This window comes from Alligator mississippiensis, chromosome 4 (genome assembly GCF_030867095.1).
Source record: "Alligator mississippiensis isolate rAllMis1 chromosome 4, rAllMis1, whole genome shotgun sequence".
Lineage (NCBI taxonomy): Eukaryota > Metazoa > Chordata > Crocodylia > Alligatoridae > Alligator > Alligator mississippiensis.
In genome coordinates, this window is record NC_081827.1 from 54,779,594 (window position 1) to 54,851,682 (window position 72,089).

Here is a 72,089-nt window from a genome sequence, read left to right on the forward strand (position 1 = left end):
GGTTTTGTGCTCATGGTTGGACGCTTTTAAAATATATTTCAGTAGGTAAGATTATGGAGCTTAATAAAGCAATCCTCTTTTGGAAGTAAACAACTGAACACTGCATAATAGTAGGGGTGCTTAATAAGTGCAAAGTCTTCTGTGAATAGAGCACTGATTTTGCAACTGGTTAAAAACCATTGGTGATTAATGTACATGTCTTTGCAACACAATAAATACAATAGTGTCTGTAAAATTGGTAGTCATCATTTATCTAAGCATGGGATATTTTTATACTGACTCTCTTCACTACTCAGGCTAGAAGCAAACAATTTCTACCTGACCCCATATTCAAGATACGTGTAAACCAATGAAATCATATAATGTGGGAGGAATAATGTAGGAGAATAATATGACATTAGAACTTTAAAACACAAGTCCACAGCATGGCTTCACACCAAGAAATTGCAACTTTCACAGAATTCATGGTTAGAAATTGTGTGTTCTTTCTTTCCTCTCCATGAAAAATACCCCACACAGTTTCTAACTCAGAATTCATTTTTGAAAACAGCATGTCACAGCTATCCCAATTTTAAGAGAAACTTTATTTTCATGTGAGGCAGCAGCACCAACATTGAGGTAGCCAAAACAGTAAATTAGGGAACATGCATTAACAAAATAGATTTCTAGTGCTCACTTTAGTATGACTCATCTTTTGGTTTACCGAGTCACAATGATATTTACTGCTGAATTACCTAATTCTTTCCACAGTAAAACATCTGCATCTACATGTGTGCTGCTATTAGACTAAACTAATTAACTCCGCCATAGGATAGTACTGCCACACACAAGTACTGTCCTATGGAGGAGTTATTTACTGCACTTCAACACACATGTAGATGATGATGGGGTGAGCTGGAGCATGAGGGTGCTTCAGTGTGAGAGTTACCTGCCGACTAGCCCCAAACTCAAGCACCCTTGTACCCCAGCCAGCTCTGCTGCAACGCATTTTGCCAGGTCAGAGCAGCCCTGAGCTAGCAGACCGATTCTCTGGCCCCCCCTGTCACCTGGGGCTGCTCTGCCTCAGCTCAACATGCTGTGTTCCCAGGCACAGGGACAAACGGCGTAGCTGGGAACAATAAACTCCTCTGCAAACTGTGCCAGAGTTTATTCAGGTGTGCTAACTGCAAATGTAGATGTGTTCACTGTATCTGCTAATAGTCTTATCAGATATTTTACTTCTACTAATGCCTATAGAAGTTGTTGCATATTACTCTGTGACAAAGGAGCCAACTTATGGCTCTATCTAGGACAGTCTGACTTGTCTCTCCTGCCATGACTTGTTGTAATATACTTGATGTACAATATGGGAGGCAGCCCATTTACTGCCCCAATGCCTAGGGCATTACACATGGCTTCAACCTCTCCTATACCATGTCCCATGCCTTGCAGATGGTGTTCATATTACATGGTGCCTCACACTGTGACCTGTGGCCCAGGGGTTTCACAAGGGACTCTCACTCCCCCTCCCCCCTTGGAGATCACTGTCATTGTGCTGCCGCACAGTCTGGTGTTTGGACTCCAACCAGATCCCTTCTAATTGGGCAGACTCAATCCCCACCATGTTCTAGGGCAATTAGCTCCCTAGACCTCTTTCCCTTTCAGGTGTGGCTCCCCTCTGGGACCTTTGACCACACCGGCCCTGGCCCATCTCCAAGCCAGTCAGAACCCCGGGCCCCCCAGGTCTGGGCATCTCTTGTGGTGGGAACTTTAGCTCTTTTGACCATCCTGGTCCTGGCCCCAGCACTGACCAGTCGAGGGTTTTGTCTAGGCTCTCATGCTGCTTGCTCACTCTCTCTCACATGGGTCTGCCTTCTCTTGCTACACCCCCTCATTGGGGCCAACACTCTGCCCCCATGCTGGGGCCTCAGGATCTTACAGCCCATGGACTCAGGTGCCTCTTCCTAGGCATGCCTGGGCTCACTGCCTACTCTACTTCCCCCTGGGTAGTGGGGGCTGGGGTTATAAGGTGCCCTACCCACCTTTCACTGGAGAGACAACTGGCCTGTCATTTCTGGGGAACTACCCCACCATGGGCAGTCCCACCAAGCCATCCTTCCCCATCAGGGTGCAGTTTTCAGTCATACCCAGGACCAGGAGCCTCCTACCATCCCCATAGTTCCTGCCCTTACCTCCAAGGATGTTTTGAGCAGCACCTAAGCCAGGTGGTGCTCTTCCAGCTGCCAGCAGCAGGCTGCTGCCTCAGCCCTGAAGACCTGGATCTAAAATGGAGGCTGCTCAGTCCCACTCCTCTAATCCCAGGACCCGCCTGTGGTCATGTGACTGCTTCATTATTCTGGCACCCACCTGCCAGCTGCCCTGATATGACTACTCTGGCCCTTAAAATGGCAGACACTAAAGGTGCTCTGCCACAGACACCTAACCACTGGATATTAGAAATGAAAACTATATAAGCAGGTATTTCTAGCTGTGTGGGTGGTTAAGCACTGGAACAGATTTTCTAAAAAAGGACATAATTGGGAGACTTAAAGGAAGGTTATACAAATTTTATCTGGAATCATTTAAGACAGAGATGATCCATTTTTGAACAGGTGGTTGGACTAGATGATCTCCTGATGTCTTTCTAGCTGGATTTCTTATGATTCTATCTATTGGCTAAGCTGGCTAAATTTGCTCTGTTTACTAAAGTGGTTAATAGGCATAATAGGTATCTGTCTGTCTTGTGAGACAACAGATTTAAACCAAGTAAAGTTATAAATTTAAAAGTTTTAAAATTATTTTTTAAGATTTTAAATTATTTTAAGTATTTAAAATATTTTTAAAATGTAAAGCCCTCTTGTTTTTGTTTTTGTGTTGTTTTGTTGTGGGGGGGTGGGGTTTCTTACTTTTTCTCTTTTTCTTTTCTTTTTTTTTTGTACCTCACTCAGTTAAACTCTATAGGATCACAGATCAAAGCAGGAGAGGTCTGTCTTCTCCTGCAATCTTTTGACCTTCACTTCACTCCTCACAGTTGTTCTGACAGCCAAAGATAGAAGGGAAACAAGTAAATAGAGGACCAGTTTTCAACCTCATACTTCTCCAACCCTCAGGAGGAGCCACCAAGGCAGGATTTTGGCACTGACTAGATTACTGCATCAATGACTATTACACGTGTTGTTGCTTAATTATGTATGACAAACTTTGGCCTTGGACAATAGGTGGTACTGAGCATATGATAACTACATGAAGAAAATGAAACATCTCTACAGAATACTTGATGCTGGAATAGCAATACATCCAGAACAAACATTTAGTAATTAAAAAGAAAATGTCATCATCTTGAAAGACATTTTTATTCAGGCTGAAAGACCAGAACTGGTCATTCTGCATAACACAGGCTATTAAACTGCAACCCATGATTATGAAGTGCTACAAAAGTGCATCAGGCCTTTAACTTCTGTTTGAGAGTGAAATTTTTGTTAATGCTCTAGCAGACAGCATTCCCACTAAATTATGTGAGGTGCATGGTCGCACAGGCATGCTCATGCCATGCTGCCAGGTGTGCTTGAGTGGCCGCGCAGCTTAGAGGGATCTCTGTTGGCAGACATTACATTTATTGTATGATTTAATATATCAATCATGTGAGAAACTGTAACCTGGCATGCAGCAGCCAATTTATGATGGGATAATATGACAAAGCAACCACAGAGATGTTCCATACATAATGGTATTCTTTCATTTAATGTGGGACATTTTTGTGGCTGCTTTGCATCCTGCATTAATTTAAATGTGTGGCATGCAGCCTGGCACTGAGAAGCACAGTGCATCTTTAAATCTCCCCATGTGGAGACCCAATGGGTTTCCGTTGTATGGACACATTTAAAGCCTAATTCCAGATTGAAAGGTCTATGGTGCGGGAATCTGAAAATCAAGAACTCCTTCACCCCCATCCCAGCATGTGTGCAGTAAGCTATACGCAGACAAGGTTCCTTGGGTGAATTTGATATCTTTTATTAGACCAACCTAAATGGTTGGAGAATAGTTATTAAGCAAGCTTTCGGGTTCAAAAACCCTTCGTCAGGCTAAGGAAGCTGCAGCAGTTGGTGTGTGCTCTTCCTGGATGGAATGAAAAGTAAACAAGCCAGGGGCTCGTGCACCACTATAAGATGCATGGCACATTGAGCTGAGCACCAAGGAGCTCCCTGGTCTTCAGCTGCATGAATGCCACTCTAAGGTGCACAGAGTGGGCAGCTGGGAACCAGGGATCTCCCTGATCCCAAGATGCCCACATTCTGATGTCTCTTCATCCAGCTGCACATCCCAGAAGATGCACAATGGCCTCTGAGCAATTTTATCTCAGATCTCAACAGCTATACATCCTGCTATGCCAGACCTTGAACATCTTAGATGGCAAGACGTACAACTGCAATTGCAATTGCGGTGATCTGAGATAAAATTCCACAGATCCCATCAGGTGATTAAATTAACATCTGCTGGAGGCCTTAGAAAGAGTCTTGATTTAAACATGATGGAGACTTTCAGGCCTACAGGGTAAGAGTTCAGATATTGTATTATTGCATTTCAGCAGTAATAACATTTATCACATTTTGTTCCTGGGATAAATTTAGTAACATGTATTATAAGCAGGGATCCTGGTTTTTTCTGTCTGAACATTACAACTTTTCTGATTAAAAACACCCCAAATCTGCGATTAAAAAGAAACACCACTATATATATAGGTATCAATTGAACACAATGCTTTATTGATATATTTACAATTTTAAAGCAATTTGGAAGCTGTGGAAGTCTGAGGCTCTCCATAAAAGTCTAGGGCTCTCATAGAAATATGTGTAATCCTCCCACTCAGGACCTGCTTACGCTCTTTGGTTCTCACCCACCATGCCTTTGATGTTAAAGAAAAACCAAAGGGAAAAGAACACATTGGGAGGCAAACTCCTTTTTCTTAATGCAATTCCTCTGGCCAACCAGATTGTTTGCAGGGCTCCTTTATCCCCATGCCCTGCCCCTACCACACCAGATGTTTAGGGGTGTGATTTCTGAATTTTAGTCCATGCTTAATGCGCTCACACAGCCCTCTTTGAAATGCCTGCAAATCACACCCTGTGTACGTTAAGACTTCTTTCTCAGCACTGGGGCTTACACTCTTACAAGTTCTCTCTAAGTCCATACTTGAGCTTACTTGCCTTCAAAGTCTCAAAAGAATGGTTCTTCACCCACTCTCATGATTATCTTTCCCCCCTCTCTGACCAGTGTCCAGAATAACACCAAACTTTAGTTCACCTCTGTCCTAATTCAGGGGTCTCCAACTGGGCACCACAGCCAGCCTACTCAGTCCCCTGGCTGGCTTCATGTTCTATCCCTGTTATGGGGGTGAGCCCTTCCTCTTCACGGGACAGATCTCTCTAGCTGGCCCTTCTCTTCTTCTTCCCTCTAGGCTATGGACCTGGCATGCTTCACTCACCAGATGAACCCCTTGCAAAACTCGGATGCAATGTTCTTACACCAGATCTCACTCAGGAAAGTTTTGTCAATCCAGATCCCCCAATGCCAGCTCCGTTGACACCCAGCTGGGGTCAGGTAATCACTGTGCCCCTGCACAGCTGCCTGAGCTCCTGTTCTGGCAGCTCTCCCTGCTCTGGGGCAAAAATCACTAACCCAGCTCCAGCGCTTTAACTTGTGGGTCAGTGCTCAGAGCCTCTCGTCTGCTTGCTCTTCCTCCTGTGGTGCTCAGTAAAAATCAATTAGAGCTGTGTCCTGGCCTCCCATGCTTTATTAGGGATCTCAACCTGCAAGTGAGGCACTCCTCATTCGCAGTTCCCTTGCCCTTTTCAACTTCAGGACAGGTCGTGACTTCTGCCTGGTCACAGAAGCGTATCAATGCCTCAATCACTATAGTAAAATAAATTCTAAGTACATATACATTTTGGTATTTGATTTTGAGTTTTTTACCATGGAAAATAAGAGGTCCTTCTGCCCCCTTCCCTCACTGGGACATGGTTCAGCTGCAGCTGGTCTCCCCAACACTTTGTGGTGCTGAGTACATATTTTGGTGCCCTGCTTATGCCATTCCCCCTCACTCCCAAGCCCTCATTCCCAAGCCACAGCCCCCCAGCCCTGCTAGTGCCCTTCACTCCCCATCCACAGCCCCACAGCCCTGCTGATGCCCCTCACTGCCCATCCAGCCCTGCCAGTGCTCCTCACTCCCCACTTACATCCTTCCCACACCCCTAACCCTGCCAGAGGGGTCCCCAGCTGTCAGCGCTATGGGGCCAGGGACCCAGGTCCACAGCCGCCATCCCCCGCAGTAGCACCTGAGCCTCAGCAGCCATGCATGGGAGGTAATGGCGATGGCAGAGGGGAACAAGGACCCATGGGATGGGCAGGTGCAGGCTGCCCACTGTAGGGTTGGGCTCCATACCCTGCTGTCCTCCCTACAGGGCCTCTGAAGCCCAGGGGGTGGCCACCATGGGAAGGCAGAGCAGGGCTGGGTGGAAAACTCGGTGCTGCCACTGAGAGCTCTGTGCTGCCATGGTGAAGTGCCCCCTGCCCACCTGGCAGCAGCAAGGGGCACAGCTCCATGCCACTGTCCCCACTGCTGCTGGGTGGGCAAGGAGTGCCTTGCAGGGTGGTGCAGGGCTTGCAGCAGCAAGGAGCTTCCCCACTGCTCTGCCCCATCGGGTCCCACCTGCTGGACCGTGGAGGCCCCAGGGGTTGGATAGCAGGCAGGGAGCCCCAGCCCACAGCTGGCAGCCCACCCCTGCCCTATGCACAGATCTCAGGGACACATGCCCCCCATACCCCTCTCCTAGCCTCAGCCCTGCCCAACTCAGTCCCTTCCTCACTACCTATGGAGTCCTCAATCACCCCTCCTCCCCTGACAGACTTACCTGCGGGAGCTGCTCTCTGGGCTGCCTGGAGGTCATATGCATGTGTGAGTGTGCACTTCCACATGGTGCTCTCTGCCTGAGCTCCCTTCTCCTGCTCTCCCCAGACCCTTGCAGGCTGGAACTCTGCCAGTCTGCAGAGAGATCTTTGCAAAAGTGGAAAATCTGCATGATTCTCCATTAAAATTAAAAATCCATATTTTTCTTGGTTAAAAAAGAAAATCTGTATTTTTTTTCTCTTTTTCAGGGGAAATGGAAAACCCAGATCCTTGATTATGAGAGAAAGTGAGATGCTGAGATCACTTTTATGTACTGTGCAAACACCTATGTGATTGTGTACACCCTGGTCCTGCAATTCTAACACTTGTCTTCTGAGCAGAGTGAGCATGATATTGTCTTTAAGTATCAGCTTTTCTCATGGACAAATATGTACTAGAGACAGTGTGATAAACAGATAATTTTACCGGATTACTAAATGGCATTTTGAAGGGTAGGAACATGAACTCAGGGGTTAACTAACATACCTTATATTCTTTTGTGGTAGATACAACGTACTGAAATCTGTTGGCCTGAGGTACAAATAAGTTTACGTATGACCCTCTCCCAGATACTGAAACAATTGCAATTATTTTAGTGTGCATTTTCTCTCCAAATGATACACTCAAAGACTTTTTCATGCATGTAAGGAAAATGTCATGTAAAGGACCAATCTATCACTATTGCTGGACACAGTATTTTTAGAGAATCGTAGCTGAATGAGATAAAACATGTTGACATAGCATTACTAAAATGTATTAGTAAAAACTTTGATAAGGATCCTATAATACATATGAGCCATCTAGATTGTGAATTGTGGGGAAAAACAGGTTTAAATTTGTTATTATGACCTGACCTGTTAATAATTCTGCTTTTACTAGCATATTGTGTGTAGGGTATGACTGGATATCACAAGACTTAACAATTGGTTCATTAGAATTTTAATAAGAACATAGAAACCTAAGTTCCATGCTGGGTCAGAGCAAGGATGCATCTAGCTCAGTATCCTGGGTCCAACAGTGGCAGGAGTGGATGCTTGAGTGGGAGAGTATTGAATTGAATATATATAAAGGGATCCATCCCCTGTTCAATATCCTCCCTAGCATCCACTGTTATTGGTTTAGACACCAGAGGAAACATCTAAACAGCCATTAATACAGCTCTTGTTCATGAATTTGTCTAGTCCCATTTTGAACCTGGCTATATTATCTGCAACTACCATGTCTTGTGGCATTGAATTCCAGAAGTTAACTAAGCGCTGCATAAAACGTACTTTCTCTTGTTAGTTTTAAATCTGTCTCCTACCCCTACCACTAGTATTCTGGGACTTGGTGAATAAAAGTTCTCTTTCCACTTTATCCACACCCTTAATAATTTTATAGACCTCTATCATACCACCTCCCCCACCCCCCCAACCTTCTCCTTTCCAAACCTTCTTCTTTCCTAGCCTTTTTAGTCTTTCCTAGTAAGGCAACTGCTTCATACCCTTATCATTTTGGTTGCCATTCTCTGTACCTTTTCCAATCTTTTCCAGTTCTACTACATCCTTTTGAGATGTGGAGACCAGAACTGTACACAGTGGGTGCATCTACATGAAGTGCTTTACTGTGGGGTTGACTAATTAACACCACAGTAAAGTGTCACACATGCACCCCTATTCAGCCAAAGTAAATTAATTAACTACGTCATAGGATTGTACTGCCCAACACAATTACTATCGTATGGGGGAGTTATTTACTCTGCCACAATGCACATGTAGACTGTTACCGGGGCTGGCTGGGTCACAAGGGTGTTATAGTGTGAGGCTGCCTGCTGGCTAACCCAGTGCTGGAGCACCCCCATGCCCCAGACAGCCCCTTTTCAGCATACTGAGCCAGGCTGGAGCAGCTCTGGGCTACGGGCTGCAGGCTGCCCCCCCCGCCCGGGTTCCCTGCCAGTTGAGACTGTGCCACCCCAGTTCAATGTGCTGTGGTCCTGGGTGCACTTGTAAATGCTATGCCTGGAAGCAACAAACTCTGGCACAAACTGCCCCAGAGCATTCATATCACATGTAGATGCACCTGCTATTCAAGTTATGGGTGCACTATGGATTTATAGACTGTCATGATGATATTCTTCATTTTGTTTCCAATTTCCTTCTTAATGATACCAAGAATTTTACTGGCTTTTTTTGGTCGCCACTGCACATTGAGCTGGCATTTTTAGAGAACTGTCTACAATGATTCCAAAGGCTTTGGCACAGGTTACCTGTATAATGTCAGAAATCAGTGGAAATGTGTTGCAATGCATTGGTAGATTGCTTGGTGTTGCCTGCTGCCCTTTGAAACCCTGCCAGTTTTTGTGAGTACTTTCTCCTCACTCCAAATTGCAATGAGGCCCAGCACCTCAGCATGGGCCCAGTTTGCAGATTGCTTGTTTCTTTCCATGAGCCTCTGACTCATCTCCAGGGAGATAGATAGCAAATAGGTAGCAGCTGCTGCTGTTTGCACAGAGGTGCTAAAACAAGCAGCTACCTGAAGAGGTGAGCTCAACGTGGGTGCTCAAAGCAAGTAAGCTACAAAGCAATGCATTACACCAGGTGCTCAGAGCCCAGCAGCAAACTGAAAATGCCTGGGTACTCAGACTAATCAGGATCACATCCCTAGAAGTATGAGGGGGTGTTGGCTTGCAGACAGCACTGGGACCCCCCTCAGTAGTAGAGTTCAGAAGGTTTGCCAGTTTGCCCATGGAGCAGAGGAGTGGGAACGGCTGGAAAGGCTAGATGTGGAGTAGCTTCTCCACTTTGGGATGCTGGAGAAATGAAAGGAAGATATTTTATTGCCCCAGAGCATGCATAAAATACCCTGGAATGGCGTGGGCAAAACGAATCAAAGATAAACCTCTGCTGAAGTGGTATAACTTTGAAACATTTAGAGGATACTTATGGCAGCTTAACACCCCTTAACCAATGACTGCTCTCATTTTAAGAGCCTTTATCATGTTTTTAAGATAACCTTCAGGCTTTGGTACAGGTTCTTTTCCTGAGTCATAACAGCAGTCTGTGTATTGTTGAGGTTATTTTTCCCCATGTGCACTACCTTGCACTTGTCAACATTTTTTTTTTTTGCCTACTTACTTAGTAGTTAAATCTTTTTGCAGCTCCTCTTCATCAGTTTGGGATGTGATTACTTGGAATAATTTGCTACTATCTGGAGATTTCACTATGCACCACTATTTCCAGATCATTGATGAAAATGCTGAATAAAACTGGGCCCAGCACAGACCACCTCCATCCTGAAAAATGAGGTTTAGACCTTGTTGAAAGCTTTTTGAAAGTCATATTGTATCCAGTTGGCATAATATATTTTATCTGGAAGATTTGCAAGGCAGGATTTCCCTTTACAAAACCCCTCTGCATTCCCTGCCAGCTGATTTCAAAACCATGCTGGTTTCATTCTGGTTTAAGTGGAGCCCATCGTTTCTCTGCAGGTTCTTTTTCCTGGCCCAAAAGGTTCCCTAATTCCAGATTCAGTTATTCCCTATCTGGGCTCTGCTATTCCCAGATAGGTGTAACAGCTTTTCACTTAAACAGGTATGCTATATACATCATAGTTCATTGATAACTTCGACATAGGTTATTTGAAAGCTCAAACTGTGTTCGTAAATTGTTTAACTTTATTCTTTACTTGACAATCAAGGGCAGGCATCACATGATGAATCACAACTGAAGAATTATGAAATGCTTGTTCAAAATCTCCCTAGTGCAATAGTCTGTCTTCTTGCAAAAAGTCTAGAAAACTATCAATTAATATTTGCTCAAAATACAGTTTAAATAGTCATCATGGCTACCATTGTTATTTTACAGCTGGGCAAACAGATCTATGAATATTCATTTTTAAATGAACTCTCTTAGTCTGTCCTCATGCTTTTCTTTTCTTTTCTTTTCTTTTCTTTTCTTTTCTTTTCTTTTCTTTTGTCCTTCCTTCCAATTACTCAAGCAAATGAGGTTTTTGGAAGGACTATTTGCAAAATGAGTTTTTACATAAGAGTCGAATTTAAACATGTTCTTCCATAGTCAGTGAACAGACATATCATGGTTTGGTTTCCATATGGCCACGCTTAACAGCTTTGGTTTAGTTCTGCTCTTAATTACATGAATTCAACTTTCGTTGGCTTCAAAGGGGTTTCTCCTACACAAATGATAACAGAATTGCGTCATTTGAGTTTTCAATACAAAACATTGACCGGTGAATCTATTATGACTAAGCTAAGCAAAATCATTCTATGAATAATGAGCATATTTGAAAACAATCATAATCTGTTTGTGGATAATCCACAAATTTAAAAAAAAACTTTAAGGAATATTAGTTGGTGTTAAAGTTAGCATGTGCTTTGAGCAGTTGTATGTTAGGGGTTCATACCCGCTGAACTGTGCACTACTCTGACCTACCTTTAGAGGTAAGCAGGGGCATGGCTAGGAGCCAAATTGGCTTTGTGCCTGCCCACTCACCTGCTCCCTGGGGCAGTGTAGGTAGCCCCAGATGGGATCCTGCCAGCTTGTGACTGCCTAGGCTGTGGCCCTGCTTCCCCCTGCCAGCCCAGAGAGCAGCAGTGGCCTGACTGTGGTAGTGGCACTGGCAGTGGTGGTGGCAGCAGCAGCTGGTGGGTGAATTCCCCTTCCCTGCCTGCTCTCTTGGGACAGTACTCACAGTATAGGTCAATAGGGAGGTGGGGCCAGAGGGGGAAGTAGGAGAGCCCTAAGAGGCAGGGGGGAGCCCTAGGGGCAGAGGGGATACAGGGGAGAGCTCCAGGGGGCAAAGGGGGAAGCCCAAAATGGGAATGGAGAGGAGGGTAGTAGAGGTGAGGGATTCTTATCTTTAGGGCACCACTGGCTACCTCAGCTGTCTCTCTGTGGGATGATAGAGCATCCACCTGGGAATGTCTTTGACTTGTGCATCCTGGGATGCTGGAGGCCTGCTTCCAACTGGTTTTAGGCTTGTGGACCAGTCTGACATGACTGCAACATAAACTGCCCAGAGCCCATTTAGAGATATTCCTCACTGGAAGAGGATTAACTCTGAGACAGTCAGAGGACCCTTGTCCTGGCCTAATGTGTGGACACTCCTGTTTTAAGAGGTCTTTACATGTATTAAAGTTAATGTGGAACAATACCAATGAGATAGCATGGAGCAATATAATTGCTAGCCACCGCTTAGCATTTATTAGATAATACTGGAAGTATATTTACTTATATGACTTATTTCACTAACATATTCTTGCATGTGTTTGTACTTATCTGATTATTTTCCAATGGGTAGAATATACATTTTGTTGTTATCTACTGATTTTCCATTTCTCGAAACACTACTTCCTAGTGCTTGTTTGCTTACGTTGACAACAATACAAATAGACTAACAATTGTTATGTTGTGTTTAACAAAAATGTTAATCACTTATTAAGGTCACCTTTTTTGAAAAATTACTTCAAGTGATTACAAGATTAAAGAAAAGAAACGAAGCAGGGAATATGCAAATTAAATTTACATTAATTACATTTCTCTGCATGACAAGAACTAATGATATTATTTTCAAATGAGAAGAGTTACTCCTGAACTGGTGTTTCACAGTTGACTTTAATTGTCATGGTAATTTTATAATGAAACATAATGATATTTTATTCACAAAATCAGCATGTCTTTCAAGTGTGAGTGCAAAAATAATTCACTTTTCATTAGACTCAAGACCATGTTATTTTGTATGTATCTAACCATTGGTTTTAATAGCAAGCTTGTGCTATTAAAACCAAACCAAACCAAACCCCTGTGTTCTTAGAAATTAGACTGCTAACCAATAGCCAAATCAATCACGTTGTAGTATTTCATTTAGCTAAAGTATCTTTCTTAGAAAAACCAAAGCTTCTTAAATGCAGCATTTCCAAGGGGTTTATATTGTCTTTTTGATGACTATGCTAATAAACATAGACTCACAGCAAAGACCATTTCAGCTTTTTCTCCCTTAAAATATGACAAAATTATCATGTTGTCTTTATTTTATGCCTTCTGATTCAGAGAAAGACCTAACCCTATTTAAAAGTACCTCAAATTACCTTAGACATATGAAGTACAATAGTAAAAACAGTACAATGAATAATGCCTCTTCATCACCAAAACAGGTTATTCCCAATCAGGAAATAAGAAATTAAAGGGAAAAATATTCCTTTTTACTGAGGAGTAAACCCCTCGATTTCTCCTAACCCCCGGAGAAATGAATGACATTTATTCCATACCCTGAAAGTCAGATAAGTTTAGAATGATTTTGGACCAGAAGATGTGTGCAGGTGAATTTCAAAATCAAGAAAATTGAGAATATCTTTCTGAGAGCACCTTCTTTATAAATCAAGGGGCTGCACCTGGAAAGTCACCATTGATTATAACTGTCACAATTTCCTGTCAGGAGAGAAGAGGTCTCCTAAACAGCCAGGTTCCAAATCATCCCAACGATTCCCAAAGAACAGTTTATTAATTGCAATTGGGCCTCAGTGTGAGATTAGCTGTCCAATAAGTAAGATGGGATCTGACCTATAATTCCTATTTTGGATATAGTTCCAAGTTCTTATACATTTGTATAACATTAGTTTACAGTCAGGTTGGCTGACATGGTGGAGTTGATTCTGACCTTCTCATCAGAAAAAGAAATATTTATTGCACATTGTTTAAATAGTTTATAGTATGTGAGTCCATCCCCAGCTCCAGTGGGCATGGCATGGCTTCTGCATGGGCAGAAGCCTGTTGCACCCCTGTTAAGCCCAGGGACCCCCAGTAACCCACAGTGGGACCCGAACCAGGACCCCCAGTGTAGCCAGAGGTAGGTGGGGCCCGTGGCAGGAAGGGAGGGACCCCAACACAGACAGCTACAGGGCAGCTGAGTGGGAGCCAAGGAGGGACACCCCCCACCACCCGCACTCCTACTTCACCCAGCCCCCAGGGAGCCACATGACCGGAGCCTCGTGAACATGACACGCAAACAGGCACGCTTCTGGGCCCGGCACGTGAGTTTAGCATGGGAGTTTGCATAGGAGGGTGAGAGGGAGGGCCCGTGGCCCTGCCAGTGAGCTACAGGGAAGGTAGTCCCATCAGTAGCTGGACTACCAGCTGGACTACCAGAGGCATAATGCGAATGGGCACACACCGCACCCTGAGGATCCAGGAGCATGGCCACCTCCCCTTGCGAGGTCTGCTCCACTTTGGAGTCCCTGGGGCATCAGATAGAGGAGCTCCAAGCTGCAGTATACAGACTGCATACCATCAGGGATCTCCCATACTGTCCAGCCAGGGGGTTGGTCCAAGGTGGTCAATGGCCCCAAGGCCTGCTGCACCGAAGTCCCCACACCTCTGGAGCTTTGCAACAGGTACACTCCTCTTGCAGCCCCAGTAGAGCCTGCAGAGCCTAAAAAGCTGCCAGCTCCTGCAGGTAATGCAGGCTTACCCACAGCTACCATCCTTGCCCTCCCTAAGACCACTCATACAGTGGTCATCGTGGGAGACTCCCTTTTGAGGGGACTGAGGGCACAATCTGCTGCCCCGACCCCTTAGCCCGCTGCTTCCCAGGAGCCCGTATCCAGGATGTGGCTGAGAGGATCTCAAAACTCACCCGGCCCACTGACCACTACCCTATGCTCCTTATCCATGTGGGCACAAATGACATGGCTTGGAGCAATCCCAGCCGGGTCAAAAGACACTACAGGGCTTTGGGAGCAGGTCTTAAGGGGTTGGGGGCACAGGTGGTGTTTTCCTCAATCCTCCCAGTTTCAGGCTATGGGCTGAGGAGGGAGAGGAGGATCAAGGTAGTCAACCAAAGACTGCAGCGCTGGTGTCATTGTGAAGGTTCAGCTTCCATGAGCACAGTCTGCTCTTTGGTGAGAGAGGTGGTGGTCTGCTAGGAAGAGACAACCTCCTCCTCACTGGGGATGAGGCTCTTCTCAACCAGACTGGCTGAGCTGCTCAACTGGGCTTTAAACTAAGTCTGCCGGGGGATGAGGGGACTCCCACCACTGCTAGACCAGTGGGCAACTTTTGCAAATCCAGCAGGTTAAGGCACTTAAGGGAACCCACCCCAACCCCAGCCCCAGAGCGATGTTTAGGGAAGGAAAGGGCCCCCAATGGGACACTTATGTGCCTGTACACCAATACCAGGAGCTTGGGGAATAAACAGGAGGAACTGGTCCTCCTGCTAAACAAGAATGACTATGATCTCATAGGGATAACAGAGACCTGGTGGGACTCCACCTATGACTGGGCCACAGGTATAGATGGCTATAACCTGTACAGGAGAGATTGTGTGGACAAAAGGGGTGAGGGTGTAGCTCTCTATGTGAAGGAGAGTTACACCCTATGTGAAGGAGACCAGTCAGTTGGGATTAAAGGATCCCATCAAGATAAATGTACAAATGTCTCTTGAAGGAGTCCAGAGTAGGTGCTTGTACCACCTCTGGCATCAGTCTGTTCCAGGCCTTGGGGGCTCAGACTGTAAAGAAGTACGTCTTTATGTCCAGCCTAAAATGGTCTTGGAGGAGTTTGTGATCATTTGACCTTGTCATCCCTTGGGGTGCTCTGGTAAACAGGCATTCCCCCAGATCCTGATGCACACCCCTTATATATTTCTAGGCAGCTACCAGGTCCCCCCTGAGCCTGCAATTTTCCAGCCTGTAGAGTCCTATAGCTCTCAGCCACTCATCATAAGGCCTGTTCTCCTGTCCTCTGATCATCCACATGGATATCCTCTGGACTCTCTCAAGCTCCTCCACATCCTTTTTAAATTGTGGATGTAGTACTCCAGCTGAGGCCTCACCAAGGCTGAGTACAGCAGGAGGACGACATCCTGGGATTTGCTTGAGAAGCATCTATGGATGCAAGCCAGAGTTTTGCTCGCTTTACCAGGTACAACATTACATTTGTGGTTCATATTCATCTTGTGGTCAATCATGACCCCCAAGTTTCTTTTGGCCATGGTGCTAGCAAGCGTAGCACTGCCAAGCCTATAAGCATGCTGCGGGTTTTTCTTCCCAAGGTGGAGTACCTTGCATTTTTCAGTGTTGAAAGCCATCAGGTTTTCATCCACCAATTTTCTGAACCTGTCAAGGTTGGCCTGGATCACCATCCTGTCCTTGGATGTGGATGCTTTATCCCAAAATTTCATGTCATCAGCGAACTTGGCCAGTCCACTTCTGATACCACTGTCCACATCATTAATGAAGATGTTAAAGAGTATAGGCCCAAGGATGGAACCTTGGGAGACCCCACTGGTCACAGCACACAACAATGAGTGACTTCCATCAACTACCACTCTCTGGGTCCGGCCTTGGAGCCAATTCCCTAGCCATTGGACTGCGATGTAGTCGAGGCCACAGTTGGCCAGTTTTATTATGAGATGATCATGGGATACCAGAACGAAGTCCCAAGACAACCATGCACTGGAAGCATGCAGCCTCAGCCAGTTCCTTGGTGAATTCCTGGCCGAGCTCTTGATCCTGGCTAGGAGGTCTGTAGTAGACTCCCATCACTGTGTCCCCTGTGCCATGTTCAGCACAAATTTTAACTCAGAGAATCTCCAGTTGTCCACCCTGCGTACCAATGTCGGCTTGCAGGGATGTGTAGGGGGCAGGGGGCTGGACTCGATGATCTTCCGAGGTCCCTTCCAGCCCTAATATCTATGAAATCTATGAAATCTATATTTACAGTAAGTCCAGCGAGGATTGCATGACTGAGTTCTTAATATGCCTGTATTATTAGATACGCTTTAATTATATTCTGAAAACTCTTTATGATATAGAACATAGAAGAATGATTGAAAATACTAAAAATCATTAAAAAGATGGCATTGCATTTTATAAACTATGTTTTCCTGTGGAAAAAAAGCACCAAAGCCAATTTTTTTTTCACAATAAATTTAGTTATGAGCAGGGATCCTGGTTTTCTCTGCTTAAAAATCACAAATTCTCTGATTAAACCCCCCCAAATCCACATTATTATGTGATTAAAATGAAACAGCAATATATGTACAGGTGTCAGTTGAACACATGTTTTATTGATATATTTACAATTTTAATGCAGTTTGGAAGACTACCAGTGCCTCAATCATTATAATAAATTAAATTCTAAATACCTATATATCAGAGCTCCCTCTGCCCCCTTTGCTCATTATGACACGGGTCCAGCTGCAGCCTTGCTCCCAGCCACTTTGTGGTGCTGAGCAGCTCTGATATGCTGGTGCTGTGCCCCTGCCATTTCCTCTCATTCTCAAGCTACAATCCCCTCAGCCCTGATGGTACCCTTTACTCCCAACCCACAGTACCATGGCTCTACTGGTGCTCCTCATTCCCCTGCCCCCTGCACCCACCAGGACACAGGTTTAGGTCCCTCACTCCCAAGCCACAGCCCCCCAGCCCTGTTGGTGACCCTCACACCGAGGCAGGCTTGGTGCAGCAATCAGGCACCTCGTGCCAGCCATACTGCCATGGCAAGGTGCCCCCTGCCCACCCAGAAGCAGTGGCAAGGGGTGACTTGCCATGGTGGTGTGGCCAGCATGGGGCTCCCAACGATGGCAGAAATTCTGCCTCCCCACCATAAACTTACCTCGAGGGAGCTGCTCTCCATGCTGCCTGACTACCGCGAGAGAGTGTGTGTGTGTGTGTGTGTGTGTGTGTGTGCACATGCACGTGGCATCCCCTGCCTATAATTGCCCTCCTCCCACTGTCCCCCAGCCAGAAGCAGCCCCTTGCAGGGTGGAACTCTGCCAGCCTGCAAGGGGAACCCACCAGTTTCTGTGTTTTTCTCCTTTAAAGGAGAAAAAATATGTATTTTTCTCCTTAAAAGTAGAAAATCTACATTTTTCTACATTACAGGAGAAAATCCATATTTTTTTTTCTGCAGTGAATGGAAAATCCAGATCCCTGATGATGAGGTTTGGAAAATTTTATTAAAATAATAAAGATAATTTATATTAAAATACATACTGATTTCATATGAACTCCATACCTGTTAATGTGTAGTGCAGTGAAGGAGAAGATAAGTTATATAGTCCCTAGAAAGTCAAGGAGGTTCTATGTTACTAAAGAATAAATGTTTCCTTTATTTCTTTTCATTTAAAAGAATGAAATAACTATTTGTATTTTGTATCAAGCTAAAACAAGCTAAAACATTTGCCAGTATACATAGTCCATTGTAAAGAATGCACATGCTATAAAACTAATAATCAACACCTCTTTCCTTTTCCAGAATTGGGATCATAGGTATCTTATTCGAAGAATAGCAGTTAGTACGCCCATGTCCCATATACTCCTCTTGAGTAGATTTCATAGATTTCATAGACATTAGGGCTGGAAGGGACCTCGGAAGATCATCGAGTCCAGCCCCCCGCCCAAAGGGCAGGACGTCAGCTGGGGTCATAGGATCCCAGCAAGATAAGCATCCAGTTTCATCTTGAAGGTGTTCAATGAAGGCGCTTGAACAACCTCCGGTGGCAGGCTGTTCCAGACCTTGGGGGCTCAGACAGTAAAGAAATTCTTCCTTATGTCCAGCCTGAAACGATCTTGTAGTAGTTTGTGACCATTCGTCCTCGTCATCCCTTGGGGCGCTCTGGTGAACAAACGTTCCCCTAGATACTGGTGGTCACCCCTGATAAACTTGTAGGTGGCCATCAGATCACCCCTGAGCCTGCGCTTTTCCAGGCTAAAGAGCCCCAGGGCTCTCAGCCTGTCATCGTAGGGTCTGCTTCCCTGACCTCTGATCACGCGCGTGGCTCTTCTCTGGACTCTCTCAAGCTTCTCCACATCCTTTTTGAATTGTGGAGCCCAAAACTGGACGCGGTACTCCAGCTGCGGCCTCACTAAGGCCGAGTACAGGGGGAGAATGACGTCCCGGGATTTGCTTGAGAAGCATCTATGGATGAAGGCCAGCGTTTTGGTCGCTTTACTAGCCGCAGCATCGCATTGCAGGCTCATGTTCATCTTGTGGTCAATGATGACCCCCAAGTCTCTTTCTTCCATAGTGCTAACCAACATAGCACTGCCGAGCCTATAAGGATGCTGCGGGTTTTTTTTCCCAAGGTGGAGAACCTTGCATTTATCGGCATTGAACACCATCAGATTCTCATCCGCCCACTTGCTGAGCCTGTCCAGGTCAGCCTGGATCATCCGCCTGTCTTCTGGTGTGGATGCTTTGCCCCAAAGTTTGGAGTAAACTTCACACATGTTATAACCTGATGAGAAACTATCAGTTGCACTTTTTGGGTGATTTCACTTATTTAGGTTATAGAGTTTAAGTTTTGCAGTTAACTAAATTGTATGTATTAATAACTCTCTAACTAGCTTTGTTTAAATTGAAAGAGAGAGCCAGAAATATTTGCACTTTTATCCTTTGCTTTATATTATATGTACTGAAGTGACACAATGCAGCATAATGATATAGTGGAAGCCCAGGCCAAAAAAACCCCAAAGAGAAAGGAAAAAGAAATATCTGCCTGGATATTTGTTAAAATAAACTGTATGAAATGAATTGACATGAAGATTTAAAAATTCTGAAGTATTAATAGAAAATTCTTGTTATTAATTATAATACACATTCTGAGTAGAAATGCCCTGGCATAATATTAATTGCTATATTACTTTTCTCATTTTTTTCTAGAATAATATATTCTGACTTTTGAAGAATATTCATGATTGACAGATGTGTTAAGCACTGTCAGAATGATGGATTAGGGTTAAAGGTACTCACAGCCTCACTGTGTTTTGATTAATATGATCTTGAGAAATTTTCTATCTGCTGGCAATAGTGCAAAAAAAAGCAAGCCTTGTGCTATTAAAGTTTTATTTGAATACAGGTATAGGAGAGTTTTTAATCTTTTTTTATTCTAGTTTTAACAGTGTTGCTTCCAGTCTTTGTACTCTGCCTCTTTGATAGAATGGCCATGTTATTCTATTCATTTTCCCTCTCACAAACATGCCTTGTAGAAACTAGACTAAAATATGACATATTAAAAGAAAAAGCTGCTCACCATTAGTAAGGTATACTGAAAATCCAACACTGCCTGGCTTTCAGCAGCCCTTTAAACCTTCTCTGGAACTTTGGATGTCAGTCAGCTATCAGGCTTTTATGTAACATAACTTTTTTTACATAGTACAGTCCATCACTAGTTATTATGGATACATTCATGTTAGCCGATCTATAATCATGTGGCTTACTTGAAGCTCCATGATTATAGATAGCATTTGGCTTGTGGACATGTTCACTGGTGCAAGGAGCTGCACTGGGAACTCAGTTTGAGCACTGGGAACCCAATCATGGTGAGGGAAGGGAGAGGTGGGATCAGAGGGGTCTAGCAGATCCAACCTTCTTTAAGCCTGAAAACTTGTCTAGCATCTCTCCCAACTGTGGAGATGGTCCAGTAAAAGATATCATGAAACACACTTTACTTTTCCTGTATTTCCTGAATTATAACAACACTCCACACCCCTTGGTTCCTGCTCCTACCACTACTCTTTTCAGACAACCTAATGAAGAAAAAGCCTCCTTCAGCTTGACCTATGTATTTAATAGGTGACATGGTCCCTGTCAGCAAACTGTTGATTCAGTACTCACTGGGCTTATTTACATGTGCATTTACACCATCTTAAATTTACCATGCAGTAAATTACTACACAGTAAATGGGAATAGGCTGGTGTCTATACACACAGGAGTTAAAGCACGTTAATGCTGTGTGTGGACTGACTTGGGACTAAAGTTAGTCCCAAGTCAGTCCACACACACACAGTTTTACTGCACAATAAGGCGTCTACTTGTGCATTACTGAGCAGTAACTAATTGGGTGTAAATTTGATACCTACATCATGCAGGTATCAAATTTATGCTCAAGTCAGCATAAGTCACTATATTTACTGTGCACTATGGTTGTGTATATATAGGTGTGTGCCTGTACTGCACAGTAATTTCGGTTACTGCATAGTAAATGCACATGTGTTCAGAATTAAAGGTAAAGTTTATAAAATTAATCATAATTATACATAGATTCCCCAGACTGCCTCATTTGCAAATGCTCTAGTCAACAACAAACTATGGTTGAGGGGTAAATTCACAGAAGTCAGTATCTAGAAGATAACATTTATATCAGCACACTTCTACTTGTTAGTTGTGACTTGAATAATCCCTTTGGCTACTGCGATAATCCCCTTGACCTCTTCCTTTCATATTTAGAGCATTTATGAAATGTAAAAGTTTGCAAGTTATCACAGTGGTAAATGTTGCATAAGACAATCCTGTACTTCTGACCTGGCAAACTACTGTATGTACTCAAATACAAGACAAGGTTTTTTCCCCCAGTCAGCATAAAGAAAAAAGCCTCTTGTCTTACATTTGCATGCAAGAACACCTTGTTAATTCATGGTCTATCTTTAAACTGCTGCCAAAAGCAGCATGTACTCAGTAATGGAAACCCAGCACAGTTTAGTGACAAAATTCAAGAGGTCACTTGATCCTAACAGGGATCCTTTAGGAAATGAAAGCTGAACTCCAGTGGATCCCACAAAACTTAGAAGTCAAGAAGAAATTTGGGAACTGATCAAGCTCTCACTGAAATAAATAGATGTCTCATCCTCTGCAATAGGAGTTGGATCAAATGTATGATGAACCAAGAACAAAAGGTGTTGACATTCTATAGAAGAGAAGCAGAAAACTTGTGAAAGAATCAAAGTGCCAAACCAAAATTCTAATGCTAGGTACAAAAAAATAATGAGGAGAAAGACAAAGAAAAGATAAATGGTTTCTTTGTTTTGGTCTTCACAACAAAAGGATGTTGTAATCTTCCTAACTTTCACTTTTTTTCCAAGTAATGAGTAGGATATACTATCAGAGAAAAATGCCTTTAAAAAGTAACCATTTAGAAAGCTGATAGCTGATGTCCTAATTCAGCAAATCACCTTAAAGATACAATAAACTCCATTCCTATCAAATGGAACAATTAAGGATGTGCATAAATCCTATCTACTTCAGTCAAATTATTCATTACCTTAATACTGGATTGAAAGATGAGCACTTTCTGATGATATTTTCTTTTGTTGGAAAATTTCTGACCAGCTATAAAGAGAATACATTTATTGGAAACACTCTGGAGAAAGAACTAAAGATTGTTTAGATAGCTTGTTGAAAACCTTTGCTCAATACGTAGATAGCATCAGTCAAAACAGCAACCAAAATGCTAAGATGCATAAGGAACAGAAAAGGCAATAAAGCTGAAAATGTTGTAATGTCATTACAAAGACCAAAAGAATAGTTTCCTCCTATGAAATACTATGGGTTTTTTTTTTCCTTTTGCAGACTCCCACACAGTACCTATATTAAAAATATACTACTTTTTCCCTTAGCTATATTGGGCATAGATTACATTTCAGCGTAATATCATAAACCCAAAGGAAGTATATTTATCTTTAATATATATTTCTGGGTAGGCACTTATTTTATTATGTTTGCAGCTAGAATACATGTATCTCTAGAACTAAGCTAATCCTACTTTTTTGTGTCCTTTTGATTTTGTCTGTCTCCTTGTGTTAATTCCATAGCTCCGTAAAACCTGCAGTGCAGTCATAAAACATGAGTTTGTAAACATTTAATGTTTTTTTAAAAATATGAACTAATGAAAAATAAAATTGGCCTCAACCTTTGTTCTCAATTTCCCTTCCTTGTAGACTCTGCATGTTCTTCTGGTTCATCAAACAAACTTGAGTAATACATGTTTGAGCAGCTGCTATGTAATCTGTCCAGTCTCATTGGACCAACATCTGTCAAAGACATTTATCCTGAAGGAAGACACAGTGACAGTATTATACTTTCATTTGATAAATTCAAAAGGTACAGATGATTTTCTTGTCTATTAGTCTATGCACTATTTTGCTTTTTTTGTCATAGCAGAAAACTGCATTCTTTGGGGAAAAATATTGAATGAATGGAAAAATTATCTGGACAATTTATTAAATTTCATTTAATAAAAAAGAATTCAGAGATATTAGGAATATTAATGTGAACACTGAATTTGTCCAGATGACAAAAAAGAAAGTATTAATCTGGCGGAGAGGGCAGGAGGGGGCTTGTTCCATTGCTTGCCCTGGACACAGAGCAAACAGCAGTGGCAGCAATTGGAGCGGGGAGACCCTGCTGCAGTCCCCCAGGGTGAAAGGGAGGAATAACCTAGCTCCCTGCCCCCTGTCTAAGGGGCTCTGCAGGCCAGCCTCTGGCCCTGCTCCCCACCCGGCCCTGCAGTGGTGAGCGGGAATCAACCACAATGGTAGCAGCAGCCCTGTCACAATTTCCCAGAGTGCGAGCCCCTTCCTGGTGGGGGGCCATGCTGCAGGGCGGGGAAAGCTGCCATGGGTGGCAGTGACAGGGGCAGCTTGGGAAGCAATGACCCCCTTCGGGGCCTAGTCCTGGCATGCACAGTTCATGGCAACTCTGCCTGCCCTGCAGCGTGGCCCCTTACTGGGAAGAGGCTTTACTCCTTGGATGCTGTAACAGGGGCTGCTGCCCCCAGCAAGAGTCCTTCCCCCTCACCATGCCAGAGCCTGGCTGGCAAAGCCCCTTAAGTGGGGGGCAGAGAGCGGGGTTATTCTGCCCTCTGCCTCTGGGGCACCTCAGCGGGGTCTGCCTACCCTGACTGCCACCACTGCTTGCTTTGTGCTCAGGGAAAATGGTGGAATAAGCCCCCTCCTGCCAGATGCGAGAGGGAGGGGACACTGGAGGAAGTGGGGCAGGAGGGGGCTTATTCTGTCACTTGCCCTGAGTACAGAGTGAGTGGCAGAAGTGGTGGTCAGGGTGGGCAGACCACACTGTGGTCCACTGGGAGCAGATGGAGGAATAACTCCACTCCCTGCCCCCCGCCTAAAGGGTCCTGCTGGTCAACCTCTGGCCCCACCCCTGCCCAGCCACTGGAGTGGCAAGTGGGGAGTGACTGTGACAGGGACAACAGCCCCTGTCACAGTTTCCTGGAGTGCGATCCCTTTCCTGGCAGGGGAATGCCCACCCCGCAGCATGGCCCCCCCACTGGGAAGAGGCTCATGCTCCTCAGATACCATGACAGGGACTGCTGTCCTTATCAATAGCCCTGCCCCCTTGCCACTCCAGCAGCTGGGTAGGGGCATGGCCAGACACTGGCTGGCTGGGCCCCTTAGGTGGGAGGTAGAGACAAGGGTTATTCCCCCTCCCTCTGGTGTCCAGCAGAGGGAGCAGGAGGGGATTTATTCTGCTACTTGCCCCAAGCAGGGAGTGAGCAGCAGCAGTTGGGTGGCAGATACTGATTGTGGTCCAGCAGAATCAGAGGGGGAAGAAGGTGTTACCTCTCAGCTGTGTGTTTTTGGGGAACCCTGGCATAGTACACAGCCTGTCCAACTAACAAAGGACTCATCCCGCCCCCACCACCTCTGCCACCTATAGCCAGGAGTGATCAGTTCTTATTATCCAGCATATAAGCCATTGTTACCTATAAACAAACCTACGGTTCTCCCTTGAGCCATTGTTAGTTCTCTACAAAAACCCCTACCCCAGCTCAAGTTTCTGTCTTGGTGCTTGGATCCAAAAGCTGCACTAGTTCCACTCCTTTTCTGCCTGGAATCCCTTCATTGATCATGCTGAGGGCTCTGCCTGTCTGCAAGCTCCAACAAACACCTGGGGAACCTCAAATGGTTAAAGCTTCGCTGAGGGGTGAGACCCCATCTCTCTCTCTGACTCCAGGAACGTGAGTATTACTCTCTTACTCCAGGCACAGATTTCCAAATGAGACTTTTGCTGATCACTCTCTCTCTCTGACTCCAGGAACCTGACTTTTACTCTATTACTCCAGGCACAGGTTTCTAAACCTGAGTTTTACTGATCAAACTTGAGCTAGACTTCCCCAAATACCTAATTGAAACTATGTAATATTGTAACTCTTTTATTTGTCTCCCTTGTATGGCTGTTACTACTGGTATCATCATAAGTTCATATACCTGGCAATAAATAACTTTTATGATCAAGCTGGTTGCTATACTCGCTCTCTGAACCTTACTTACTCTTCCTTCCCCTTGACCTCCCCATTTGCTCTGCAGCAACACTTCTTTTACCTAAGCCAAAGATCCCTTTAATGCCAAAGCTACAGTGGAGTCTGCTCATCAAGGGAGTTACTACTAGGACCATTGTGACAAGAGATTGGGACAGGCTGAGTTTTGAGGTGCATGAGGGTATCAGCTGAAAGTGCTGATCAGACCCAGCCTGCTCAGACATACTCTGTTAGCGTGTGTGTATGTGTGTCTAACTGTATTTATTATTGTCCTGCTGAAATAAGGGATGGACTAAGTTCAAGGCATGTGAAGGTGTCAGTATGTCAATGTTGAATAACCCAGCCTGGCTCAGGCATGCCCTTTTAATCTGTGTGTGCATGTGCGTATATGTGTTTGACTGATTTGGTGGTGGAAGAACCCCATTGAAACTGAGTCCTGCAAGATAACTCCATTGAGGGTGAGGACTTGCAGAAGGGAGAGATAACAACTCCATATAGAAACACAAGTGACACAAACAACACATTGATAGAATTACAGAGACCCCAGAAACTTACCCCTAATAAATGAGCACACCACAAAGTGATAAGCAAATCTGGTAACAAAGCGGGGAGAATCCCCTTCCCTGCTCCCTCTGCCTCAGTGGGCTATGTCACCTGGCATTTGGCTGTGCCAAGCTCCACTGCTGCAGAGGGGGCACCCAGTAGACCCCAGCTCAGGTCCCTGCTGGTGGGACAGAATTAAACACCTCCATGGCCAGTTCAGTCTAGAGAACTGCTCAGGCTGGCTATGCTCCCCTTCCCTCTCCCCCCAGCACAGCTTCCCTGCAGCCAAGGGCATGCTCTAGCACCCCCTGGTGCCTGGCTGGAGAAACTGCTGGAATGTGTCTGTATTTCCTCAGTCCAGAAGGAATGTCTGTGCACTTGCAAATTTGTTTAACCTAGGCAGGTTAGACTAACCTACAAAGATTGAATCAATTCAGGCTCCGGCTTTTTCATAGATTCATAGATTCATAGATATAGGGTTGGAAGGGACCTAAGTAGATCTTCAAGTCCGACCCCCTGCCCTGGGCAGAAGAGAATATTGGGCTCATATGACCTCAGCTAGGTAATTGTCAAGCCTCCTCTTAAAGACCCCCAAGGTAGGAGCCAGCACCACTTCCCTTGGAAGTTGGTTCCAGATCCTAGCTGCCCTGACTGTGAAATAGTGTCTTCTAATGTCCAGCCTGATCCTACTCTCAAACAACTTATAGACATTATTCCTTGTTACTCCGGGAGGTGCTTGGGTGAACAGGGTCTCTCCCATTCCCCGCTGGTCCCCCGTGGTAAGTTTATAGATGGCCACCAGGTCCCCTCAGCCTTCTCTTGTGAAGGCTGAACAGGTTCAGGTCCCATAGCCTCTCCTCATAGGGTCTGTCCTGCTGTCCCCAGATCATACAAGTGGCCCTCCTCTGGACCCTTTCGATGCTGGCCACATCTCTCCTAAAGTCTGGTGCCCAGAACTGGATGCAGTACTCCAACTGTGGCCTGACCAGTGTCACATAGAGGTGGAGGATCACCTCCCTGGCCCTGCTTATGATGCATCTGTGGATACATGACAAGGTGCAGTTGGCCTTAGTGATTACGTTCTCACATTGGCGGCCCATGTTCATTTTGGAATCGATAATGACTCCAAGATCTTTTTCTGCCACTGTGCTTTTGAAGGGAGTTCCCCAGCCTGTAGGTATGCTGCTGGTTCTTACTGCCCAAGTGCAGTATCCTGCACTTGTCAGTATTGAATCCCATCCTATTCTCATTTGCCCACCCCTAAAACCTGTCCAGATCCAGCTGTATCCTGTCCCTCCCTTCTAGCGTGTACACCTTGTCCCGAATCTAGGTGTAATCAGCGAATTTGAACAGGGTGCTTTTCACCCCCTTGTCCAAGTCTCTAATAAAGAGATTGAACAGTGTGGGCCCGAGGACCGAACCCTGGGGGACCCCACTGCCCACATCCCTCCAGTGCGAATATGACCCATCCACCACCACTCTCTAGATGCGGCCTGTCAGCCAATTTGTGACCCATCTGACTGTGTAAGCATCAATGCCACAGTCGCCTAGCTTTTTAATGAGAATGGGGTGGGAGACAGTGTCAAAGGCCTTCCTAAAGTCCAGAAAGACTACATGCATCGCAGCACCTGTGTTCAATGATTTTGTGACCTGATCATAGAAGGCAATCAGGTTGGTCTGACAGGATCTGCCCCTAATAAACCAATGCTGGTTGCCCCTGAGCATTGTCCCCCCTGCTTGTCCTTCCCAGATGTGTTCCTAGATAATCTTCTCAAAGAGTTCCCCAGGATTGAAGTAAGACTAATGGGCCTATAGTTGCCTGTCCTCCCTCCTTCCTTTTTTGAAAATGGGGACCACATTGGCCTTCTTCCAGTCATCTGGCACCTGGCCAGAGCACCACGAGTGCTCGTAAAGCCGTGCCGGGACCCCTCGATAACCCCTGCCAATTCCTTCAGAACCCTGGGGTGGAGATCATCTGGACCTGCTGATTTGAACATGTCCAGCCCCTCCAGAAGTTCTCTAACTCAGTACTCCCTGACCCTAGGCCTGAAAGAGTCTCTCCTGAGTCCATCCTGAATCTCACTGGGAGAGTCCGGGCCCCTGCACAAAAAAATGGAGGCAAAAAAATTGTTAAAAAGGTCTGCTTTTTCCTCTGGTGCAACCACCAGATTGCCAAGTGTATCCTGCAGGAGCCCCACATTACCCGGTACTTTCATATTTCCTATGTATTTAAAAAAGGACTTTTTGTTGTCCTTGATCCTTGACGCTAGCCTTAGTTCCATATCTGCCTTAGCTTTCCTAATAGCCCCCCTACAAACCCAAGCGATGGAGGTATACTCCTCTTTGGTGATAGCCCCCCCCCCCCACCCCCACTTCCCCTGGGTGTATGCTTGTTTTTTGGCTTTTAGGCATTCCTGAATGCCTTTGGTGAGCCAGGGGGGCTTTTGAGCACTCTTACCCCCTTTAAGTCTCGTTGGGACTGTCATCCCTTGGGCTCAGAAGATCGTCTCCTTATGGAATGACCACTCATCTTGGACACCCAGTTCCCCTATCCTCCAGGATCTCAGTGCCTCTCCTACCAATCTCCTCAAATTGTTGAAGTTGTCCCTCTTGTAGTCAAGGGCTACTGCATTGCTGCATGCCCTTGACATCCTGCGCTGGATGGTGAATTCCAGTAGGTGATGATCACTGTCACTCAGGTGGTCAAGAACCTGGAGTCCCCTCATCAGGTCATCATCTGTGGCCAGGACCAGGTCGAGGAGGGCATTCCCCCTGGTGGGATTGTGCACCTCCTGGGTTAAGTGGAGGCCCTGTATCTCAGCAAGGAACTTTCATGAGTGGTTCAATCTGGCTGACTGGTCCTCCCAGCAGATGTCTGGGTAATTTAGATCACCCATGATGACTACATCCCTTGCCTTAAGTGATTCCGCAAGCTGGTCCAAGAATTCACAGTCCAGCTCTTCCCCTTGGTTGGGTGGTCTGTAGTAGATCCCCACTGTTAAGTCCCTTTCCCCATGACCCCCCCGTATTCTGACCCAAAGCACTTCATCCTGCCCCTCCTCCGACCCCATCCTGTTAGTTGAGGATGTGTATTGCTCTTTGATGTAGAGCGCCACACCCTCACCTTTCCTCCCCGTTCTATCCCACCTGTATAGTCTGTAGCCCCTAATGTTTACCGCCCAGTTGTGGGATGAATTCCACCAGGTTTCTGTGAGCCCTACTATGTCTCTGTTTGTACTAGCTATCCAGAGGGTGAGTGCCTCCTGCTTATTTCCCATGCTATGAGCATTAGTGTAGAGGCATGAGGCATTTAAGGCCTTGTATTGGTGCATGCACCCCCCACCCCTGATTCTTAGGAATATCTGGACCCCTGTCACCTACCTGGGTACTCCTTGTGCTCATCACCCATCTTTGTTGGGAGGTGTCCCTCATGTCCTCCAGTGGTCCCATCCCCCAGTGAAGCTAGTTTAAAGCACACTGTATGAGATCAGCCAACCTGGAAGAAAACATATGCTTGCCTTTAGGGGAGAGATGTAGCCCAACCCTCCCAAGCATGTCCTCTGCGAGAAAGTGTGGGTCATTGTCCAGGAACCTGAGGCCTGCCTGGCTGCACCAGCTCTGTAGCCACTGGTTAACCTAACCGATGCAGGCTTCATGTCGCAATCCGCGTCTACTTACCGGGAAAATAGAGGAGAATACCATCTGTGCCCCCGTCTCCTTGAGCTTGGCCCCCAAGGCCTCAAAGTCCTTCATGATGTGGTCTAGGTTGCCCCTGGCCATGTCATTTGTTCCCACACGGATAAGGACCATGGGGTATTGGTCCGAGGGTCTAATGTAGGCTGGGATCCTCTCTGTGATATTTTGAATCCGAGCCCCAGGCATGTAGCAGACCTGGCGTGCCATGGGGTCAGGTCAACAGAAAAAAACCCTCTGTTCCCCTTAGGATGGAATCCCAGATGATGAGGGCCTGGCCTTTCTTCCTCCTAGTGCTCCCTCTCTGTGCCATCTGTGTCATGCATGGAGCAGCACTGTCCCTGCTGGAGGCATTACGTTTGTCCTTCTCCTTCAGGGCTGCCAGGGCCTCATATCTGTTCCCGAGTTGAATATCTGTCCCTAGCCAAAGAGGTGCCAGGCAGTCCAGCTCAGTTTGGGTTTTCAGCAGACATGACAGATGCTACTGGCTGTCTGCCTAGCATGGGAAAAAGGACTGAGCAGCCAAGTTCCACAAGATCAGACCCTACTATAGACTGCAGGAGTTGGGAAGGACTGGAAGGGGTGTGCAACCATATCACTACACCCTACACTCGACCTGATCCTACATGCATATTATGAAGTCAAGATTTTTGTATGATTCACCTTCTTCTTTCATATGTGTATTTCAAATATTTTTTCTAACGAAGCAAATAGTAAAAATCCTCACTATTTTTAATTTTTGATTCAACTCTTAAATTGTTTCTGCACTATAATTTTTCATTTGACAGAAATTCTGTAAAAACTATTTTATGTTTTTAAGGATTAAGTAGAAAGCTCATTTAGTATAAGGCAAGAGAAGAAAAAAGGATCAATGCCAAAATCTGATTCTGAAAAGTACCTTAAAACCCTCTGGGGAACTAGACAAATAGGTGGATTTGGTGTAAGCCTTGCTTAACTATGGTATTAGGACGGAGACCATAATCTGGATCAAGATGAATAAACCCATAAAAACATAGAGAAAAATATCTTGATAATAGCCACTCCCATCTAAAACTGAAAATTGTTAATTTAAATATTTTGCTAATATCAGTCTAAAAAGCCAGTTTATGAAAATGGTTAAAATTTGGCACTTTCTTAGGGAAAGAAACCCTAAACATTTCACAATTTTTTTGAAGAGCTAAAATCAAAAGAAATATGTCATGTAGAGCAAAGGGAAAGTTTTCATAAATGCTATGGAAACAACTGGTAGGCTACACGTCACAACAAAAGGTTGAGTTGAATAGTGCTCTTGTCTAATAGTTTTTCTGTTGCTAACTGAGTATGAAGTGACTTAGGCTAGAATTCTAGAATTTAGAAAAAGTTTCTTATCCTTACGGGACTATGACTCCAGAACAGTCTTTCAATAGTAGTAGCGAAACCAAGAAACTTACCTGGTTAAAAAATTGAACTTCATATAAATTTTTAATGAATTATGTGATATAATTGCTTGCAATAGCAGGCAATGGTCCTCAGGGATCCAGGGGTTCCATTCCAGTCCAAGTACCATGTAACATCAGAAAAGATCAAGCTATTAACAAGTCCAGAAAATGCTACAGATTTAATCTCTTATTCAGATGTGTAACTGGGAATTATGGCACCCTGGCCAAGGATGGGGATGGGAGTTGTTGGCCTGAGGGATGGAATATCAGAGGGGACCCTTACCAGAGACTTGAAAAACCTTAGCTACTGATGCTGCTGCAGAGCATTTTGCACATTGGCAGTTGTACAGGCTCCCTGGATGCTGCCAATCTGGTGCTTCTTCTAAATCAGTGCTTGGGGCTAATGCCCGCTTGCCTACCCCTAGTTACTCTATTGTTCTTATGAACAGTCAAAAGGCACTTTTGTAAAGTGAGTGAAATAGCTAAGAAAGAAATTAGAATTTTAAAATGTCTAGTAATTTTCAGTGATAAATTTCACACACCTTAAAGTGATCTGGCTGGATTTCAACAGATTCATAAAATCAGGGCTCCTTATGGTAACTAAGGCACCTACAATCACTAATGCTGAATTTTGAACTCTTGATTTAAAGTTCCTTTTATATACTGTAGATGAAATCTCACAAGGAAATGGATTACATTAAGAGTGGATAGCACAAATACTATTGGGTTTGTGCTCCTTTGGTCACTCTGAACTTTTGAAGAACTCACCATAGGGATGCTGTGCAATTTTGTTTGCCCTCGATTAAAGGGCACTCTGGGGTGAAGCTCTCCAATTGGATCTGTTCCGCTTGGCATAAACAACATATTTATTGATCCAAAGCAAAGAAATCAGAATGATAGTAGGAACACCTTCCTGAGGGGAAGGGATATCTGAGTTCCAGTAACCAGACAAACGATTTACATAAACTAGAAAGTATCTGGCAGGAGAGAGCATCACAGGAATACTCTGGGGTGGTTGAGGTATTTTTGAGAGGAAAGCTCAGTCCAGTCCCTTTTAGTGGCTCAAGTAGAAAAGGGATTTGAAACTGGGTTCTCCAAATCTCAAATGTGCACTAGGGAGATACTGGGATATCTTCCTACTCCCATTTGCCTCACCTTCCCCCCCTTATTAGTTCCTTAGTTTCACTGGGGGTTACCCCAAAATTAAAAAAAAAAAAAAAGTTGATTTTGGCATTTCCATTTTTTTCCTTTATGTTTTTTTGGGCAAAAATAATTCCCAAGTTTAACAGAATTGGCAAACAGTTTGGGGTATACAGAAGCTGTAGTTGCTGATAAATAAAGTAGTCACTGGGGAAAAACTGCACACTAATAACAAAAATTCATCTTTTACTCTCTATATAAATTTTTCACTGACATTAATAACCCAGAATCTAGAGACATAACAAGCAGAGTTTGTGGCCTGGGCAAACCCTAGGGGACAGTGGGAAAGCAGCGGGGTGGGGAGGGTGCAGAGAGGTGCTGCCAAGAGCTGGAGGGGTTCTGAGGATGGAGGTGGGGGCAGGAGTCTTACCTACGCCAGGGACTCAAAACCACTCCTTGGCTGCTGCTGCTGCAGCTGCAGCACAGTCTAACTACCACAGTTGTTGCTCCTACAGGAGCAACATGGTGTCTGTGCACCCAGCTGCTGCTGTAAGTGCAATGCTACATGGCTGCTTCTGCTGCCAGGGCATAGACTCTGCAAGGGTGGGAGTGCAGGTCTGGTGCCCCTACTAAGTTGGTGTCTGAGGTTGCTGCCTCCCCTTTCCCACCCCGTTACAACACTGCCAGAATCATAAATTATTTTATGTCAATTTGATTTGGGCATCAGTATCTAGTTGTGTATTATATTACAAATGTACAATAATCTGATATTGTTTGGGTACTTACTGCTACAAAATAAAAATAATATTATCTTGATATATTTTCTCTATATTGAATTTTGGCCCTAATGTATTTTGCAGTATTAAAAACAAAAGTTATTATTTTACCATTTAAGTCAATTCCTCGTTCTTCTCCTATTGATAGTGAAAACGATAATTTTCTTTTGGGTCTTTCTAATGCAGTCATAATGCTGAATTGTGTCACTAGCTTTATGTTATTATTCTTATATATAACATACCATATTTACTTAGAAGATGAGATAAATTAGTGGAAATTAAAGTACACTTGGGGGAAAAATTATTCAGAACATCACTAAAGACCATCTTTTAAAATGTCTTTAACAAAATCAGCTCTAAATGTTCTGGATCAGTTCTGCTTTTCTCATATTATGGAGATATTGTATTGGAATCTTCCAAGGAGTAAATCTAGCATATGGCTTGACATCTGGCAACTGTTTAAACATTGTATTCCTCTGTATCTCATTGGTAAATTCTGGAAGAATTTTTGGAGCAAAAATTATTGATTTTCTTGTCAGCTAGTGACTTCTACCCTTGAGAGAAGGGCAAGTTCTTCAATGCCAGAGTGGATGGATAATACTTGGCATTGTTTTTATACAACATACATTTCTTATTTTATTAAAAATCTTCTTCATTTTAAAAGCATTTACGAACAGTTCACGTACCTCTAATGCATTCTGCAAATGCCTTTAAATTATTGTGCTTGAATTCTTCAGAGTTAACCTTAGTCTTCTAATATATTGTTTCTGGATCAACTGTTATCTCTGCATCTGTGTCAATTTCTAGTTTGACTTTATAATTTCCAGGGATACGAGTAAACCAAGCAGTCAATTTGTACTCTAGCTTGAAGGTACCTCCCTAAGGAGCAAATGTTCTCTTTTTGTGATAGCATTTTTGGTATCACTGAAGTCAAAGCCTTAACATAGACATGGTAATCTTAACAACTAAGCTCTTTGGCTACTAGCTTATTCGATGCAAGAAAGGAATTAAGTAAATATATTAATCATTTACCTGCTAATTATCTACTTATATATCTTTGTGTCTGCACACGTAACAAAAATGCACATAAATATATTATTTCCTATAACATTTTGAGGTGATTAGTGTTTCATTTTCTGAGTTACAGTAAACAACCCTGCATTTGTTCCTTTTGTGTCAATAATACCAGGGCTGTTTAATTTCTTTTCTTTCTCTATTTTTTCTTTGAGCAAAACTAATTCTTTTTCTTTTTTCTTCTTTTTCCTCTGGGTTTTCTTGTATATGTTTCATGACTTTTTTCAAGAAAAACTCCTTGTAGCTTTCGGAGTATGAGACCTGAAAAAGGAATCAATTTCAGTGTCCCACAGGGCAGTACAAAACAAAACCAGCAGTCCAGGCTGTTACAGGGTGGTTGTGCCAGATACATGTTCTCTAGGATACATCGTACATCTCTCTGCACTGTCCACATGGCATTACGACCCAAACTTTCTAATGTCTTGAACACCTGCTGCTTTGACTGACATCTACTGGAGTTGTTTGTGCTCTGTGTATCTGAAAATAGGGCCCTATATCTTTCAAAAACAAACTACCTTCAGTCACTATAGTCTGGGTAATGTGTGCTACTGCATCTTCTACTATTATTTAGGTTTGCAGGATGACTAGCTGAGTCTATAATGCTTTCCTTCTTATCATCATTCAAGTTCTGATTTAGCAGTGTGTGATTGGCCTTGATGGATATCTAATCAGTATCCTAGACTTTGAGACCAGGTACAGACTTTACACTTTTTCCATTATATGCAATTAGAAACTGGAGTTTGGCACGCAAAACTGGTCCATACCCATAACTGAACAGAAGTTCGGCACACACAGACTGGTTTAAAAATGGTGGAACCTTGTCTAAGATTTGTGCCCTGCTACCAAAGAATAAATGTGTGATCTGTTCCCTACCAATTTAAACTATGCCACTTACAGAAAACTGCGTAACTTAGATTGATTCTGCCTTGGGCTTTTTGAATGCCTGTACCTAGCTTAAGAATCATCTTTTTTCCAGTGTAATTGTAGCATATTTTGATTCCAGGATTTACTATGGATTGGATGCTGGCTTCAGTCTCTGCACTGTAATGAAAAATGTGTGGCTTTCCATTCAGCCAGAGTGACTGGCTGATTTAAGAATTAAAAAATATGTAGATGACAGGGATGAAAAGAGGTGCTGAACTATGTTGCACAATATGATTTAGACCACACACACTGCAACAGAAAGCATAAAAAGCATTCCTCATCTCTGTATTTTGATGAAATAAGGAGTAGACTAAGAATACAATTTAGTTTTTCTTGACTTCGATATAAAACCCCCCACATTTCCCAATGCATGCAAAAGTCTTTTCTTTCTTTAGGGATTGCTGATGATTACCTCAGCAAGATACTTAAGCATGAAAGTACTTCCAGGAACTTCAGTGGGACTAATCATGTATATGAGACATATGCTTATAAATCTTACTGAATAATGGCATTTTCAACAACAGTTCTCTTATGGAAGCCTACAATGGTTGACATTAAAATCTTAATAAGGAAACAGCTAAAATATCTCATATACCATTTATTGGTAAATTTTGACAAAAATTGACCTTTTAATGACAACTACAGTATTTTATGACATTTCCTCAGTATCACAGGAAAAAATGATCTCAGCACCCTTTCAGCCAGTTTCACAGTATATTTTCTTGTGCTGGCAAGAACATAGCAACCGAAAGGGTCTATTGAGTGCAATCCCATGTTTTTTGCAGAAAACCATATACCCTAAAATTCCTAGAAGTCATCCTTTCCAGACCCTTTCACTCCATAATTATAGTACACAAGATTCAAAACAGCAAGAACACTCTGCAACTTGCCATGCATTGAAAGCACGTGAGATGCGGGCCATGCCACTCTAATAGGAAAAAAGTAATTGGTTAATAATCATGGCATGGTTATTGTGGGTAAAGATGAGGCTAAGGAATACATGGTAGGACTCTGTAGCAAATCCAAGTACTATCCTGCTGTGGAGTAAAAAATTCTGCAGCAGCGCATATGTAGATGTTGCCCCAACTGGCTGGGGCATGAAGGTACTTCAGTGCAGGGGCTGCCTGCCAGCTAGTCCCATGCTGAAGCATGCTCATGCCTCAGCCAGCCCCTCTGCAGCACATTGAGCTGGGGGGAAGAGCCCTGGGCTGGCAGACTGAACCCCTGGACCCTCTACCAGCCAGGGCTGCTCCATCCCAGCTGAACATGCTTTGGTCCTGGGTACACCGAAAGTTGTGCACCTGGGAACAATAAGCTTCCGAGTTCATCACACACATTAATATGCACATGTAGATGCATCCCGTTTGATTAAAAGGCAGGGTAGATTTCATGTTCTGCAATTTCCCGTTCCAATTATTTTTTCAAGGTTTTTGCCTGAGAACAGCCACAAACAGGTCAGTGAAGAGTGTCCAAGGAGGTTAAAATGTTCTGCTACAGACTTGTATTTTTTTCTCCAGATGATTTCAGGTCCCTGTTCATTCATTGTCACATAGGGAACACTGCATCTGCCCAATGTTTCTTTATTATTTTAAATGCTTTCACTTCAATGCGTTTTCCAATACATCAAATCACTGTGGCTGCATCTGCATGCGCAATTAACAGGCCTGTGCAAAGTGGCTAGTATTTGCTTTGGATTCGGATTTGGCTGATTCAGGGGACAGTGATTCAATTCGGTGATTGGTGTAACTAATGTGTGTCCTAATGAAATTTCCTGATGACAGAAAATTAGGAAGTGTTGTTAACACTGAGGAAGACTGGGCTATCATATAGGAAAAGACTAGATTACTTTGTGGAATTGTGTAATAGAAATGGGATGGAATTTATAGTACAAAAGTACAAAGTTATGTCCTTAGGAATAACAACAAGAACTTTTGCTATAAAAATGGGTTCATCAGTTGAAGATGATGGAATTGGAACAGAATTTAGTTGTAATGGTCCATCATGGGATGACTATGAGTTGACAGTGTATTGTTGCCATTAAAAAGGCCAATATGATTCTCTAATACAGGTGGTGAGCAAAATGTGGCCTGCAGGCTGGATCTGGCCCATCAGCTGATTGTATCCAGCCTGCAGGGAGCACCTGCCAATTGATTGGATCTGGCATGTGGCTGCCTTTGTAGTGCTCCACAAGGGGCCAAGCCCAGCTTATTGAAGGCAGCCCTGTGCTCCTGCTACCACCCACTGGTCCCAGGCCAGCCAGCATGGATCGCTTCCAACAGGGCTGTTCCTGGTGCAGCTGTGGCCCTGCAGGTGCTGCTCATGTGTCCTCACCTCCAGCAGTGGCTCCTCCTCCTGATTCAGCCCCTGTTGCATTGCTTTGGTCCGGGGGTTAAGCTACAGCCAAGTGGCTCCTGGCCCAGCATGCTGGGCTCTGGCACCAGCTCCCAGCTGCCTTCCACTGTTTGGCACAATGAACAGCCACCTGTGGGTGGGCAAAGCAGGTGGAAGGCAGCTGGAAGCTGGAGCCAGAGCTCTGCACACTGAGGCAGAAGCTGCATGGCTAAAACTTGTCCCCCCATCATGGAGTGACACAACAGTTGCAGGGGCAGAAGGGGGAGCCACTGCAAAAGACGAGGGGAGCTGCCGCACTGGAAGCATCCCAACCAGTAAGCTATGCATGGTAACTGAGGTGGGGTTAGCAGGTGAGGATAGGAGCTGGTGGGACTTGGCCCTATGCAGAACACTACAGACTGCACCACCCAGATGTTTTCTGCTACATGTGGCCCCTGGTGCCCTCTCCCTCCCCTTACCCCCCCACCCCCCGCTGGCTCCTGGAACCTAATGCCCATACAAACCCCCTGCACATGCACATGTCTCCCCCATGCCCCTATACACACCTCCCCACCACACACAAATCACGGGCTTGCAGGGAGCAGATCACCCATCCCACTCCCAAACACCACTCGCCACCCACATGCCCACATAGGGAGTTTTTGTGGGCAGGGGGGGAGGAGAGGTGCTAACCTGACCCATGGCACATCATCAAAAACTCCCTATGTGGCCCTTGGGCCCAAATAACTGCTCAGTGCTGCTCTAATGTAGCAGGTAACGGTATTTCCAAAAGGGACAAGTATTATTAACTTTCTAGAAGGTAGTATTGGGGTGATGTAGCAGTGATGGTTCAGGAAAAATGTGGAAGAAGATGAGTTTTGTGATGATATATTTTACATTTGGACCAACTGTACAGTTGGGAGGGACATAATCAAGTTTTCAGGTAAAATTGTGTCCTTCCTCAGGTCTCTGAGGAATAAATAAAGCAGACACAACACAGCTAAATGCCAGACAAAATAGCGGCAGCAAAATGGCATGTGCAAAATTTCATATGTAAAAAAAATCCCCAAGATATAAGAGAGATTATCAGGTAGCTAATGGACAAGAGAAATGCAGTAGAAAGGATAACCTTATAAGTGGACGAGCAAGACCATTCAAAAGGGTTTTTATCATCTGTGGTGTGCAGAGAGATTAGCAGGTGCAACTTTCTGAAGTCCCTTCCATGAAGTCAATATCTATGTTAAAACACCTTCGAAAAATGGAAAAATTCATTAGTTTACTGAACACTGAGAAGCAGGGACTTAACTCAGATATTGATTTCATGCCCCATTGTAATTTGCCTGATCCCCACTAATAACAATAATATTAATATAATAATATTGGCCCAATAAAAGATATCACCCACAAAAAATCCTTGCCTATTACATTGAGACATTATTAATGCAATAGCTCCTTTAAAATACTGTGTTAGTTTTGACATACAAAAAACTAAAACTCTTGGTTCCAAAATGATACCTTTTATTAGACCAACTGGAAAATGGCAAGAAAACTGTTCTTTTCTGCACGCTTTTAGGATCAAAGTCCCTTCGTCAGGCTCTGGGAAAAGTGTAGATGGTACAAGATGGTAAAAAGTCCCCATAAGTAGGAAATAAACTTCATTTTTGCACAGAGGAAGCTGAAGATGGAAGACTGTCCCTCTGGGTCCATGAGAGTGTCTTTGTGAGCTGTGTTGAGTAGCATTTTGATATGTTGATCAGGTAGAATTCCTTCCCTGGAGATGTCAGATGGCAGGGAGGGAGGTAAAAAAAAACTTCCTTGTTGTTCTGCAGTGAAGTTGAAAATCCAAAATCGGCTAAAATTCGGCATCTTCCATATTTCAGGCGTGTACTTGGTAGCCGTGTTGGTCTGAGACAAAAAGACCATCGTTTTTTGTATGTCTTTTTGTCTCAGACCAACATGGCATCTTCCTGAAAAAAAAATCAGTTTTGCTCACCTACATTAAAAAAATTAATTTAAACTGGAACAGGTGCAGAAATTTATTCAGATGATTAGGATAACAGAGAACCCAGAGAGGAGACTGACTCGTTTTGTTTGGCAAAATCCAGATTGAGAAGGGATATAATTTCTGTTTATAAATACATTGGGGAAAAGTTTATGTATCAGGGAGGGAAAGGAGCTATTTAAGTTTAAGGATAAAACTGACAAAATCTAAGTGGTCATAAATTGGTTATGAATAAACTTAGATGGGAAATTGAAAGAAAATTTTTAACCATTGCATGAGTGATGTTTTTTTTAGAAGCTTTTCAAATGGAAAGGATTTCATGAAAGAGTAGGGGTAATCCTAAAGCTGGAATTGATAGAATTTATTGGAACTGAAGCTTGTGATCTACCTTCCCTATCCCTTTCATTATTATATAGTATTTTGCCATGGCTCTTCTTATTCATCTCCTTTTAAGGTAAAGAAGCCAAGCATATTTAGTTTCCTTCCAAGTGAGATTTTCTCATATTCTAGAAGAAACCACAGCATTGACTCAGTATAAGGGCAGTAAGATATTTTCTGTATTATTCTCTGGTAGGCCTGTGCGAGACAGCAGCGATCCAATCCAGCTTTGGATCCATCTGCTTCGGATGCCAGCAATCCAATCCAGAGCTCCAGACCGGGGTTCTGCTTTGATCCAGCCAAAACAGCTCCAAAGCTTCGGAGCTGCCTTGGAGATTCGCCCATAGGGTATAATGGGGAATCAATGAAATATCTATAACTTTGTTGTTTTTTGTCTGATTTGGATGAAATATGCAGGGATGGTAGCCCCTGTGGAGAGCATAAATTCTGCCAAGCTTCAAGAAGATCAGTGCAGAGGTTTGGGGGGAACTGTACCCCAAATTCTTGAAAGCAAAACTCGTGTCACGTCTATGTGTTACAACACAGTGGGGTGAAAACTGCAGGGATGATGGCTCCTAGTAAGGCCACAAAGCCTGCCAAGATTCAAGAAGATCAGTGCAGGGGTTTTGAAGGAACTGCACTTTAAACTTCAGACAAGCAAAACTTGTTACATAGGTGACCCTATGAGTGTTAAGGTGAAGCAGGGTGAAAGTTGCAGGGATGGCAGCCCCTGCTGTGGCCACGATGCCTGCCAGCTATTAAGGGGATCAGTGCAGGGGGGTTCTGGGGCCCTGCACCCATAGCTGCTGATGGACAAAACTCATGACACGGGTGCTTGTGCAACTGACTGATTCTGTCTTGGGGCAGTTGATTGTCTGTATTGATTATTTCTTTCCTTAGTCTCTGCTTTTGTAGGTGCTAGTTGATGGCAATTAACTGACTACATTAGCTAGGTACTGTGTATTGAGCTGGTCCCTGAGTGAATCATGGTTGATTGGTAACTGGTAACACAGTAACTTAGCAGCCAGGCCTGCAGTAGTGTCTCAAACGCCCCAAGACAGAGACAGTCGTTTGCACAAGCACTCATGTCATGAGTTTTGCCTGTCAGCAGCTAGATGTGCAGGGCCTCAGAACCCAGTAGCCCTGCACCGATCTCCTTGACAGCTGGCAGGCTTTGTGGCTGGATCAGGGGCTAGCAGGCCTGAAGCTTTCACCCTGCTGCGCCTTAACACACACACTGTCACCCATGTCACGAGTTTTGGTTGTCCGCAGCTTGAGGTGCAGTTCCTTCCAAACCCCTGCACCGATCTTCTTGAAACTTGGCAGTTTTTGTGGCCTTACCAGGGGCTACTAAACATGCAGTTTTCACCCCCCTGTGGTGTAACAAATAGACGAGACATAAGTTTTGCTTTCAAGAATTTGGGGTGCAGTTCCCCCCAACCCCCTGCACCAATCTTATTGAAACTTGGCAGGCCTTGTGGCCTCAGCCAGGACTACCACTCCTGCCTGCAGTTTTCACCCCCATGTGATGTAACACATACATGTGACATCGGTTTTGCTTTCAAGAATTTGGGGTGCAATTTCCCCTGAACCCCTTCACTGATCATCTTGAAACTTGTCAGGCTTCATGTTCTCAGCAAAGACTATAATACCTGTAAATTTCATCCAAATTAGACAAAAAACAACCATGTTATAGATATTTCATTGTTTCTCCATTATACCCTATGGCCAGATCTCCAAAGCAGCTCCAAAGCTTTTCTGAAGCGCTTCGGGAGCTCCGAACCGCTTCGGAAAGCCTAACAAAGCCAATCTAGACATGCTGCTTCAGCTGCCAAAGTGTCCAAAGCTTCTCTGGATCCGAAGCTGTCTGAAGCCTCACACAGCCCTATTCTCTGGCCATTCCACATTCATCCCAATAACTTACTGTTGTTTTTTTTAACTAAAACTGGATGGATGGGTTCATCAGGGAAAGAGCTAAGGAATAGCCAAGTGTATGTTTTGTTGTCAAGAATGACTACAATAAACCTTAAGTAGGGGGTAGATATATACCATATTGGGTGTAGTGTCCTGTTTCCTGATGGCAGTGACAATTTCATCTTCCTACGGTATTATGGTACAGAAGAATTCATGGTATCAATCTCTGATGTGATGGTTATCTGAGTTTTTTTAAAACCATCAAACTCACATGGATGTGTTTGCAAGATTTTGTATGTTTTTAGTGTTGACAAATATGTTTGAGAAAACAAATACATTTATAAAACTGTATTAAAAGGTGGGCAGACTTTTGTAAAAAATTCAGAATCAATTTGGTTGGAGAACCAGCTACTGCAATGCAGAGTAGCCAGCTTACACAACCATATTCATGTGGACTGCATGCCTTTCATGTATTATTCAATTTAAGTTACAAATAAAATCCCACTTAGGTGAGGACAAGTGATAGTCATGCACACTTACCTTCATCTACCCATATTTCTTTATCACTTTGCAGATGCTTTCTTTTATATTTTCAGGACAGTATGGAATCTGGAATTAAATGAGTTTCCAAAAGTAAGCCCAATCCATATGCTTTTGTTCCAAAAGGAAGCATCTTTAGCTGAACCTGTAAATATATGTAGCCGCAGGATAATTTAAGATACTGTTAGTATTTGATTTATATCGAATCATTTTAAGCATTAAACAGTTCTTCATCTATTGGAATACAACCTCTTTTTGCCTTTAGAGCTACAGAATCATAAAAAAAGCAAACATCTTTGAAAAGTTCCAGGGCATTGATTTTTCACCAGCAAAGGAAATTCTTTTGCACTTCATGCACTTGACAGACATTTACAGCATCATGTAGGTGTGATCAGATGCATAAAGCCCACATAATGTGCAGCAGTGTAAATTTCTTCCTGGATAATGGAGGGACCTTGTTTCTCCCAGGATATTAATAAGAATAATTCTTGCTGTTTGTTATTGCGGACCATTTCTGCCCAGAGTGGTTAGCCAGTTTGCAACTTGTTTATGTTAGAAGAAATTTATGATGGAGTCAGATATTTCTTAGATGGATTTCTCTATTTAGCAAGAATTCTATTGCCCTGAACATAGCAGGAATCAAACAAGAGGAGAAAGATTCATTGCTAGATGAGAGGCTTAAAATTGTGAGCAATTTACCAAAAACGTAAAAGCTTTTTTTTTTTTCTTTAGAGCACACTATGAGATCTCATTTTCCACTGTGTCACTCTTTATTTTTTGCTACTTCCAACCCACATGCAGACACACACAACACCAGTAAATGCCCCAGGCCCTGTCTTCTCTATGCCAGACTGTGAGGAGGCCTGGCTATATCTCTCTAGTCTGCATATTAGCCTTACTGTTTGACCTATTTTGTTCCATAAAGGAACATGATTGATTATTAGATTAATTCTAAATGAGGACTAGTGGCTACATCCATTAGATTCAATGACATTTATGCCCAACATAACAATAATATTCTTTTACAATTACTAAGGCCTAATTTCATTTACAAATCAACATGGATTCATCAAAGGCAGGTCCTGCCAGACCAACCTGATGGCCTTTTATGACCAGGTAACTAGATCCCTGGATGATGGTGTCACCATGGATGTAGTCTTTCTGGACTTTAAGAAGGCCTTTGACACTGTCTCTCACCCCATTCTCATTAATAAACTGAGTGACTGTGGCATTGATGCCTACACAGTTGGATGGGTCAAAAATTGGCTGATGGGGCACACCCAGAGAGTGGTGCTGGACGGGTTGTACTTGACCTGGTGGGATATGAACAGTGGGGTCCCCCAGGGCTCAGTCCTCGGGCCTACACTGTTTAACATCTTCATCAGTGATTTGGACGAGGGGGTGGAAAACACATTGTCCAAGTTTGCTGATGACACCACGATGTGGGGAGAGGTAGGCATGCTTGAAGGCAGAGAGAGGCTACAATTAGACTTAGACAGACTACAGAGGTGGGCGGATGGTAATAGGATGGGGTTCAATGTAGATAAATGCAGGGTGCTGCACCTGGGGAGAAGGAATCCACAGCATCATACAAGCTGGGGAGCTCCCCACTTGTGAGCACAGAGGCAGAAAGGGATCTTGGAGTCATTATTGACTCCAAGATGAACATGAGCCGCCAATGCCAGACCGCAGCCAGCAAAGCCAACCGCACCTTGTCGTGCATCCAAAGATGCATCTCAAGCCAGTTCAGAGAGGTGATATTCCCCCTCTACGTGACTTTGGTCTGGCCTCAACTGCAGTACTGCGTCCAGTTCTGGGCACCGCACTTTAAGAAGGATGTGTTCTCCCTTGAGAGGGTTCAGAGGAGGGCCACCCACTTGGTTGGAGGGCAACAGGGCAGGCCCTATGAGGAGAGGCTGAGGGACCTGAACCTGTTCAGCCTCAGCAAGCGGAGGCTGATGGGGGATTTGGTAGCTGCCTACAAACTCGTTAGGGGAGATTAGCAGCAAATAGGAAAAGCCCTATTCTCCCCAGCAGCACCTGGGGTGACAAGGAACAATGGCCAGAAGTTGCTAGAGAAGAGGTTCAGGTTAGAGATTAGGAGTCACTGTTTCACTGTCAGGGTAGCTAGGATTTGGAACCAACTTCCTAGGGAAGTGGTCCTCACTCCTACCTTGGGTAAATTCAAGAAGAGTTTGGATGAACACCTGTCTGGGGTCATGTGATCCCAGCATGTGCTCCAACCAGTGGCGGGGGGTTAGACTAGATGATCTATTCGGGTCCCTTCTGACCCCTAACTACTATGAAACTATGAAACATTGAAGCATAGGCACAACTTTAAGCATCATTAGTCTCCTTGAAATCAGTCACATAAAGTTATGCATATGCTAAACCGATTTAGTGGATGAAAGCACAACTTCTTTCCTGCAACAGTCTTGTGACTAGGAAAAGAAAATGTTATTGAGGATAGAGAAACTGAAACTGAAAGAATAATTAACTTTCACAAGGTGAAGAAAGTAACGAGAGTAGTAGCTCCTGGTTTCCCATCCTGTTTTGAGATCTGTTGTTACACCTAAACTGCAGATAATTTGAAGTGGCTGGAGCAGCAACAAGAAGTGACACCTCAGATCATTCCAGTCATACAGGATACATTGACTAATTGACAGATTAAACAAAGCAAAATGAAGTGATAAGATACATTATATGTAAAATAAGTAGTTTTTACTTCGTGATGTCACTGGCTAGGCTAAGTCAGCAGGTAAGGGGGCTTCTGAACGCCTGCACAATGGTGTCTTTGGTGTCATGTACCCAAGTTGCTTTTCATGTAACCTTTACTTTTATACCTTTCTGTTCCTTTGTTTGCTGTCATCCAATCAAATTCTACCTCTCCTTCATTTGTTGGTTCATGTTCAGTTTTTATGTATCTTACTGTTATCTCCATTTATTTCCTTTTTTCCCCTCTTGCCCACCTGTCCTTATGCATAGTCAGCAAGTTAACAAGCTTGTAACAATCATATGAGGATTATTTTCATATCAAAAGGGGTCCATTGTGATCAGCCTAGACTTGTTCTATTTCAAATATAGATATTTATTTCTTTGGTGGCCAGACTAGACCTCCACATGATCCCTTTCATGACCTTAATTTATGCTATTTCAAACATTATGTTAGTTTATGATGAGTGTGTCTACACATGCAACTAGTGCACATAAATAAACTCTCGAGCTTATTACTCTGGAGTTTTTTGCTCCTGGGCACACATTCAAACAGCAAGCCTAGAAGCAAAAAAAAAAAAAAACCCTTGGGAGCAATTACCTCCAGAGTTTATTCACGTGCAGCATGTGGAGCCCAGTCAGAGCAGCCCTGGCTAGCAGGGAGCTCTGAGCATCAGCCTGACAGCCCAGGGTTGCCCCAACTAGGCTCAATGTGCTGCAGAGGGGCTGGCTGGGGCACAAGGGTGTTTTAGTGTGCGGCTAGTTGGCAGGCAGCCCCAGCACTGAAGCACCCTCATTCCTCAGCCAGCTGGTCAGTGTCTACGTGTGCACTGCTGTGCATGAAAAAACTCCACAGCAGAGTTTATTACTTTTGTGTGCCCTAATAGGGACATACATGTAGATGCTGAAATTTTTACTGTGCTGTTAGTCAACTGCACAGTAAATGACTCATGTAGATGCGCCTGATCAAGCTTAACTGTAGTATTATCATTTATTATGTATATCCTTTTCCACCCCTTCCCCATTGTAGTTCAGATATATCCTGTTTATGTTACTCTATACTCAATGCTGACTTAAGCTCTATTGTCACCATATAGCTACTTTTATTATACTATGGTCTGAAGTCTGTTGTCTTAAAGGTAACAGTTAGTCTTTGTTGCTTTATAGTTACTTTTATATTGTTTCACAGCCTGAAAGGGTTACTGAAGGTGATTGCCTTTGTAAAGTCAACATCAGAAAGCAAACCTTCCCAGAAGCCTCTGGGCTTAACAAATTTTTCAAGAGCCTACACTACACCAGGCCAGATTTGGCCCACCAGGCAATTTCATTCAGCCCATGAGTGACAGCCAATTAATTGCACCCCACCCAGCCAGCATGCTTCACTTCCACCCTTGTGTGCAGGAGGGCCCCGGCCCCAGCCTCAGCCAGCCAGATTCCAGGCAGGGACATTGCTGCTACTGTTGAAGCTGCCAGGGGACCTACTCAGATCCCCTGGCCTCCAGAGTCTCCTCCTCATTCTGCAGCACTCCGGGAAGCAGGTAGGGAAGCTGTGGCTGGGTGAGAGCATGGAGTGAGGGGCCAGGGCTGACAGGAGCACAGGGCCCAGGGCCCACATCCAGCAGGGCAATGAGAGCACAGAGCCCAGGTCATCCCAGTTCCATCTGGGATGCAGTTCCCAGAACTCACACACCACTGAGAGAAAGCTCCTCATGATGACGCCAGTGGCTTTCTCAGCTCCCTGCTGCCACATGAAGCTCCTAGAACTCCACTGGAAGTGGCAGCGAGCCATGTGCATTGGAGCCAGGCCAGCTCAGCCCCTCTCCCTGCTTTCCGGTGGGGTTCCAACAACTGCACATGGCAGCAAGGAGTTGAAGCAGGCTGCAATAACTGCACATGGCAGCAAGGAGTTGGAGCAGGCTGCAACAACTGCACATGGCAGCAAGGAGTTGGAGCAGGCTGCTGGCTCCACCTTGTGGGGTTCCCGCCTGAAGGTGCACAGCTCTGGCCAAGTCCTGAGAGCTACACATGAGGCACAGGGAGCCCCATTAGATGGAGGAGGGCCAGCCTGGCCCCACTTCTTCCCAACACATGCAGCTCCTGGAAGTGGCTGGAGCCATGGTGGGGACTGTGCACCATGGGATGGACATGTGATGGGCCCCCCCTCACATCCCCCCCACATCCTCCACAAACCACCTCACATGCCCACACCCTCCCCCACAACCACACCTTCCCCTACTCCCTGCCCACACCCCCCCAACACTTCCCCACAAATCCCACACCCACCCACCCTGCCCACATCCCACCACACACACCTCCCTAACCCCCAAGAATAAACTCTCCTGACACATCCCTCATCCCTCAATACACAGAGGCCACATCTACATGAGATGCTGACTGTGCAGTAGCTCATCACTGCTGTAAAATAGTGTTTCATGGCACAAAGGGAGAGATGATGCTACTATACAGTAGTAATGAGCTACTGCACAGAAGGGCTGTGCAAAGCTTTAGTTGTGATTTGATTTGGAGAAGATTTGGCCTGAATCTTCAAATCCAAATCAAATCGCTAGAAGCTTAAAACTTTCCGAATCAATTTGGAAAAGATTTGGAAGAGATTCAGTGATTTGGAGATTCTGAAGGTGGTCTTTATAGGGAAACAGAAACTTAGAAGAGGGAGGGGGAGTGGAGTGGGGGAAGGGGAGCGGAGGGGGGGGGCGGGAAGGACTGACATCCCTAGCTGGCCAGTGACTGTGAGTTTTCCCTGACTGCTGTTCAAATCACAGTGTCTGCGGGGGAGGGACATAGAAACAGCATAAAAGCCTCTGTGTGCAGGCTTTTCAGTCCCTTTCCTGAGCTGTTTCTGCTTGAGCAACGGTGTCTTAAAGGTACTGTGGCTAGTGGCCTGGCTTCCTGGTCAGTGGCCTGTTACTTTTTGCTGTTAAAAAGGATTGGATAGGATATAGCTTAGCTTAACTTAGCTTAGCATCTCTCTACTTTACTAATTATCCAATTCATTTCTTTCTATTTATATTTGTTCTCATTTTTTTTTTTTTGCAATACTTTTAAAAAAGAAAGCTTAGTGTTTTCCCTGACAGTGATCCATCAGGGTGCAGGGAAGCACACATTATACACACACACACACATCATAGAAGAAGTCAGATATTCATAGAAGAAGAGATTCAGAATCATATTATATATAGTTATTAGTTATTAATATTATTATAGCTAGTTTACATACAGACTAAAGATAACACAGAAGTCAGAGATTTAGATTGAGATTGACACACACAACACAGAACTCAGAGTGCTACAAGAAGGAGATATATTATTTTAGGTACACATTACAACAGAGAAGAAGAACAGGAAGTACTGTAGTAGTCACACATTCACATTAATAGCACATCACAGGAGATGACACCATATATAGTTATTAATAATCAAAGCAGAGTCCAGTGCATGCAACACAGAGGAAATAAAACACACAACACAAATGGAGTCACACTTCCCATTCATAATTCATAGTAAATAAATACATCACAGCATAGAAGAAGACAGACAGCATACATTTTTACATAGTTCTTAATAATCATTACTCTATCAATTAATCAATCAAAGATGAGTCCAGTGCATGCACACAACACAAAAGGAAATAAAACACAAAACACAAAGGGAGTCACACTTCACATTCATAATTTGTAGTAAATAAATACATCATGGCACAGAAAAAGACAGACAGCACACATTTTTTACATAGTTCTTAATAATCATTAGGCCTGTGCAAATAGGGAACTATTCCATTTGGATTTGGCTGATTTGGATGCCAGAGATTGAATTCAGAGATCCAAGTCATTTTTTCTGATTCTATTTGGCTAAATCGCTTCAGAAGATTTGGAGCCGATTCAGAGCTGATTTGGGGATTTGACCATAGAGTATAATGGGGAATCAATGAAATATCTATAACTTTGTTGTTTTTTGGCTGATTCAGATTAAACTTGCAGGGGTGGTAGCTCCTGCTGAGGGCATTAAACATGCCAGGTTTCAAGATGATAGGTGCAGGGGTTTCTTGGAAACTGCATCTCAAATGCCTGAAAGCAAAACTCATGTCATGTGCGGGTTAAGCCACAGTGGGGTGAAAACTGTAGGGGTGATAGCTCTTGCTGAGGCCACAAAGCCTGCCAAGCTTCAAGGAGATAGGTGCAGGGGTTTCTCCCTACTATCACCACTGACAGCACTGCGGCCACCTGCAGGAGCTCACCGCTCACCTCTGCCACGCTCCCACTGCCAACAGTGCTGCTGCCACCTGTGGCAGCTCATCGTACACCCCTCCCAGCCTCCAGGGGCATGTGGCCTTCATGGCTTCCAACCATTTCTTGAACAACAATATCTGCTTCTGCTGCAGACAGTATTGTTCTTATGATGAATTAACTGTTCAATTAACAATTAATTGTTTTTATGATGAGTTACAGAGTCCTCAGTGCTATAATGGCTAGGTTTGGAAGTATGGTAGGTTTGGAAGTATGGTAGGTTAAAAACCCCTAGGCCTGAGAAAGAAACAGCAGACTTGGAAACCCTGGGACTGGTATTAGCAGAGAAGGAAGAAGTTGGGAACTGATTCATTTTTTAAATGGGTGTGTATGTATGCAAGGAATATAGAATCAATGCACAATTTTAAAAATAATCCTCACTGATGTAAAATATATATGTCTGATAAAAATAATTTTAGGTAGCTCAGAGGTACTCTGCACCCAAGTTACCCTTTAGCCTAGTGCGATTAAAGCATGTCTGTTTATGCAGCTGAGGCAAACAACAGTGTGTTGTGGATCGTTTCACATCTGGCTACCTTTGACTCCCCAGCCCAAATGATGAGCACAAGTAAAGAATGGGGCTGTGAATTCACACTTCAGGACTGTAGTGAGACATCTAAATGGCTTTACCAACAAGTTTCATTTTTAGGTAGTTCATTACTCTGTTTTTAGCATATCACTGCATTAGAGATCCAGCATTTGCTTTCTTCGGAGGTTCACTCTTTGCACTTTTCCTGTCATCATCTTTGCCAGATGACTTAGATAATTTACGTCCTTGTGTCTGTCAGTGTACAAAACAACTAGATTACATTTACTGGGTCATGTTAAGCAAGTTTTCATGAAAAAATAGCGTAGAAATGAGCAGAAAATGTGACTTCTGGAGAAGGAAGAAAACATTAAAAATTAGGGAAAAACATTTTGGAATCTGACACTGATTATTTTTCTTCAGATATTCTGCAAGACAGACCGTATGCTAATTGACCAATTAAGCAAAATCATTTTGAAAGAGGTAGTATCAGCCAATAGATATCCCTGACACTAAAGGGCAATAAAGCAGAGACTAATCGTATTTTGAGGGGAAAAAATGCAGTAATTACTAATTTATGTGAAAAAAATGAGCTCAGTTCAAATGATATGTCAAGCTCAAAAGAATAAGGAGGAGGCATGTTGTAATGAAAATGGTTTGATTTACTTTATAAAAATGCATAAAATTCAAATATTGGACTTTGGGGTGTTTTTTGTGGGTTTTAGCATGCTGTTCTGGTGTGAGAGGAATTGCCACAGAGGTACTTCTGCCAAATACAATCAGTGTTCACCTCTTACCAATGAAAAATGAAGGGCTTAATTGTCAGTGGAGTATGCAAAAGGCCAATTACAGTTAACAAGAGCTGTGGGTGGCTAGCTCCTCTGAAAATCAGGCCCTAAAAGGCCCTTTTGATTTTATCATGTGTTTTGTGCCCAATGCTTGGTTTTTATTCCCATATAAAGCTACTGGGTATTTCTCTCCTACACATAGCGCAAACTGTGTGTGATAAATCTAATTAATGCTGTATGAAAACTAAATAATTCCTGGTTGGATTAATAGGATCCAATCCACTTGTGTAATAGACATGTCATCAAAATGCAGAAAATAATACTGCTATCCTGATAATGAAACTTACCTTCGGAGAACACATTTTGCCCTCAGAAGCCAAGACTTGCTGCTGAGATTACAAGTGTGCTGGGCTCTCTGTTAAATTCTAGGTCCTACAAGAACTGCAAATGGTCCTGCAGTCTCTGTGAAACCAGAAGATTATACGTGGGCAAGTCACATTAGTTACAGTATTCTTCCTTCCAGAGCAGAAATCATATTAGGGGCCTGGGACACATCAGTCAATGTTCACTGCTGTAAAACATAGGTAATGCAACATACAGTCTTTCATTCACATTTTTAATCAGACTAATTTTTCTCTTTAAAAAGGTTGATGTCTGTAAACTATTTTCTTTGGCAGCATCTCTAAATGAGATCCAAATCAAGTGTAACATGCAAAGAATGAAGGCTATAAAGATATGCTATGGATACTGTGGGAACCAGATTCCATTACACTTATTAGGTACCTAAGTACCTAAGGATTTAGGCATCAAAATATTCTTCCCTGCTTGAGTCCTGGGAAATTGTTTTTACAAAAGATAAACATGTCCTTGAATCCTTGCACACTAAATCCACTTCAGCACCTAATAGGTATAGTAACCCTTTGCTACTCTAGGTAGGTTTCTACTTTAGGCCGTGGGCTGTAGGATTCTACTGCAGTCTTTTCTCCTTTATGCCAGATGAGAGATGAAGGTATAAATTCAAAATATATATACTAGTAAACTTTAGTAGGGAAGGGTTCTTTCAAAATCCAAATCTAGAGCTAGTATCAAAATTCTCAAATGGCTCCTACTTTACCATGGGTTTAATCCAGCCTGGCTCTAAACACTCTCAAGTGTAAGGATATTAAAAATCCCAAACCATATGTAATGACTTGATCCCACACAATTAAGAAATGTGGTTGATCAGTCAAGCCTCCAGCAAATTTAGTAGAGAAATATTACGAACACCATTGTCAACCATATAAAAATATCCAGACTGTAAATATTTTTATAGTCTTGTATTTTAAGTTCATAAAAACAGAAGAGCTTCATAACATATTAAAAATAAGCACATAATTTATCTCAGATTGGTTAAAAAAAATCTTAATGCTCTCCTCACACATTCATTATAGCTTTGCTGTTTACATCACAGTCAAATAGAACAAAACACAAAAAGAGGCTCAGGAAAAGCTCTTCTCGCTCTATTACACTGGTAATCCTCTTAAATGACAAGATTCTATTATACCTGAGCGATCTCAATAATCTTAAATACTTTGTCAATGACAAAACATACCTCTAACTTTGAAGCAAAGAATAAAATTAAAATGTGGGGCACAGTGTAGTCCAGGGATGGGCAATTATTTAGGCTGGAAGGCTGCTTTGTGAGTTTTGGTGAGCAGTTGAGGGCCATGACAGGTGCTCTGTCCCCGGTCACTATCTTGGGACCAGAAGGCCCAGCCCTAATCCCTGACCTTTGCCACCAGAAATCCCTCTGCTTGCCCCCAGAAGTATTCCGGGGGGTGGGGGGTAGGTGCCATCTTGGAACTGGAAAAAAAAATCATATACTAAAAATCAAACATTTACTATAACATATTTTAATTTTATTTCAACAAATATTTTGTCCTGTTTTATGTATGTTTGCATAGTATATATAGAGGTGATCGCATAATAGCTCAATATAAAGTCTTACTCTTGTATATTATGGCTGTGTCTACATGAGATGTTGACTTTGCACTCAATAATGTGCAATCAGTTAGTATTTGCATTCGCAAGTACTAAATGACTGGGTGCATCACTGAATGGCTTTTAGGTGACACTAACTGTGCAGTAGGCTTGTACAAATAGGGAACTATTCGATTCAGATTCACATTCAGCCGATTCAGATACCAGAAATGCAATTTGGGGATTCAGATCAATTTTCTGATTTGATTTGGCTGAATCGGCTTCAGAAGATTTGGCGCCAGTTCGGAGATTCGGAGATTCAGCCATAGAGTATAATGGGGAATCAATGAAATATCTATAACTTTGTAAGTTTTGGGTTGATTTGGATAAAACATGCCAGGATGGTAGTGCCTGCTAGGGACATGAAGCCTGCCAAGTTTCAAGGAGATAGGTGCAGGGGTTTCTGGGAAACTGCACCTCAAACTCCTTACAAGCAAAACTCATGACATAGGTGACACTGTGTGTGTGTTAAGACACGGGGTGAAAACTTCAGGCCTGCTAGACCCTGCTGTGGCCATGAAGCCTGCCAGCTGTCAAGAAGATAGGTGCAGGGGGAGTCTGGGTTCTGGGGCCCTGCACCTCTGGCTGCTGACAGGCAAAACTCATGACACGGGTGCTTGTGCAACTGTGTCTGTCTTGGGGCACAGGGGGATGAAAACTACTGAAGGCCTGGCTGCTAGGCCCTTCTGTGGCCATGAAGCCTGCCAGCTGTGTCTGTCTTAGGGCACGGGGGGTTCAAAAAAACTACTGCAGACCTGCTAGGCCCTGCTGCAGCCATGAAGCCTGCCAGCTGTAAAGGAGATAGGTGAAGGGGGAGTCTGGGTTCTGTGGCCCTGTACCTCTGGCCACAGGCAGGCAAAACTCATGACATGGGTGGGTGACACTGTGTGTGTATTCAGGTGTACCCTTCCTGGTGCTGGGGCCTCTGCCCAACACAGTAGTGTGCCCCAGTGAGTCTTCCTCCTCCCCTACAGCTTCATCTTAGTCCACCACTTTACGTGACAACAGGTAAGACAATCTGATATCTTTTTAGTAGGGCAACTGTATAAGTAAATAAATGTATTTTAGCAAGCTTTTGGATTGAAAAACCCTTTGTCAGGCTGAGAAAATACCTGTAGGTAGTGTTGTTACGGTAACAATATGGATTTTAGGGAGCACTGAGTGTGCAGCTGAATGAAGGTTTTTTCCTATGTCTCAGCAAAAGCTACTGTTAACAAGGCTGGATGATATATTAAAAGCAACTAACTTTGGTAATGCTTAAGTAAGCAGATTCCTAACAAAAGGATAGGGTACAAAGTGCATGATGTGTTGTGTAAAAATAGGATACAGACCAACAGCTATCATTAGGGGACAAAGCAGAAGTATGGCCTTGGAGATGGTGCTGAAGTCAGCAAGAAACTAGAAAGAACCAGCAAGAAACCACAATTGACTGGGAGAAGATGGGGGGGTCAAAGTTTTACGCATGTGCTCTTAGCAGAGAGGCATGTAAATGAATGAAATGCATAGGCAACACCATGCTAAGGAAGCAAACAGTAAACAGAGGCGGAACTTGAGATGGGAGGAGAAATGGGTGGAACTGAAGGAGGGATATATGCAGGGTGAATGTTAATAAGCATGAATCAAGGTGTATAAAGTGTGAAAAGAACGAATGTCCAGTGCTGCTCCCCTGATTTCACGGAATGTGCGTCTGTGAGGGAGCTCACTCTCCATTCTGAATAAAGCTGTTGCGAGCAATGTGTGCTAGTGTTTGCTCCCTGCTTGCTCTGGCTAATGAGTACCAGGATTCATGAGAGATTGGACCGTCGTTTCCCTAGTCATTGGGTGCCACATGGAGTTGTGGTCTAACAGCTCCACCAGCCTTTTGAGCATCAGGTATGTGGAGTTCCACCGAGTCTTCACATTCTGCATGACTTTGTGCAGCAGGATGCTCAGCTCTGCCTGTTTCTCTCACAGCATCTTGCCCCCCTTGATGCGGCAGTAGAAATAGCCCGCTACCTTCCTGTACTTTGAAATCATCTGGCTCATAGTGGTAGTGGTGGCAGTGCCATCACTGGCAGCCCTGTCCCCCTCCAAGGTGTCCCTGACAATAAGGTGCAACTAGTGTCAGGGATGTCTATTGGCTGATGTTACCTCTTTCAAAATGATTTTGCTTAATTGGTCAATTAGCATACAGTCTGTCTTACAGAATACCTGAAGAAAAATAATCAGTGTCAGATTCCAAAATGTTCTTCCCTAGTTTTTAATGTTTTCTTCCTTCTCCAGGAGAAGTCACATTTTCTGCTCATTTCTACTGATATTTTTTCATGAAAACTTGCTTAACATGACCCAGTAAATGTAATCTAGTTGTTTGTACACTAACAGACACAAGGATGTAAATTATCTAAGTCATCTGGCAAAGATGATGACAGGAAAAGTGCAAAGAGTGAACCTCTGAAGAAAGCTAATGCTGGATCTCTAATACAGTGATATGCTAAAAACAGAGTAATGAACTACCTAAAAATGAAACTTGTTGGTAAAGCCATTTGATGTCTCACTACAATCCTGAAGTGTGAATTCACAGCCCCATTCTTTACTTGTGCTCATCATTTGGGCTGGGGAGTCAAAGGTAGCCAGATGTGAAACTATCCACAACACACTGTTGTTTGCCTCAGCTGCATAAACTAGCATGCTTTAATCGCACTAGGCTAAAGGGTAACTTGGGTGCAGAGTACCTCTGAGCTACCTAATATTATTTTTATCAGACATATATATTTTACATCAGTGAAGATTATTTTTAAAATTGTTCATTGATTCTATATTCCTTGCATGCATACACACCCATTTAAAAAATGAATCCGTTCCCAACTTCTTCCTTCTCTGCTAATACCAGAGTCCCAGGGTTTCCAAGTCTGCTGTTTCTTTCTCAGGCCTAGGGGTTTTTAACCTACCATACTTCCAAACCTAGCCATTATATTACTGAGGCCTCTATAACTGCACACAGGTGGGTACGATAAGCTGCCACAGGTGACAGCAGTGCTGTTGGCAGTGGGAGCATGGTGGTGGTGAGTGGTGAGATCCTGCAGGCAGCTGCAATGCTGTCGAGGGGAGTGGCGAGCAGTCCTGGCAACCACCAACTGACGCTACTAGTAGTGGTCAGTGGTGATTGGGGATCACCTGCAAATGCCGCTGATGGTGTCAACAGTAAAGGGACAGGGGTGGTAAGCGGCGACTGCTTGCAGGCAAGGGCAGGGAGCGGCAACTGCTAATTGCAGGGGATGCACCACCAAGCTCAGGGGGTGTACGTGCACCCCCTATGCATTTCCAATGTTGGGAATCAATTGATTTGATGGGAAAGGCAATAACAAGATATTAATACTCAATAGCCTATGGCTACATGGTCAATTAGGAAGTGGCTTCTCCTTTAGGTCTTGAGGAAGTAAACAAATCTCTTCTGACTGCTGGCGATTTCTTCTTGCCAGCATGTGTAAACAGAATTAGGAGAAGAAAATCAGCTTTCTGGAAAACTCTCCCTTTCAGAATTCACTCTCTGCCACTGTGTGACACATTACTGGGCATCATGGACCTATAGTCTGACCCAGTAAATGGCAATTCTTACATTCTTATGCTAAGCAACCCTGACAGCAAGTCAGGCAGGCCAACTCAGTGTAGCATGCTTGTCTTGTGTTTTCCTTTGTTTTTATGGGGTGCCTGATGGATCAAGAAGTTGCAGGGATCATTATCTGCAAGTCCAGAGAGAGTTTCATCTTGCCACTACTGCCACAGGGGAGACATTAAAAAAAAGACAGAATGTTTTAACAAACAGATGTGCCCTAGCATTTTGAGCTAATTTATGAAATAGAATTGAGGAAGAAGAAGAGGTAAAACTATTCAGGATTATCATCACAGAACAGCAGAGCACACAAAGACAGACTAAGGATTTGGAGGATTCACCCTTATGCTAATTTGACTCATTTACATAGCAAGTATGTGTTGAGAAATCTTCAATTTGCCCATCTGGAGATGGAGAAGCCAGCTGCACAGTGGTTTCAGTTCTAGTAAATGGTTATCACACTGTCCAGAACTAACTTTGCAAAGTTAGAGTGTGACATTTCAGGGGTAAACACTCCAGCAGACCCCTGGAGTGGCTATGGGACTAGGAAGGACAAAGGTCTTTCTTATGAGTTTCCCGGATAAGCATTTTCCACACTGTGGCACAGATTAAGGCAACTCCAGAACCCAGCTCATAATCGTCACAGTGCAGCTGGGTAAAACCAAAGTACGAAAAGACCTAGTTGTATGCCTGTCACTAGGGGATACTTTAACATGTCCCATGATGAAGCATTAGTGACTGGGTACATTGATAAGACCTACTAAAATATATCATATTTTCTTTCACACAACATGAACCTTTCTGCCCAAAACTAGCTGATGCAAACTGGAGTGTGCATAGGGTTACCATACATCTGGGTTTTCCTGGACATGTCCTCTTTTTGGCCCGCTGTGTTGCATCTGGATGGGTTTTTAAAATAAGAGGAAATGTCTGGGTTTTCTGCTGTCCAGATCTGACTACTCTGAGATGAGAGCAGCAGGCAAGCTGATTGGCTGTTGGGGGTGACGTGGTCCCCACGTGGGCTCTAGCAAGAGAGAGAAAGCAGGCGAGAGAGCGTGTAAGACAGTGTACGAGAGAGCAGGCATGCATGCAATGTGGGAGCTGCTTGGCCTGGGCAGCAGGGCTAGGGGGCAGGAGTGAGGGGCACCAGCTGGCCTTGGGGAGCAGAGTACTGCTGTTTGGGAATGAGGGGCACTGGCAGGGCTGCGGTCAGTGGGTCTAAAGTGAGGGGCAGCAGCAGGGCTTGGGGTCGGATGTGGTTTGTCAGTGTGGGGCAACAGAATGGGCAGGGGCAGGGCACCATCATGTCACTGCCCCCCACATCATATCCCTCCCTTCCCCCACCAGTGACAGGTGTCCTCTTTTTTGGAGATGGAAATATGGGAACCCTAAGTGTACATTATATGTGAGAAATATAGTAAGAGAAGGTTTTGCTACTTACCTGCTGAAACAAAAATAAAATCTGCAGTGATCCATAGGGGGTGTGGCTACATGTCATTAATGTGCTTTAGGTAATGCATATTAAATCTAGTGCCTTCACTGTGAGGTATTAGAAAAATGCACATTAGCCTATTTTAATGCATATTAGCTAATGGGTATGTTTATTGTGATGCTTTAATGTCCAGCTAAAGTACATTCAAGCATACATTTAGATGTGTCCAGGGAGAAGAACAAGGAGCAGGCTTAGCTTCCTACCTGCTGTTACTCACATACTTACTATAAGGAAACTTCTTCTTTTCTTCATTCTGTCTTTCAAAAACAAGGTATTTATTATATTGTGGAGCATACTGTATGCAAGAAAATACAACAACTCCTAAACATTCTAATACAACAAATGAAGTGATACCTGCTCAGAGATACTGTAAGAGACTGATGGATTGCACCCATATTATTTGTCTTTTTTCCATTAAATAGTTAGACCTATTGAACGGTTTCAGTTAAAAGACTGCCTATATGCTTTCTCTAGGAGTAGATCCCATTCATAGTTCAGTTCCCCAAATATTTATTTTGATGTGCAAGTACAAAAAATAAAGAACTGACCCTCTAATAGCACTTGGTATTCATAACATACCCACAAAACTTTAACTTTTAATAGGGAGACATATTTTACACTGCCCTGTAACTTAGTTATTCATGGATTCCACCCTGTTCCCTCAAGGTTTTATGTTTAAATAATGTCACAGCGGGGTCCTCCAGGAGGGCCGTGATCTCCTCCAGGTCCCTCGCTCCGTGTCAAGGCCGGCCCAAGGCACCCTCTTATTCTCACCCACCATGTCTTTGATGTTTTTATATATTAGTTGGGAGGCTGCCTATGACTCCCGGGGCACGGCTACTCGGGACCTCTGTCCCCGCGGTTCTTCCGGACTCCTGTGGTCTCCTGGTGTACTGGGTGCCCCCCCAGGCACCCTAGCCTTATGGGCTGCGCGTGGCTCCTATCACCCCTAATACCATGCCCCAAGCCTCGCAGATGTAATATATGTTGGTATGTCTGCATGCCCGCTTCCCGGGCCTCCTCTATAGTCTAGCCCACTCTGGGCTCTCTCTAGTACCCAGCCTCTCACTGGAACTCTCGTCTACTCTGGGACTTCCTCTCTGGCCACCGGTCTTTTGGGCCCACTGCACTACTACCCTCTCTGATACGGGCTCACCGCGCTGCTACTCCCTGTCCTCTCGGAGCAACCGCAGCACCTTGCCCTTCTCTGGGACGCTGTGCCACTAACCCCTTCCGTCAGGGTCCACCACGGCACCCTGCCCCTGTCCTGGGTATCCCTGCAGTGCAGGCCTATTACCGGGTCCGCCCCGCCTGTTCTGGGCTCCTCGGTATCGCCCCACTCTCGGGCTCGGGTCTATGCACCCCGCAAGTGATGCCCTTGCTGACATCTGCTGCGCCCATCCTGGGCTCCCTAATATGGTGCTCCCCCTCTTTCGGGCTCGCCGTGCCCACCTTGGGCTTCTCAATTCTGCCCCGCTCTGGGGCTGGGGTCTACATACCCTGCACACGACCCGGGGTCTGTGTTCCCTCATCCGCAACCCACTGGTTGCGCTCCTCGCCACCAGTTGCTCCTGAACTGGCGCATAAACTGTGCCTTCACTGGTGCTGTAAGAATGATGCACCCTCTTGGCACTAGACCACGCCCTCACTGGTGCTGGGGCACCCCACCCCTATGGGGTCCCTATGAGAACACTGCGCCCTCTTGGCACTAGGGCACCCCACCCTCTCTGGGGTCCCTATGAGGCTCAGCTGCTCCTCTCTGAGCTCAACTGAACCCACGACTCCGCCCTGCAACTCTCAGGGCCTAGCGCGCCCTCACTGGCGCCGGGACCTCACACTCCCTTGTGAGTCCCCGATGAGGACACTGAGCCCTCCTCAGGCGCTGGGGCCCCCACACTCCCGTGGGGCCCTTTATGAGGCCTCCTCCAACCCCTACAGCCTCACCCAAGCCTCTGGTGTAACATTAAAGCCGAACATAAACTAGAGCCTCCTGGCTGTAACTCAAACATAAAGCCCCCTGGCTAAACCATAGTGCCTAATCCTCTCAGGGCTATCATGAGCTGTACTTGCAAATCAGGCTTCTTCCCATATCTTGGCTGAGGGAGCTCCTGCCTCTCCAGCTGCTGGCAGTAAACTGCCAGCCTGGCCTCAGCCCTGAGCTTTATAAGGGCCAGGCCCTACCTCCTACAGGCAGCTGGCTCCCCTTAGTTGCTCCAGCAACCCGCAGCTGCGCTCATTACCCGGACAACCCTCAGCTGGGCTCGTTATGTCAGGCCAGGGCTCGCTCACTCGCTCCCTGGCAGTTTCTCCTCTCTAGGAGCAGGGGCACCGGGGTGCCCTGTGACAAATAATAAATGTCGTTTAAAATTATTCTAGCATGTAGTTGAATGAATGGATAAAATTCTGTGGGGGATTTTTTTTTTTAATTTGTTTTAGTACATTCATTGATTTTTTAAGCAAAGATGTACTACACTGAGATGAAGCTAGGGATAGCAAGTATAATCACAAAAGTTAAGTCCAAGTTAAATTCCTGTGTCGTACATCATCTGTTAACTAATTAAAGATTCTTTCCCAAAAGAGAGTTGAGGTTATTTTTGAGGGGGGAGGAGGGGAAGGTTGGCTTTTTTTTGGTTTATCTTTTGTTTCTTAGTAGAATGGATGAAATCAAAAGACAATACCTGTACCCTTAGCTGTAGCTGGCAGAGAATACCTCAGAAAAGAATTTAGCAGCTGGGACTAAATTTCATAGTTGTACAAAATAATTATTTTTAGATGGATTGACACATGGTTAGTATTTTTTTAATTTTAATTGTATCATATGGGTGTGTTCTAAGCCCCTGTTAAAAAAGGAAATCACCCCACATCACACCAAAACTAAATTTTTAAAGCTGAATAATCTTATTTTATTCTGATATTAAATGAACCAGCAGAGCTTGGAGTGAGAAACTACAAACAGAACCCCTAAATACTAAGTTTTGCTTAAAACGTCATTAAATTGTTTTCCCTAGCTGATATTGTTCCTAGAAATAACAGAATATGTTACCCCTGCACAAAATGGAACCAGAGTTTTTAAAATCCTGCATGGGTATAGGTCAGTGTGCACTGAATACATAAAATAGCTGTCACAGATATTTGTAATCTGACAATGACAAATAGGAATAATTATCTAAAGGAAGTGGGAGAAGTGCCTCGTTCAGAGACTTTTAATATAAGACTAGACAGAACACTAGAAATATATACTGTAGGAAGATAATTGAATTAATAGAAACAGGATTTTTGCCTTCTAATTTCTTGCCTTTATTACATCCATTATAGTGATAATATAGGGTGTATACACACACATATGAATTTTCTGACAGTTAAGTCGACTTAACTTTTTAAGTCGACTTAACTGTCAGAGTATACACGTGTGTGGAGCAGAGTCAACTTAAGTGCACCACAAGATAATACACACCAAGGTGTATTATCTTGAGTTACGTTAGTTAAGTTGACCCTAGCTGGTGGCCAGGGGTTATTGAAGGGGAGGGCTCCCAAGATGGTGGCCACCAAGTCAAGGAGCTGTTCGTGTATATGCCCTGATGAGGCTTAACTTAGGCTGACTTAGTTGTCACTTTGTTTTAAGTCGACTTAGATGTGTGTGTGCTTCCATAAGGCATTTGTAGATGACACATTAAAGCAGGTTGAATGCCCTTTTGCACTTCTTTAACGGTGTTGCTCTTCACATGAGTTTGCAAATTTGGTGGCGTATTGTGCATTAATTCCAGTCACTGTAGCAAATTCGGCGGTGTAAAGGGGTGCTTTATATGACTTTGGGGCACTGCAAAGTAAGACACCTCCAAGGAGTTTTAGTTTGCTGCCTTACAGCTGTGGAGGGAAGCATCAGGCTGCGTGCAGCTCAGGGGCTCTGCAAGCAGCCTGGCAGCTGCCTGGGAAGGCAGGCTACACTGAAGGAAAAAAAAAAAGCATCGAGTCTGATTTTTTTTCCTCAGAGCCTGCCTGTCTGCCTGAGTTGTGCAGGGGCCCGGTGCTTCCCTCCACAGCTGTGGTGCCCCCCAGGACTGCCCAAGCTGGGTGCCTGCAGATGGGTGCTGCCTGTGGAGGGGGGGAAAGGGTCACTGCTGCCACAGAGGGGAGCATCAGCTGCCTCCCCACCCCCACAGCTCAGGGATTGCTTCGCCCACTGGCTACTTGCTCCCCCATCCCTACCACTGGAGAGGCAGGTAAGGACATGGGTGTACATGACGCGGGGGTTTACTTTGCCCTAAATTGAAGGGGTGTTTTTAAAAAAACACCCCTTCAATTTAGGAAAAATTAAACTCCCTGTGTCATCTACAAATGCCCATAGAGAGCTATACGAGTCACCACTGAAGCTGTTGCTTTGACTTAAAACATGGTACATCTAAAGTACTGCCCTTGAAGCCATGGAATTGTTTAGGGCACATGCACATTTGTGGTGTATGATCGCATAGGTTACTTCAGGCTGCATGATCACAGATTGGGCCCCCACTTGTGCACACATCTGCAGGTGCCAGGAGCTTCACTAAAAAAATAATCAAATAGGTTGGGGTGGTGGGAGGTGGCTAGCAGATCTGCAAGGCAGTTTGTGCATCCATGGGGAAGGGCTATACAGGGGTAGGTTAGGCTTTCCCAGGCCCAGGGCTGTGATCTGAATCATACACAGATCAGGCAGAACTTAGCCCAATCTGTGTGTTGCAGCTCCTTAGGTGAAATAAGTTAGATATGGCCAGCCATTTTGGGCACTTACATGCATGCAGGAAGCCTGCTCTGATGCACTGGAAATCCAGCGTGTTGGAGCAGACTCAATTAATTGAGTACATGGAGCACATAAATTGACATGCTTTGACAGCCTTGCACATCATGTGAATCAGAAGGACAGCATGTCCCTACACTAAGAAAATGGCAGTGGTGCATTTTGAAATAAAACACGTTTGCCGTGCTTTAGATCAAAACACCCCGCTGCCATTTTCTCAGCGTGGGGACATGCTGCGCCGCTGATACATGTGATGCACAAGCACTTTTAATTATCATGGCTCACTAATTAAAAGGTCCTGGCCCCATGTCGGAAATGAATGTAAAAATGCCTTTTTTGCCTGATCTAACCCCCAAAGATATGTACAGCTTGGCACTTAGGTTGATCCAAGTGTAATGTCTGCACATACCCTTAATTCATACCACTTATAGACCAAGGCTACCTATACATATGCTGGTTCATAGGCCAGTTATTACACATCACAGGAGAATCAATCATCCTAATTAGCATGCTCCAGTGTAGCTGCACCATCATGTGTATAAGCCCCCACTCATTTTAAAATGGCCACAGGGGTGCTTTATCTGAACCTCAAATGCCTCAGGAACTCCTCTTATTAAAACGCCCTCACCCCTGAGCATGTGTTTAGGCAGCCCAACATATCAAGCCCTGCGTCTCCTGAAGGTACCACAATACAATACAATTCTGTGAAGGTACCACAGAATATAAGCTGAGGTGCCACAATAAATTTCCTCCATTTTGAATAGGAAATATTTGCATTCTCTTACTCCCATATGGTAACTGTGAGTAAATTCATATTTCATTATGACCATTATATAGTATGTTGTGTAGTTAAATGAAATATGCACCCAGTCTTTCTTGGCACAGACTGTTACATCTTCATTTACTTCAGTAGACCAGCATCAGTTTATACCAGCAGAGAATTTGGCTCCATGTTCCTGATGTTCTTTCTAGGTTTGGAGGAAACATTTGTTCTTAATAGAAATAGACTTTGAAGAATGTTTTATAATTCAACCAGTTTGTGCTACTTTGCTATATTTTAATATGGTCACAGTTATAAGTATGAAACATTTATAATAAAAAAAAATAATTGACTACCTATATTCTGAGCGGTGCAGGATTCTGCATTTTTCTTCATTAAAATTTTAAAGTTTGCCTGGAACGATCACTCAGTTCTCTGAATTATTTGTTAGATTTGGCTCTCAATTCTACAAAATTTGACAATCCTACAGGAAATATTTTATATTTTTCCATTGCTTTGTCAGTGAAATGGAAAAGTGGCTTAACTGGGTATGAGATCCTACTTGAGTATTCACTACTGAAAAGGCTAAGAGAGGACAAGCAACATGTTTTTTAAAGCTAAAAAAATTAGCCAGAATTGAACCAGAACTTTTACCTTAGTTTTATTTCATATTTTTATGAAACACCCTCCCCTTCTCAGATAAAATAACAAACTGGTTTGATGAAGGGCATGCAGTAAAACAGGGGTTTTCAAACGGGGGTATGCGTATCCCTGGGGGTACTTTGGAAGATCCCAGGGGGTACATGGCAATGGTGTAGAGAAGCTGGTGGCACTTTTGGTTTCCCAGCGGCACTTCTAGTTTTGCTGCCATGTGCCATGCAGGGGACCTCCACCCACTCTGCTCATTGACCGGCTGCCGGGAGACTCCCTGCTGCTTGACTGGCCGCTGGAGGTACCCTGACCAAAAGAGGTTGAAAACCCCTGCAGTAGACATAGAACACCTGGATGTTAATAAGGATTTTGACAAGGTCTGACACAGCAGTGGGCAAAATATGGCCTGTGTGCCAGATTCAGCCCACCAAGTACTTTCATCTGGCTCATGGCACCACCCAACGAATTTCACCCTGCCTAAACCTTCTGCCCATGATGGTGGGAGCTAGGCAACCATGTGTACAAACAGCCCCAAACATACCGTACTGCCTCACTCCCATCCTTATGGATGGAAGGGCCCGGCCTGGCCAGCCAGCATGCAGCTTCTACACAGGGCTGTTGTTGCTGCAGCTTCCTGGGACCTGCTCCACTTCTCCAGTCTCCTGCTGACTCTGGGCAGCAGGTAGGGAAGCAGTGGGGGTGGGACTGCAGGTGAGCAGGAGCGCAGAGTATGGGGCTGGGGCTGGCAGCAGCACAGAGCCCATGCCCAGGGGGTGGCAGCGGTGCATAGCTTGGGTGGGGAGTGTGTGGCAGGCAGTGGCAGGGGTGGCAGTGGCACTGGCAGGTGGTGTCAGCAGTAGCAATTAGTGTGCTCAGGGTGCTTATGCCTGATGCGCATGGCTCAGGCTACTACTGCACAGCTGGGGCTGCTTTCACCAGGCAGTCTTTATTGCTGGTGCTCCCTCATGTGCAGCCCCTGCACTGACCAGGCATGGGAGGCAAGCCACACATGCTTGAGCTGGTTGCCCTCCCTGCCAGAGCTGCACAGTACTGGAGAGAAGCCCCAGGTGCTGGAGCTGACTTCCTTCCCTGCCCTGCAGGGAAAGTCACCTGGAGCTTCCCTGATCTGCAGCACAACCCTAGCAGGGAAGGCAGCCAGCTCCAGTGCACAGGACTTCCCCCCTGTGCTCTGTCATGCAAGTGCAGGGGCTGTGCATGAGTGGCGGGGAGCACTGGCAATACAGATGGCCTAGCAGAAGTGAGGCAGGGATCTCCATATCCCCCACCCTCTCACACAACCAACAAACCCACACCCTAACCCCACATATAACTACCCCCAGCATACCCTATGCCCCCCTACACAGCCATACCCCCTCACAGCCCCTCATACATACCACCACACCCTACCACACCCCCCATATACCCCTACCATATACAACACATACCCACTCATCCCGACCCCACACCCACTCCCCACCCCACAATATACACTATATATACACACACACTATGCAAACACAAATCATGACAAAAATATTTTTCGTAATAAAATTAAAATATGTTATAGTAGGTGTTTCACTTTTAGTGTATGATTTGTTTTTTTTCTGGTTCTAACCCCCCCCCCCCCAAAAGAAGTATTTCTGGAGAGCAAGGGGAGGGACTTCTGGTGGCAGTGGTTTCATAGTTGGTAGTGTCAGAAGGGACCCAAGTAGATCATCAAGTCTGACCCCCTGCCATGGACAGGAAAGAATGCTGGGGTCAAATGACCCCAGCTAAGTGATTATCTAGCCTCCTTTTGAAGACCCCCAGGGTAGGAGTGAGCACCACTTCCCTTTGAAGATGGTTACAGACCCTAGCTGCCCTGACTGTGAAGTAGTGCCTCCTGATATCTAGCCTGAATCTACTGTCAGTCAACTTATGGCTATTGTTCCTTGTTACCCCCTGGTAGTGCTCGGGGGAACAGGGACTCTCCCATTGCCTGCTGGTCCCCCTTGGCAAGTTTGTAGATGGCCACCAGATCCCCTCTCAGTCTTTTCTTGTGGAGGCTGAACAGGTTCAGGTCCCGTAGCCTCCGCTCATAGGGCCTGCCTTGCTGCTCCCTGATCCTGTGAGTGGCCCTCCTCTGGACCCTCTCAATGCTGTCCACAACCCTCCTGAAGTGTGGCACCCAGAACTGGACACAGTACTCCAACTACAGCCTGACCAGTGCCGCATAGAGGGGGAGGATCACCTCCTTGGAGCTGCTCGTGATACATCTGTGGATGCATGACAAGGTGCGGTTGGCCTTCCTGACCGTGCCCCCACATTGGCAGCCCATGTTCATCTTGGAATCAATAATGACTCCAAGATCCTTTTTCAGCCTCTGTGCTGACAAGAAGGGAGTTCCACAGCCTGTAGGTATGCTGCTGGTTCTTCCTCCCCAGGTGCAGTACCTTGCACTTGTCCGTATTGAAATCCATCCTGTCCTCATCTGCCCACCCCTGTAACCTGTCCAGATCTAGTTGTAGCCTGTCCCTCTCCTCCAGTGTGCCCGCTTCTCCCCACATCTTAGTGTCATCTGTGAATTTGAACAAGGTGCTTTTCACCCCCTTGTCCAAGTCGCTGATGAAGATGTTGAACAGTGCAGGCCCGAGGACTGAGCCCTGGGGGACCCCACTGCCCACATCCCTCCAGGTTGAAAAAGACCTGTCCACCACCACTCTCTGGGTGTGGCCCTCCAGCCAATTTGCGACCCATCTGACTGTGTAGGCATTGACGCCACAGTCACTTAATTTCTTAATGATAAGGGGGTGAAAGACAATGTCGAAGGCCTTCCTAAAGTCCAGAAAGACTATGTCCACCACGACACCTGCATCCAAGGATTTTGTGCTGGTCATAGAAGGCCACCAGGTTGGTCTGACAGGACCTGCCTTGAATGAACCCATGTTGGTTGCCCCTAAGCATGATCTCCCCTGCTGGTCCCTCGCAGATGTGCTCCTGGATAATTTTCTCAAAGAACTTCCCCAGGACTGAGGTAAGACTAATGGGCCTGTAGTTTCCTGGGTCCTCCTTCCTCCCTGTTTTTAAAATGGGGACCATATTGGCCCTTTTCCAGTCCTCTGGCACCTCACCAGAGCACCATGAGTGCCTGTAAAGCTGTGCCAGGGGTCACACAATGACCTCTTCTAATTCCCTCAGCACTCTGGGGTGGAGAGCATCAGGACCTGCTGATCTAAACATGTCTAATCCCACCAGAAGTTCCCTGACTAGGTCCTCACTGACCCTGGGCCTGGCAGGGTCTGTCAGGGATCCTGGTGGGGGGATGCCCCGGTCCCTGCTCAAAAAAAATGGAGGCAAAGAAATTGTTAAAGAGGTTAGCTTTGTCATTTGGTGTAACCACCAGATTTCTTAGCATTTCCTGCAGAGGCCCTATGTTACCCAGTACCTTCTTTTTACCCCCTATTTAAAAAAGGACTTCTTGTTATCCTTGATCCGGGTTGCTAGTCCCAGTTCCATCTCTGCCTTAGCCTTCCTAACAGCCCCTCTATAGTCTTGAGCAATGGAGGTATAGTCCTCCGTGGTGATGGCTTCTCCCTTCCATTGGGTTTATGCCTCCTTTTTACCTTGGAGACATTCCTGGATGCTTTTGGTGAGCTATGGGGGGTTTTGAGCACTCTTCCCTCCTTTGATCTGCATTGGGATTGTCACCATTTGGGCCTGGAGGATCGTCTCCTTAAGGAATGACCACTCTTCTTGGACTCCCAAATCCCCTCCCCTCCAGGACCTCAGTGCCTCCCCAACTAGTCTCCTTACCTAATTGAAATCTGCCCTCCTGAAGTCTAGGGCTGTTGTCTTGCTGCAGGCCTTTGACACCCTGTGCTGGATGGTGAATTCCAGTTGGTGATGTTTGCTATCACTGAGGTGGTCGAGAACCCGCAGTCCACTCACCAGATCATCTCCTGTGACCAGGGCCAGGTCCAACAAGGCATTTACCCTGGTGGGACTGTGCACCTCCTCGGTTAGATGGAGGTCCTGTAGCTTGGTTAGGAACCTCCATGAGCGGTTAGACCTGACTGACTGCTCATCCCAGCAGATATCCAGATAGTTTAGGTCACCCATAATGACCACATCCCTTGTATTAACTTCCTCCGTGAGCTGACCTGAGAATTCCCAGTCCAGTTCTTCCCCCTGGTTGGGTGGCAGGTAGTAAACCCCCACCATTAAGTCCCTTTCTCCCTGACCCCCCCCCAGTATTCGGACCCAGAGCACTTCAATCTACCCCTCCTCTGCCCCAATGCTGTTTGTTGAGGATGTGTATTGCTCTTTGATGTAGAGCGCCACATCCCTACCTTTCCTTCCTGTTCCATTTCTCCTGTACAGCCTATAGCCCTTGATGTTTACCACCCAGTCATGTGTTGGGTCCCACCAAGTTTTAGTGAGCCCCACTATGTCCAGGTTTGTGTTAGCTAGCATGAGGGCAAGTTCCTCCTGATTGTTCCCCATACTACAAGCATTAGTGTAGAGGTTAGGGGTTAGGGGTGGAGCTTCTGGGTCCAAGATGGTGACAAGGGGGCAGGGCAACTGTCAAGGAGAGGGACTACCCATGCAGCCCTCAACAGCTTACCAAAACTCATTAAGCAGCTCTCCACCTGAAATAATTGCCCAGCCCTGGGCTGACATGATACTCTCATGAATAAATTGGAAAAGAGTGGACTAGAAAGAACTGCTGTTAAGTAGACACATAATTGTTTGAATAGCAGCAAGCAAAAGGTAACTATACAATGAGTCAGTGTCAAAATGGCAAGAGGTTTCAAGTGGGTTTCACCAGGGGTCCATGCTGGGTCTAGTGCTGCTTAGTGCTTGAAAGAGGAAGAGAGACCCAGACTCTGAAAAAGCTCTAAAAAATCAGCAGGCCTCCCTGGGGTGAATAACTGCTACTATCATTCCCTCCCTCACAACCTGCTTCCCTCTGGGAGAGAGCCAAGCCCCAGTCCAGAAAAGTCGCTCTGTGAGAAAGCTAACCTGAAAAGAAGTAATGATATTTTATCAGCTAGGAAATAAAAATATTATAAATACATAAATTAGCCCAGAGGACTCGACTTTGCTCTGGAAAAGAAAAGCAGCAGCTTCATCTAACTCATGATAAAAGAAAACTTCATTAAAATACAGTTTTGATGGTACTTATACCAGGCATGTTAAAAAGAAAGCACTGAAGGGGAATACATTTTGGAAAATCATGGTGAGAGAGTTGTTATGATAGGTTATTGGTGAGTACTGGGATGCTGTTCATAGCTAAATATTTCAAACTGTGGATATTTATTACCAGCTGATCCTTTAGTAATCCTCTTGGATCTTCTTAACAAAAATGATCATATTCAAAGAAATTAATAATTATTTTTTCATCTGCTTGTAGCTGATAGACAACTGAAAGCTTCTCTTTGGCAAAAATAATCTAAAATTAGAGGAACTGCCCCCTTCCTGTTCTCCCTCAAAAAGATGACCACTTGGGGGGAAGGGGGAGTCAATGCATCAATCACCTATTCAGCCAAGTCAAGTGAATATAAATAGATATTGGCTATCATTTATGTAATATGTAGACAAAGCACATTTTCCTGCAAAAAGCTGGCTCACTTGTCTAAATTTAACAACTTATTATTTTAAAAACCAATAATAAAATGGTATTGACATTTGATAAGCATGCCCTTATTTAAGTTGAGTCAGAAATGTCTCTTAGTGTAAGTCACCTTATTGTGTTGTGCTCTGGCAACATGCTGTTGACTAAAGATTGTTTTCTATGATAACATTCCTGTATAATGTTTCTTTAAAACAAAAGATGAGATTGCTGTTGCTATGATTATTGTTTATAATAGTACTTATGAAAATTATGCCACACAGTGATTTGTAAACTTGTCCAAACATCCTAAATAAATACATAGTGATAGAAGTGAGAGGCAGGATGATAAAGACTTATAGGAAGATTAAAAAGTTAAGAGGCCATGAGAGAAACACTCACAGGAAGAAGCAGCAAACCTACACTCTTTCCTTTACCTTTCCCTTACCGGACCAGTCTTTGTAAGAGATGCTGTCAACTTCCACGGACATCAGTGTAAGTTGGCACTTCATAAGGTAAGTGGGAAAATGTCTGGTTGGATCCTGGCTGATCCTTTCTTTATTATCTTCACCATTCATAACACAGTGGTAATTGGATTAATTCCAGGCAACCCTTTTCTTCAGTAAAATTACTAGCTTGGCTAAGTTTGTGCACTTTGGCCTCTTTCTTTTTTACTACTAAAAGTTAATATAGAAGTTTTCATGCTGTTATGCAGATCTTTTCAGATTCATCCTTTCTTTATATGCTTATTTAATGAGTTTAGTACCTTGTAAGAGTTATTTGCAAATTCTACATCATATATAAAGAAGTAATGAATAAGTATGAAACAGATGTTAAAGGATTTACAAAGCAATATCACCATGCTGATGGTAAACCAAAAGAAGGATGGATATTTTAAGTTACTTTTATGCTGGAGCACAAGAATATGAACCATAAAAAAGGCTCAAGGCTCTGTAACCTCTCAAAAGGATAGTGAAAAGTATGAGATGAAATCATAATTCCATAGTTCAATATGAAGTAGATTACAACACGCAAATTTGTTTATTTTATAGCTGTATGCCCAGGGTCTGTTTATTAAGCTAGTTGTTCTCAGTGTGAAAACACATCTTTGGTACAACACAGGTTGTTCACTTTATCACTATTGAGGCCTATATTCTAGTTTTTGTACCTCGTAACCTTACTATTAATATTTAAAAGTATATTTTATGTTGTTGTTTTCTGATTGCAAAATGGTAACAGAAGCAATTTAATAAAATTCTTACTAAATAGAATGGGATGGGACAGCTGATAACAGGCAGTTAGGAGAAAGTGGAACTCTTTAATAAATACTTTGCATCAGTGTTCCTGAATACAAATGGTGGTCAGATACTGGATGAATTCTGGAGGTGGGGGGTGGAAAGGGTGATTGCCAACCTATGGTCAGTGTCAAACTGGTGAGGGAGCACTTAGAGTGGCTGAATGTCCTTAAATCAGAAGGGCCAGTTGGACTACACCACAGAGTGCTGAGGGAATTGGCTGGAGTAATTCCGGGACCATTGGTAAAAGTATTTGAAGACTTGTGGTGCTCGGGAAAGGTCCCAGAAGACTGGAAAAGGGCCAGTGTGTTTCCAATCTTTAAAAAGGGGAGGAAGGAGGACCCGGGAGTCTATAGGGTGGTCAGTTTGACCTCAATACAAAGTAAAATTTTGGAAAAAATTATCAAGAAGTCCATTTGTGAGAGACTGGGAGAAGGCATGACGATGAAGGATAACCAACATGGTTTCATTGCAGGCAGGTCATGTCTGACCAACCTTGTCTCCTGTGATCAAGCAATGAACCAGTTAGATGTGGGAGATGTGGTTGACATCATATACTTGGATTTTAAAAAAGCCTTCAATATGGTTTCCCATGATGCTCTTATAAAAAAAAAAACTGCAGGATTGTGGGCTGGCAGAGGCCATGGGCAGGTGGGTTGGGAACTGGCTAAGGGGTCAAACACAGAGAGTGTTAGTGATGGGTCTGTATCATATTGGTGGGAAGTGGCCAGTGGTATCCCACAGGGTTCAGTTCTTGGCCCCATGCTGTTCAACATCTTCACCAATGATTTAGATGAGGATGTGGAAAGGACGTTGGCCAAGTTTGCAGACTATACTAACTTATGGGGAAAAGCAGTCACACTAGGGGATAGGATGCAGATCCAAGCAGACCTGGGCAAGCTAGAAAGGTGGGCGGAGTGGAACTGGATGCAGTTCAATAAGGATAAAGGCAGAGTGCTTCATCTGGGGAGAAGTAACCACCAACATGGATATAGGTTAGAAGGAGATATCCTGGCCAGCATGATGGCTGAAAGGGACCTTGGGGTTATGGCTGATCACAGGATGAACATGAGCCACCAGTGCAGTGCTATAGTCAGAGTTCTGGGATTCATTATCCAATGTGTTCCAAGCAGGCCTAAGGAAGTGATACTTTCTCTGTACTCAGTTCCAATGAGACCCCAGCTGGAGTACTGTGTCCAGTTCTGGGCACTGCACTTCAAAAAAGACGTGGATAATCTTGAAAGGGTCCAGAGAAGAGACACAAGAATGATTAAAGGCCTGGAGGACAAACCTTATGAGGAAAGACTAAGGGATCTGGTACTGCTTAGACCGGGGAAGAGAAGACTGAGGAGGGGACTTGGTGGCCATCTGTAAGTATATAAGGGGTAAATATTGGGAGCTGGGAGAAAAAATCTTCACTAGGGTGCCCCAGGGGAGGACAAGGAGCAATAGCCATAAACTGTTAGAGGATGGTTTCAGGTTGGATGTAAGGAACAACTTTAAGGTAAGGGTGACCAAGAATCTGGAATAGACTTCCCAAAGGAGATGGTGCAGCCCCCAGCCTTGGAGGACTTCAAGAGGAGACTGGACAGACATCTTGCTGGGATCATTTGATCTCAGCAGTATTCCTGCCCAGAGCAGGGGAGTGGACTCTATGATCTTTGAAGGTCCCTTCCAGCCCTTAATTTCTATGGTTCTAAATGATGCCAATCAGCCTTTGAAAGTCATGGAGAACATACAGTTCCTTATATTTTGCCTTGTTCCTACTGTCTTAAAATGGCTTTGTCTAAATATTGGATAAAAACAAATGCACAAACTTATTTTTTAAAACAGAAAATATAATGCTGTTTATCACAAGAACTAGAGGATTATCCAGAATGCTCTTGTGAAT